This window comes from Globicephala melas, chromosome 8 (assembly GCF_963455315.2).
Source record: "Globicephala melas chromosome 8, mGloMel1.2, whole genome shotgun sequence".
Lineage (NCBI taxonomy): Eukaryota > Metazoa > Chordata > Mammalia > Artiodactyla > Delphinidae > Globicephala > Globicephala melas.
Genome location: NC_083321.1, coordinates 1,169,480 through 1,238,467, shown reverse-complemented (window position 1 = coordinate 1,238,467; position 68,988 = coordinate 1,169,480). Strand labels below are relative to the sequence as shown.

The window sequence follows — 68,988 nt, the reverse complement described above, 5'->3', positions numbered from 1 at the left end:
GTGGGGCAGAGCCCCCAGAGCCGGGACGGGGCACAGCGGCCGTCTCGCTGGAGCTCGAGGCCTGGGCTCTGCTCACCACCTGGCAGGTCTGTCCGGGGCTTGGGGTAACGCTTCCTCTCCTGGGGGGCGGCGGGAGGGTCAGTAGTGTGTAGCTGGGGGCTCCATGGTGTGCTCGGGTTTCTGCTGCCTCAGACCTGGAAGCCGAGGGAGGGGTCTTCGCCGGCCCAGATGTGAGCCATTGGCCGGTTGAGAGTGGGGGTGAAGGGGGTGGAGGGTGGGCTGGAAGAGTATCCTGCCATCGAGAAGCTCGGAGTGGGCACCCAAGCCCTCTGCCCGTCAGGGACCCTGTCCAGGCCACAGAGGAGGGGGCTCTTTCCCCGTGGACACGGGAAGGAGGGGCTACAGTTTCTGGGGGGCGACCCAGACTGTCACCCCGACGGGGTGAGGAAGGCCTTGTGGGTGAAGCCAGGTGCAGCGATGTGCGGGCTGCTGGTGCTGGACACCAGTCTGCAGGCAGATGCTTCTGGGACCCCCGCACCTCCCCCCCATGTGCTGGGACCCCATTCTCAGCTTGGTCTCCTGACGGCCCTCCCTCGTGCCCCCAGGCTTCCCGTGTTGTCAGCAGGAGTCCCACCCCCTGGAAACCACCGGCCTGCTGCCCCCCCGCCCCCAGGGTAATAACAGCTCCCGTGTCTGGGCGCCCACGTGTTGTCTGCACCCCAGGAGAGGGACGCCCCAGGCCGAGGTGCTGCCCCTGACGTGGTCTAAGCCGGGGGAGGAGGGGCACCACATGCAGGGCAGGGGTCCTGGCAGGAGCTGCAGGACCCGCGGGAAGTGGCCGCTTTGGAAGGGCCTCCGAGAGCCTCTGTCCACCCGAGAGACCGGGCCTGTGTGCTGGGTGGGCAGCTGCACTGAGAAGCGGGGCGGCCTCCCCTGGGGATGGAGTGGACGGAACCTGAGGCCAAGGCAGCTTCCCGCGGCTCCTGACACAGACCGCAAGAACCCCAGCCAGAAAGGGAAGGAAGCTGCCGGCGGGGCCGATCCTCGTGCAAAAAGCCTCCCGCCACTGTCATGTGCCCTGGGTTAGCAGGCCTGGGGCCCCGAGGGCACTCGGTGCAGGCTCTGGGGGGGAGTGGCCTCCAGCTGCCTGTGGCCAAGCCGGTAGAGAGGCCGTCGTCCCTGAAAGGCTCTCCCAGAGGACACTTCCTGGCCATTGCCCCCTCCCCTCCCTTGTAGCCACTCTCCCCGGGATGGACCACAACCTCAGCATCTCCTCTCCCCACCGGACCACTCAAGCAGCCCCCGGCAAGTCCCCAGGGCCACAAGGGCTGCCTCTGGTGGAGGGTCCCAGCCTCAACCCCTGGAGGCATCAGAGCATCGCTCAGGCCACCGGCCGGCTCCATGGTGGCCACCTCCTGCTCTCGGCTTCCAGACCCTGTACCTGCAGCCCTTCAGCCCCCGCTGGGGTCCCAGCAGCGTCTCAGCCTGCCCCTCGGACATGCTCCTCTTGTGGCCGCGTCTTCTTGGAGGTGTCCTTGGCCCCTTCTTTCTTCCCCTCGGCCAGCCCATCCACTGCCTCCCAGCCCCATGCCAGCCTCTGCCCTCCTCTCCCCCCTGACCCCACCGGGCTGCACCCAGTCCCCTCTGCTTCTCGGCCCTGCGGAGTCCCCACGACACTGGAGCCCTGCCTCGGAGGCCCTGAGCACTCCAGCCCAGGCCCCACGCCCCTCCCGCCTCTGCGGTCCTTCCTTCAGCCTGGGGGTCTGTGACCAGAGAAGGCAAAGCCCCTGGGGCTTCTGCAGCGGGGACAGAGAGGGGGCGGGCTGCACCTGAGCACTGGCTGCCCTGCCCCACACACCTGCCCCTGTGCTCTCTCCCTGCAGGAGAGATCCCACAGCACGACCCCATCTTACAGACAAGAGACTGAGGCATGGGGCAGCTGAAGAACCCACCCCAGAGGGCTGAGGGCTTGCCACTGGGGAGAAGTCTGCTCCAGGGCTATGCTCCCTGCTGGCAGGGAATGGGGGAAGTGCAGGGGACAGCCCTGGGTCACTCACAGAGTCGGGGGGGGAGGGGCGGGGGGTGTCTGAGTCCGTGGCTCCCGGTCCCTCCAGGATTGAAAGTCGAGGCCTCAGTATTTGCCTCCAGGTGGGCCGAGGCCCATCCCTCCCGCCCCTCAGCTCGTGCACTGGCTACGACAGAATCCAAGCTGGGTCTCAGAAGAATCAGGGCATTGTTCACGGGACACAGGCCTCCCCCCACCCCACCTCCCCTGCTCTGCTGAGTCACTGCTCCAAAGACAGTGGGTGTTGCAGCCCCAGACCAGTCTGTCAGGCTGCCTGGGAGGGGCTGGGTGCTGCAGAGAAGCTGGTGTCCCGAGAGCAGGCGGGCATTGACCGCCAGCCACCTGCCCACCCCTGGGAACCGGCCCTGCACTGCCGGCTGTGGGCGGAGGGTGGGTGGGAGCTGCGGGAAGAGCGATCAGGTCTGTTCCGGAAGAAGGACCGGCCCTGGGACTGGCCGGTGAGCCGATGCCTGGGCTCCACTGCAATGGGCTCCCACCCACCTGTGCACCCACACCTGGGAGGTCATGACGGGGTCACCGTGGCCCTGCCCTCAGGAGGACAGCCATGTGGGCACGCCCCTTGCTCTGCTCTAAGGACATCTTGGGGTGGATTGGGGCGCATCGAGGCAAGACAGCCTGGGCCCCCTTCTTGTCGGGAAGTGCGCCTTCCCTGGGAGCAGCTGGCCCAGCACGTGGCTGTAGATGGAGGTCAGCTGCCTGGCGCGGGTCCCTGGCCACATCTGGGGGTGGATGTGAACGCAGCTTTGGGTGGCGCGCCTCTGCTCCATCGGCCTCCAGCCGCCAAGGCACAAGTCACACCTTCGTTCTGCAGGCACGTGGAGGACCCGAGACTGCTCCGGGGAAGCCGCAGACAGTTCTTCCCGACACTCACAAAGCCGGCGCCGAAAAACAAGCAAGCCGGCCGGCCCAGCCCGGCCCAGCAGACCTGGGCAGAGCAGCGCGACCACCACCCCAGCTGCACCAACCCGCCCCACAGTCCTGCAAGCCTCCCAGGTCCAGCCACCCGCCCATCCCACTTAGCCTCTCCGGGGCATCCGTCCCGCACCCCCTCACCTGCCCGCTTACTCTCACTATCCTGCTCCACCAGCCCCCCCGCCGGCTGACCGCCGCAGCTCCACGCCTCTCCTGGCCTTGCTCTGAACTTGCCCCACATGTCCACGAGCCTTGGGGACGCCTGTCCTTGCAGGACCAGCCCACCGGCACCGCACACCCTCTGGGCCCCAAACTGAACTCGTCACCACTTTAACGTTCCCGTTTTCTTCTTTCTTTCTTCCTTCCTTCCTTCCTCTCTTCCTTTCTTTCTTTTTTTTTTTTTTTTCGGCCACCACGTGGCATGTGGAATCTTGGTTCACAGACCAGGGATCAAACCCTCACCCCCTGCATTGGGAGTGCAGAGTCTTAACCACTGGACCACCAGGGAAGCCCGATGTTCCTCTTTTCAACAAATGACAGTGTGGGGGGTAGAATAACGCCCCCTCCCAGTCCCCCAAACCCGTGAATGCGTGACCTTCCACGGCAAAGGGGACTCCGCAGGTTGTGAGCGAGCGGAAGATCTTGAGATGCGACATGGTCCTGGGGTCCCCAGGTGGGCCCAATGTCATCACGGGGGTCTTTATAAGAGAGAGAAGGGAGAGGCTGCACCAGTGGCTCTGAGGATGGAGGAAGGACCACGAGTCCAGGATGCGGCGTCTCCAGAAGCTGGAAGAGGCAGGAACAGATTCTCCCCTGGATTCTCCAGAAGGAACCAGCCCTGCAACACTCTGACTTTCGCCCATCGTGGCTGAGTTCAGACGTCAGGTCTTGCGAGCGGTGGGGAATGACTGTGCTGTCTGTGCGGCTGTCACGGCAGCCACCGGACACTGACAGGGAACACTTCCCCAGGGCCTCTCGCCAGAACCAGGGGTGCCCTTATTTTCAGGAGGAGCAGACAGGGCAACAGTCCGTGCAGCCTGCCCCCTCTTCCTCACCCTCCTGCGTCCACCACTCCCGGTATCTGTTGTCAGTCCCTTTGTCCCATTCCTAAGGCCACCATCCTAGTCAGGTCCATCCCCTCCGCCTGGAGAACCCCCAGGCCACTGTCACATGCAGGAGCTGGTGGTCAGGTCACTCCCGGGCCCTCTGCTCTTTGCACGTCCTCACTGCTCTCACGGCTTCAGGCCCGTCCCGGGAGCCGGCCTCATGGGGTCTGCACGGCAGATTCCCACTGTTCCATGGGTGCTCGTTGCCCCGTGAGTGAAGGCAAGGCTCTTGCTCCGGGGCCTCCCACAGTCTGGCCGAGCTCCCACTGGGAACACCGCCTGACCAGACAGCCCATCATCCCTCTGCCCACACCCCCACTCTCCCCGCCTCCCATCGGGGGCTTCTCTGCATCCCTGGAGCTCACTGCTGTCCATCCCACCCAGGCTTTCCCCCCCCCACCCCCGCTATGTTGGGTCTTTGCTGCTGCGTGCGGGCTTTTCTCTAGTTGTGGCGAGCGGGGGCTACTCTTAGTTGCGGTGCGTGGGCTTCTCACTGTGGAGGCTTCTCTTGTTGTGGAGCACGGGCTCTAGGCACGCGGGCTTCAGTAGTTGTGGCTCACGGGCTCAGTAGTTGTGGCTTGCAGGCTCAGTAGTTGTGGCTCGCAGGCTGTAGAGCGCAGGCTCAGTAGTTGTGGCTCACGGGCTCAGTAGCTGTGTCTCGCAGGCTGTAGAGCGCAGGCTCAGTAGTTGTGGCTCACGGGCTCAGTAGTTGTGGCTCATGGGCTCAGTAGTTGTGGCTCACGGGCTCAGTAGTTGTGGCTCATGGGCTCAGTAGTTGTGGCTCACAAGCTCTAGAGCGCAGGCTCAGTAGTTGTGGCTCACGGGCTCAGTAGTTGTGGCTCACGGGCTCAGTAGTTGTGGCTCGTGGGCTCAGTAGTTGTGGCTCACGGGCTCAGTAGTTGTGGCTCACGGGCTCAGTAGTTGTGGCTTGCAGGCTCAGTAGTTGTGGCTCGCAGGCTGTAGAGCGCAGGCTCAGTAGTTGTGGCTCACGGGCTCAGTAGTTGTGGCTCATGGGCTCAGTAGTTGTGGCTCGTGGGCTCAGTAGTTGTGGCTCGTGGGCTTAGTTGCTCCGCGGCATGTGGGATCCTCCTGGACCAGGGCTCGAGCCCGTGTCCCGTGCACTGGCAGGTGGATTCTTAACCACTGCGCCACCAGGGAAGCCCCCCACCCAGGCTCCTTGCACATGCTGCTCCCCAAGCTCCAAAGGCCCTCTTCCCCCCCAACCCGCGGCCCACATCGTCCCGGTCCAGCTCCCATTCACCGTTCAGGAGGGCATATGGTGGTCGCCACCTTACCGCAGCCATCCCCTCAGTATCAGCCATAGCCTGTGACCAGGCCATGCACTGCTTGAGGACTTGGTTTGGGTCTAGCTGCCCCAGGAAGGCAGGTCTGCTTCTGTCTTGTTTGTCCCCAGCGTGCAGCTCAGAGGCTGGCACCTGGGAGTGAGGTGGGTTCTGTTAGAGAACGAGGGGAGGGGTCCCTGACCAAACGGGGTCAGGGGGGGACACGGGAGAGGTGAGTCAGCATGCCGTCACTCCAGACGCCGGCCACAGCAGGCTCTGCACTCTGCCCAGGCAGGTCCCTAACATGTTGGCTCCTGGGGTCCCAAGGGCCCCATGTGGCTACCAGCCCCCGCCCCATCCCCCCTCCCCAGAGAAACCATGATGGAGGAAGGCCATGGCTCAGGGCTCAACCCTTGGGGCTGGGATGCCTGCTCCAGAGGGCTTGTGAGCCACTGGGACCCCGGTCTCCTTTTCACCAGTGCCTGGACTGAGGCCCTGAGAGACCACTGGGTACTGTCTCCATCTCAGAATCTGGGACTTCGCAAAGCTCAGCACAGTCAACCAGCTAGCGTTCATGCACACACGATCCTTGGTAGCACGGGCCCATCTGGACACCCCAAGACACCTGCCCATGCAGCCAGGCCTCACCCACAGCTCCTTGCTGGTCTAGAACCAGGCCCCGTGCTGGGCTCAGAACTGGGGGATGCTCATGGCTGGGGTGCGGGCCGTAGCAGGAGCCCACTGGGAGGGGACTCCCAGGGTAACGTTTAGCCACTGTGGGCCCTGGAAGCTGTTTCTCTCCATCGTGTGGAGAACTGGACTAAGGTGCAGGGGGCAGAGGCCAGGGAAGGAGGCACTGAATGACCCTGTCCGGGCATCAGGGTGGACGAGAGCACTTCAGCCATGCCAGGTCCCTGCCCTTCAGGGCACCCAGGGTTCCTAGGCCCTGGACCAGGGGTAAATGTGAGTACCTGTGCCCAAGCCTGTACCCCCCCATCCTCCACCTGTGCCTGGGCCCCCCCACATCCTCCACCTGTGCCCGGGCATGGACCCCCCCATCCTCCACCTGTGCCCAAGCATGTACCCACCCATCCTCCACCTGTGACCAAGCATGTACCCACCCATCCTCCACCTGTGCCCGGGCATGGACCCCCCCCATCCTCCACCTGTGCCTGGGCATGGACCCTCCCCATCCTCCACCTGTGCCTGGGCATGGACCCCCCCATCCTCCACCTGTTCCTGGGCATGGACCCCCCCATCCTCCACCTGTGCCTGGGCATGGACGCCCCCCATCCTCCACCTGTGCCTGGGCATGGACCCCCCCCATCCTCCACCTGTTCCTGGGCATGTACCCCCCCGTCCTCAACCTGTGCCTGGGCATGGACCCCCCCCCATCCTCCACCTGTTCCTGGGCATGGACCCCCCCCATCCTCCACCTGTGCCCAAGCATGTACCCACCCATCCTCCACCTGTGCCTGGGCATGGACCCCCCTTGATCCTCTACCTGGGCCCAAGCATGTACCCCCCCCATCCTCCACCTGTTCCCGGGTACCCCCTCCTCTGCCCTAACTTTGCCAACCACTCACACCTCCCACCCTTCCCCCACCAGTGGGTCCCTGGCCAAGATCAGCTGATCTGAAGCTAATTCCCTCCCTCCGGCAGCACTACTAGCCGGAGCCTATGGCTGGGGCCCCAGGGGCTGCACCCTCCCCTCCCTCCTGGGGTCAGGGTGGCCCAGCTCTGGGGGCCTGAGGGCAGGGTGACTCAGGCCCTAGAGGTGGGCGGGGCAGTGAGGACAGGGAGAGGCATGACCCAGCAGCCCAGCCGCACCTCCACCCACCTAAGGGAGGACCTGGTGACAAACCACTTCTGGCCACATCCGGGAGCACCTTGCCCACTCTGCCCTTCACCGTCCCTCTCAGCTGCTGGGCTCACAGGGGCCTCATCCCTCCTTCCCTCCAGGCGCCAGGGAGCAGCAGGCTCAGAGCTTCACACAGGGCTGGGGGCTCCAAGCCTCGGGCCAGACCCGAGCCTGGGGCAGGGAGACCAGGGCAGAGAGAGCCCACTGCCCATCTGCAGCCCCCACCCTTCACCTCGCAAACTGATGGGAGGGAGGTGAGGACAGCAGGACCAGGGGCCCTGCCGCAGCCCCACCCCGCATCTGCAGGGCCCACCGCGTGGCCTGTGGTTACCGCTCGCCCTGCAGGCTGTGTGGCCTCCGGGCCTGTAGCTGTGCCATGGAGTGCCTACCCCCTCCAGTCTCAGGGACGAAGCTTCCACGGGCCGTGGGGCTTTCCTCGTGGGGCTATGGTGTCACGTTCCCCACCTGCCTCGATAGCCAGGATGTGCACGGCTGAGCAGGACAGCTGGGGACCAGCTCCAGTGGACGGGACTACATGGCCCTCCAAGGGCCGGTCCCCGTTCCCTGGCACGTCCGTCTGCCCCACGTCTCAGCCACGCTTAGCTAATCCGGTGTTTCCACTGGAGCCACTCTGGGGGGTGTGTAAGGTCCCTACCTGGGATCTGACTGGCACCTTCCTGATGACAAAGGAAGATAAGCACTTTTCCCGTCTCTTGGGCACCTGGTTCCCTGTGCCTGTGTGCGAAGCGTCTAGCAAATCATTCTCCTGGTTTGCTTTGCTCTGTTAGGTTTTGCCTTTTTATGGGTTTGCTGCTCCTTTTATATTTCAGATGCTAGTTGCTCGTCAGATTTGTGTAATGAAAACGGTTTTTCTCTCTCTGTGGCTTTGCCTCTTCACTCTCTTAACACGGTGTTTTTTGAGAAACAGAAGTTATCAATCTTGATATAGACTAATTTATCACTTTTCCCCTGAGAGAGATTGATGCCCTTTTTTCTATTAATACTTTATTTTTTAGAACAGTTTTACATACACAGAAAAATTGCCAGAGAGTACAGAGTTCCCATGAACTCACCTCCCCCCCACACACGCACACGCACACACACACACGTGTCCACTATTATTAACATCTTGCATTAGTGATACATTTGCTAAAATCAATGAGCCAATATTGATACATTATTATTATACATTATTGATATTGATACATTGTTATTAACATTAATGTCACAAGGAGTCACAAGGAGTGACGTTAACATTAATGTCACAAGGAGTCACAAGGAGTGACGTTAACATTAATGTCACAAGGAGGGACATTAAGGTTCACTCCTTGTGTTGTACATTCTATGGGTTTTGAGAAACCCATAATGTCCTGTATCTACACTTGAAGCATCGTACGCAGAGTCTCTTAACTGCTGTAATAATGGCTCTACTGAGTCTGCCCGTTGACCCTCCTCCCCTCCTCCCCTCCTCCCCTCCTCCCCTCCTCCAACCCCCGGTTCTTTTACTACTGATTCTTTTACTGTCTCCATGATTTTGCCTTTTCCAGAATGTCATACAGTTGGAATCCCAGAGCGTGTGGCCTTTTCAGATTACCTCCTTTCACTTACAGATATGCCTCTATGTTTTCTCTGCGTCTTTTCATGGCTTGATAGCTCATTTCTCTTTAGCGCTGAACAATATTCCATTGTCTGGATGGACCGCAGCGTATCGATCCATCCACCTACTGAAGGGCATTTTGGTTGTTTCCAGATTTGGCAATTACGCAAAAAGCTGCTATAAACATCTGTGTGCGGGGTTTTGTGTGGACAGAAGTTTTTAGCTCCTCTGTGTAAATACCAAGGAGCGCAGCTGCTGGATCATATAGTAAGAGCAGGTTTAGTTTTTTAAGAAACCACCAAACCGTCTTCCTTTAAAATGACGGCACCATCTGCGTTCCCACCAGTGATGGGTGCGGGTTCCCGCTGTTTCACACCCTCACCGGTACCTGGTGTTGTCAGCGTCCAGGTTTTGGCCGCTCTGACGGTGTGTAGAGGTATCTGGTTGACGGCTTTCTGTTCGGTTTTTTTAAATTAATTAATTTATTTGGCTGCATCGGGTCTTAGCGGCAGCGCATGGGTTTCTCTCTAGTTGTGGCGCGTGGGCTCTAGCGCACATGGGCTTAGTCGCGGCGTGTGAGATCTTAGTTCCCGGACCAGAGATTGAACCTGACCCCTGCATCTGAAGGCGGATTCTTAACCACTGGACCACCAGGGAAGCCCCTCCGGTTGCCATTTTAACGTGCGTTTCCCTGCTGACGTGAATGTCTCTCCACGGGCTTCTCTGTCCTCTGGACGGACGCCTCCTTTGCTGGGGCGTCTGATCCTGCGCACTTGCCGACTGTTGGGTTTCAAGAGTTTCCACGTATTTTGGATGCCTTCTGTCCTCATTCTCCTTCTCTTCTCATTCGCCTAATCCTGTCTGTCTTTTTCACAGATTTGATGGGTTTTGTGCATTTCCTATTTAAAACACAAATCTTTGTTGGTTTCAAGATCATGAAGGCGGCCTCCTTTGTCGTTTTCCCCCTGATGCATTTACCGTGGATCTAACTGACCTAAGGAATTGACCATCTTCCTAACCCACCTGGGATTTTGACAGCTGTGTGTGGTGTGAGGGAGGGATCGAGGCCCTCCCATCCCGCTGCACGTCCATTGAGAAGAGAGCCTTCCCCGCTGCAGGAGTGCAGGGCTCTCCTTCGTTCAGCTCCCCCATCTATTTGCCTGTCTTTGCATCAACACCACACTGTCTCGATCACCGGGTCTACAAGAGCTGCTCTCTCTTAAACATCACTGCTGCCACTTCAGTGAAACTGCTCTCCTCCAGGCCAAGTCACTAAGTCCCGTGGTCGGTGCAGAGTCCCATCCTGCCCCCGGCCCATAGGCGGGCCACAACCCTCCTTGGGCACTCCTCCTGTCCCCAGCGGCTCCTGCTGTCTCCTTTGCTGGTTCCCCCTCAATTCTCTAACCACATAAAGCTGGGAGCCCTCAGGCATCTGATCTCACCCTTTAGAAAGTGCTGAGTACTGATGACGCTCAAGTTTCTGTCTCAGCTTGGATCTCTCGCCTCAACTCCCAAGCCCAGTAGCTGCAGCCACTCAGCAGTGCCACTGCATGTCCCCCGGGCATCTTGCCAATGTCACAAACATCTGAAACGGAGCTCCCCGTCTCCCTCCCCGTCCCTCCTCCCGCCTCCGTCCCCACCTTGGCCGCTAACATGCCATCCTTCTGGCCATTGTGCACACACCTGCGTCAGTGTTAATCCCTCCACTGCACACCATTTTCCCGATCCATCAGCATAGCCCACAGGCTCTGCCTCAAAAGTGCATCCCTGTGAGAATCTAGCTGCTTCTCACAGCCTCCTTGGCCACCGCCCCAGTACAGGCCACCTCAGCCCCCACGTGGATGGTGGCCCCAGCCTGCAAGCTCGTCTACGGTCGCCCTTCCTCCCTCGCCTTGCTCTGCAGGGCGGCCAGCGTGTGGTGCTCAGAACCCTCAGCTCATCCCACCCGGGGTCCTCTAGGTGACTGGACGTCCGAGTGACCTGGCAGGGAAGCTCCGCTCTGACCCCTGATCTCATCTCTTCCGCCCGCTCTGCCTGGGCTCAGCTGACTTAACGTGCTTGCACGAGGCTTCTCCCATTGCAACACCCGCTTCCTGTCACTTGCCGTCCCTCCCCTGCCCCGACTTTCCCTTCATCATCTCCTTACAGTGACCTGTGTAAGCAGCCTTTTTATCTTCTGTCTCCCCTGCCTGGAGTATAAACTCCACAAAGGCAGGGATCCTGTTTTGTTCCCATGATTTCCACGGCGCCCAGAGCTCGCCTGGCATGCGGCTGGTGCCCCACAGTCACATGTTGGGAGGGGAAAACGGATGCACAGGGTCCCAGAGGGCCTGACCCACGAGATGCCGAGCGGAGGTCAAAGGGAGGTGGAGGTCAAAGGGAGGAGCCCCCAGAAGGGGCTACTCTTCTCGACTCACCTGGGCAGGACACCCCCCCACACACACACACATCTGGGCCTGGGCTCTCCCTCCTGGAGCATCAAGGGTTGGGCTGGGGACCAGCACAGAGAGCATCTCTGCTCTGTAATAAATGGACAGACGGCCTCCGCAGTGGGTGAGGGCCTCTCCACCCTTTGGGCCAGCAGAGGGTCCCTTCTCGGCAGCCCCCTGCCGCCTTCAGGGAAAACCAAGGATGTCAGCTTGGCTCCCACCAGCTCGGGCCAGACACAACTGGCTGCCGTGTCAAGCTTCTGGCCCCTCCGATCACCCACGCTGCCTCCTGCCCAGACCCCCCAGGGGCCTCAGAAATGCCTCTGAAGAAGAAGCAGGTAGGACACTCTGAACGTGTGTTTTCTCAGACGTCTGTCTCTGAGCACCACAGGTACACGCTATCATGTCCCCACCAGACATCAGGACCAGCACGGTGACCCAGGAGACACCAGCTGGGACCCCTTCCACTGTATGGCAGACTCCAGCCCACCCAGGACTTCGCTGACCTCTCCAAGATACCGGCCTGCCGGGAGGGAGGGGATAACGCCTGGTGCAAGGGCCCCACTTCTGGGCCTGCACGGAGGACAGCCTTGGACCCGAGGGCGCGGGGCCAGATTCCGAGGGCAAGGATGTGTGCCTGCTTTGCTCCCGGCTTCAGTCCTCACATCTAGAACCACAGCAGGGAACCCAGTATTTATGTGATGGCTGGGTACGGAGGTAGGGCGAGGCGGGGGTCACTCACCTGTAGCCATCAGGCTGACCAGCGTGGAGGCGGTGATGGTGGCCGAGGTCAGGGTTCTGGTTTATTTAGTGGTTACAGAAAAGACGGGAATTCTAACCCTGCCTCTGTGAGCCACAGAACCTGTTTGCCCCCCTTTAAGTGGGGGAGCTGGGAGGACCACTCACGAAAAAGTGCCCTGGGCAAGTCCCCTTGTGAAGGTTCCTCACTGTTCACATCCTGCACAAATGTCACCTCCTCAGGGAGGCCCGCCCCCCACAGCGGTCACTTCCTAGCACATTCTCCTGCTTAATTTCCTTCTTGACATGACGTTCTCTGAAATGACCTGTCCAAATTCTTTCCTCCTCTGGCTGGGACTGAGGGTGGAGGGATGGAGCTGGCCCTCTCCTTGGGGAGCAGGCTGGGCAGGAAGGAATGGTTGCTGACCGGGTCACTGTGGCTTCAGTCAGGGCTGAGCACTGGCCAGAGCAAGGGGCTCTCCTACCCCTGAGGCCCGTAAAAACTGATCGGGAGTACCTGCGGCCGAGACCTCCCTCCCTTCCCGCCCCCTGCCCCCGCCACAGCATCCTTTGAGATTTGGGGCCTGGTGGGGACGGTGCGGTGCCGGGTTACACAGGAAGGAGGGCCCAGGGTGACCCGGGCAGGGCCAGGCCAGGTGCTGCTCTGGGGAGGGGTACTAGGGGGTGGGAGGGCTGTGGACACCTGGAGAGGGAGGATGAGGGTGGCTGGAGCTTCCAGAGGGGGTACCTGGGAGATTCCCAGGGTGAAGGAAGAGTGGGAGGGACAGGGGCGCCCCTGGAGGGAGCAGGGGGAGGCGGAGGATGGAGCAGGGCGCCCTGCACAACCGCGCGCCTGGGGCGGGGAAGGAGCCGCGGCTCCGGGGACGTCGCCCGGCTAAGGTGTCCAGGGGGTGGTCCCAGGCCCCGTCCCCTTCTGCCCCGGCCGGGTCTCGGTAATTCTCGGGGGGTCAGGGCAGGGCCCGACTGGGACGGGCGGCGAGCGCATCCCCGCCCGCCGTGCGCGGGCCCGAGCCGGAGAGTCTGTTCCGGGCCCGGGGTCGCCCCGCCCCGGCCCCGCCCCGGCCCCGCCCCCGCGCCGCCACAGGCGGCCCACGTGATCAGCCGGGGTGCAAACAAGCCGGTCAGCTGACCCGTCCCGACTTGCGCCGTCATCCTGGCTATAAGCGCGCGACCTCTCGGACTGTCCGCTCCGACCGGGTCGCCGCCGCCATGCAGACCCCCTGCCTGCTGCTGCTGCTCGCCCTCGGCCTGCTGGCCGCGCCCGCCGCCGCGCTCGTCAGGTGAGCCCCGCAGCTCGCGCGCCCCGGTGACTCCCGGGCACCGCCTGAGCGCCCCGCGCGGCATGCGGCTCTGCCGCCCCCGCGGACTACTGCAGGGTCCACCCTCGGGCGGGGCGGGGGGACCTCTGCAGGTGCGGGGCTCGCCCAGAGCCCCCGTCAGCCCCGCGACCCTTCCTCTCTACCACCATGGGGTCGGCCTTGGGGGGACCGGAGGAAGCAGGAGGGAGGGCGGCTGTGACTGGGCCGACCCAGCGTCCCCAGGACAGGCAGGGTGGGAGCCTGTACTCAGGGCCCGCTCTCGGGTGGAAGTCGGGAAACCGAGGGGTAGGCCCAGGAGCCCGCTGAGCCTGGGCAAGTCATTTTCCTGCCTGGGGTCGCCTTTACTAGATGTGAACTGGTTGTGGTCTCACCTGGTGTGTCCCATGAGATCTTACCATAGGTCCTGGGCCGGCTGGGAGACCCTCTGGACACCAGGAGACCCACACGTCCCGGAGTCAGAGGGAGTCGGCCTAAGGAGTGGGTCTGGGAGAACGGCCCAGCCGGCACCAGGCTGTGGGCGGCTCCCCCCACTCTGGGGCTGGGGCTTTGTCGCAGCAACACCAGCCGCCCCCAGTGAGGACCATGCCCTCCTCAGGCCTGGGGGGCTCCACTGGGCCCAGTGACTCCACGGACTATCGGGCCTGGTCCAGGGCTGTGCCGTGCTGTGTCAGCTAGGCGGAGGGTCCCCCACCCTCCCGGCCATGCAAGGCAGCCTGCTCGCCCAGCAGGGGAGGGGTGCGGTGCGCCCACCCCTTCCTGCCCCCACCCTTGCCCCCCCACCCCCCGCGGGGCCTTTGTGCTCGGCTGGGGCAGGCATGCTTCCACCTCTGTTGTGGGCCTTTGCCTGTGGGCAGGTGGGTGAGGTCTCAGGGCTGCAGGAGCTGGCTGGGGCCAGAGCGGACCGAGCCTTGCTGAAGGGCTGGCTTGTGTGGGCGCCTGTGTGCGCTGTGGCCTGGGGGCGAGTAGTCCCAGCTGGAGCAGTTGTGGCGGAGCTCCTGCAGGCCTGAGCCTGCTCTGGCCTCAGCCCCAGGCCCTCCCCCGGGGGTGGACGGCAGTGGGGAAGGAAGCCTGGGTGGGGCCTCTTGGGGCAGCTGAACCCCAGCCCTTCACATCTCGCAATCCTATGGGACCGCAGGCACCTGTTTCCTTAGTTGCTGGAGGGCGTGTCCCTCCCTCCCCCCAGGCAAGAGGTGAAAGGCCCATCTTCCTGGAGCACGCCCTTGGCCTGTGAGGAAGAGCCAGCTGTGACCTTGAACTCGAAGGTCCCCAGAGCTGGGAAGACATTTCATCCAGTAGCTCTGTTTGGTCTGGTGGCTCTCCTCTCCCACCTCCTGGGGTGGGTTCAGATCCCTGGGGAGCTGGGGATGGAGAAGGGCCCCTCACTCTGCTCCCTCCTGCTGGGTGGGCCACCCAGGCTGGCATGTGTGCTGGGAAGGGTGCTCCAGGCGGGGGCACTGGGGCTTGCGCGGAGGAAGGCAGGCCTGGAAGCCCCCGCCTCCAGGGTCCAGGCGCCAACCTTGCCCCCCTTTGGCCTGTGTGGGGAGAGAGCCGCTGGGCTCAGTGCGGCCTAGGGTGAGGACTGCAAGGAAACGGGGTCATGTGAGGGGGACTGGGGGGTGGGCAAGGAGGGCTTCTCGGAGCGGGTGGCCTGGAAGTCCCATCTGACAGGCAGGAGGTGGCCACCCCATAACTCAGACGGGTAAACTGGGACCATCTCAACGTGGGGTCTGCGTGGAGAGTGGCGGGTTTGGCCAGAGGGCCAGGCAAATGGGACTCCACGGAGGGCTTTGGGCAGACGTGACAGGTGACCACCGACACCCTCATAGCCCGCACTGGTCAGAAGAGACCAGAACGGGCCCAGAGCAGGGACAGTGGGGTGCAGGTGTCTGGGGGGGCGGTTGGGCCTCCAGCTTGGATGTGGGTGTGGGAGCCTCCAGGTGGGGTGGCAGCCAGCCAGCCCTGACGAGCCCGGACCCCTGTCTTGACAGGATTCCACTGCACAAGTTCACATCCATCCGCCGGACCATGTCGGAAATGGGGGGCCCCATGGAAGACCTGATCGCCAAGGGCCCCATTTCAAAATACTCCCAGGGGGTGCCCACTGTGACCCAGGGGCCCATTCCTGAGATTCTCAAGAACTACATGGATGTGAGTTTTGGTGGGGGCGGGGGGGGTGCGGCCAGGGGCTGGGGGAGCGGGTTGACTACGGACGCAGTTGTAGACAGGGGCTGGCTCTTAAGACAAGTTCTGTGAGCCAGCGTGGATTTGGGTGAAATACTCGTGTTCTCAGCCCCAGTGGTTTTGGGGGCTTCAGCTGCATGGTATGGGGGAGGGGCTTCTGAGCCATGCCCTTCGCCATGGCCGTTGCCCGCAACCCCCTCCAGACTGAGGGCTCTGACCTCCCCCATCCTCCCCAGCTCCCCTGCCCGCCCTGGTCCTCGTCCCGGGGGGCTGAGAGGGTTGACTTGCGCGGCCCTGGCACCTCCCTGGCATCTCCCCCACGTACCGCCCCCGTCAGCTCAGAGCTGGGCCGGCGTCTTCATCCTGGCGGTCAGCCTGGGGGGAGCTGTGTCAGCCCCTACGGATGAGGGCGCTGGGCACGGCACGGAGGAGCCCAGGATCGGGCCCAGGCCTGCCCGAGAGTCTGTGGGTGGGGGCCTGGGGGTCCCTGAGCTTGGATCGCCTGTGTGCCCAGGCGGCACTGACTGCCCTGGAGCTTCTGTGCTCTTGCCCATTCTGCTGGAAGGCCTGGGGCAACCTGTGGCCCAGTCCCTGGGCCCTACCTTCCTCTTCGGTCAGCGGCCAGCCCTTATGCCCACTGCCCGTTGAGGGGGAAACAGGCTCAGACGTGGAACATTCTGGAAGCCAAACAGCAAGCTGGGGCCAGGTCCTGGGCCCCAGCCTGGTACCTCTGGGGCTGCCCAGGTGACATCCTCTTTGCACCCCCCGCCCCCGGGGTCTTGGGGAGCCAGCTCCTTGCTGCCATCCATCTTCTGGTCCACTTAGGGTTGGGACGGGTGGCCTTGCCCTCTGTCCTGCCTGGTTGGAGCCCCAGCCGTGCCAGGAAGCTGTGGCCTCACAGGCATGTGATCAGGCTGGTCAGAGGGGCCGTCTGCCTGGGGCCTGACGGACCAGTTCCTGGTTCCTGTCCCCCCAGCGCGCATGCACGCGCATATGCACACGCACACGCACACACACACATACTCACATTCACACACATACATACACGCGTGCACACACATACACACGCACACACATACACATACATTCACACACACGTGCACATATATACACACGCATACACATACACACACATACACATACATTCACACACATACACACACACACACACACACACACACACGACGGAGATTTGCTGAGTCATTCTCTGACCCCCGTCCCCCCCCTCCCCCAAGTCTGGCCACTTCTGTCGGGTCATGAGTCAGCGGCTGCCGAAGTGGCCGGCAAGAGGTGACTGGAGGGGTTGGAGCCAGAATCCTGCAGCAACTGGTGGCCCAGCCTCCCTCCTCCCTGGGGAAGGGAGTGCTGGGGAGGCAAGGCCCAGATGACTCCAGACAAAAACGCCCACGTCCTCTGACCTGCGAGAGGGCCAAAGACGGGGTTTCCCTGGCAGGCTCCAAGGGCCACGTGCCCCCTTCATGCTCACCTGAGCCCTTGGTCAGCACCTGGGCCTCCCCCGGGGCAGCCTCTGCTGCCCTGTGTGCAGGTGGGGACGCTGAGGCCCAGAGCAGTGAAGGCAGCATGGCTGGCAGTGAGGGATTCAGCCTGCGCCCTCGGCCACCTAGATCCCTCTGCCTGGAGGCCCTCCAGGCTTGGCCCCGTGGAACCTGAGGCCCCAGAGTCAGGCCCTGACTTGACCCCCACGCTGGGAGGAGGTCTTCCCTCCTGGGGCCCTGGACCCGTGAATCACAGAGGGTCTTCAGGCAGGCGTTTCAACCCTCTCGCGACACTGACTCCACTGCTGGCTTTGGGGCTTTCACATGGGATGGTCGTCCCCCAGCTCACATGCAGGCAGGGGCGGGGTGGTCCCCAGGGGCCCTGGAACCCGAAGTGCCCATGGGTACCAGGACCGAGGGCTCGGGAGGGGCAGGTGGGGGTGGGCAGCCGAGGCAGCAGATCTGACCCTGGGGCCCTCCCCTGGCCCGGGCCTTCTCTGGGCCCCGTGGGGAGGTGAGGGTGCCCCTTGCCCTAGCCCTGACAGACCCTACCTCCCACCCAGGCCCAGTACTATGGGGAGATCGGCATCGGGACGCCCCCGCAGTGCTTCACGGTGGTCTTCGACACCGGCTCTTCCAATCTGTGGGTCCCGTCTATCCACTGCAAACTGCTGGACATCGCCTGCTGTAAGTCAGCCTGTCCCACGCCTCTCCCTGGTGGCCAGAGGGAGACCGAGGGCCGGGCCCAGCCCCTGCCTGCCATGGACGCAGGAGGGTAGCGGCCCTGGGGAGGGGCATGCAGCCCTCCATCCCTCTCCCGCATGCGCTGTCCCCGCGGGCGCTAGGGCTCAGCTGTCCAGCCTCAGCCCACCTTTTCCAGTCCTGGGGCGTAATGGTGGGCAGGCACAGACCTCTGGTGGCCCTGTCCTGGCACCTTGTGGGCAGCTCGCAGCTCCCACCTCTCGGCCACACCAGACAGGCTTCCCTCCCTGGGGTCTCCACCCTTGCTCGCATCTGGGCTGGGACCGTGGGAGCCAAGGATGGAGCGAGTTGGGGGGGTGGTTGGTGGACGGGCTGCAGCAGGCGGCGGGGGTGCCCAGCGGGTCTGGTCGTGGCCCGGCGGGCAGCCTGACGGGCTCCCGGCCGGTGCAGGGACCCACCACAAGTACAACAGTGGCAAGTCCAGCACGTACGTGAAGAACGGCACATCCTTCGACATCCACTACGGCTCAGGCAGCCTGTCCGGGTACCTGAGCCAGGACACCGTGTCGGTGAGTCCGTCTCTGGGCCACTCCCCATGGAGGGGGTTTGCCCTCTGAACCCCAGGGCAGGGGTCTGTGCCAGCTCCCCAGAGGGGCTCTTTAGTTCGGGAGGCGAGCAGTGGTCAGCTGAGCGAGGGGCCTGGGGGTTCAGCTTGAGCAAAGGCCCAGAGGTGGGGAGCTCAGTGTGCTTGGTGGCGAGGAAGTGGTAGTAGGACGGGGACGGGGACGGGGTGGACGACAGCTGGGAGATCGGAAGGGGAAGTGGGCAGAGAGCCATTGAGGCACAGGTGTAAGAGTGCCGGGCAGGGCTCTGGGACCAGGACCCCCGTGGGTGGTCAGTGGTGAGGCCCCTGGCCACAGAGCCGGGTGGAAGAGCCAGTGGGAAGATGGGGTCCCGTGCTGACGTGTTGGCTTTGAGATGCCGTTGGGTGATGGGGTCAGGCATGGCCGGGGTTCCTGCAGCTGGAGCTGCTGGCAGAGGGGCACCTGCAGAGGATGCTGGGCGGGAGTGGGCAGCAGCCGGGGTGGCTGGGGGGCAGGGGGCGCCTGCAGGATGTGCCCACCTGCCCCGGGGAGGGCTGAGGGGCCCTTGTGGGCTCTGCCCGTGCCCCTGCGCCTCTCACGAGCTCTGGGGTGGAGCTGCTGGGGCGAGGCCGCAGGAGGGGCCCGGGTTGGGAGCAAAGCAGAAGATGGTCCCCTCGCAGCCCCCAGCCCCGGGAAGGCCGCGTACTGCAGTGCTTGGATGGGGGAAGGGCAGAGGCGTGGGGGGAGGGGCAGGGGCACTGTGGTTCCCTGTGGGCCACCCCTCCCCCTCCTCATCTGCCTGCCCAGGTTTATCTGCAGGGGCCCCTCCGCCACGTTCTCTCTGGGCCTGAGATGGGATGTCACCCAGCACGTTCCCCTCCTAGGTTCAGCCCCAAACAGCCATTTCTTCCCACATCCTGTGCTGTCTTTATCTGCAGCTCCTGGTGGCGGGGGGCAGGGGTGGGGCGGGGGGGCTGTGTGGCCTTGAGTCCTGGGTCGGGTCACGGGTTCCCCAAGGGCAGGAACAGGCCAGAAGGGAGAGCTGTGGGTGGGAAAGCCTGAGCTCACAACCCCACCCTCCCTCCTCCCTCCGTTTGCATCTATCCTTGAAATATTCCTGGCAGGGTGTGGGCCCCGCACCCCTGTTGTCCCCACCTGTGTCCGGCCGGGGTTGCCAGCCCTTTTTTCTGGGTCCTCTGCCCTTCTTGAGTCTCCTGTGGGCTACGTGACAGGCACCGACTGAGCTGGGCTTTGTAGCCGTGGCTGCCCTCGCAGGGACGGGAGGTGATGGGCTGCCCAGGGTCCAGCGTTGGGCTTGGCGGGCCACGTGGCCCACTGACTCCTCCCCGCCGCCGTGGCCCTCAGGTGCCCTGCAAATCAGGGCTGTCGAGCCTGGGCAGCATCAAGGTGGAGAGGCAGACCTTCGGGGAGGCCACCAAGCAGCCGGGCATCACCTTCATCGCAGCCAAGTTTGACGGCATCCTGGGCATGGCCTACCCCCGCATCTCCGTGAACAGCGTGGTCCCTGTCTTTGACAACCTGATGCAGCAGAAGCTGGTGGACAAGAACATCTTCTCCTTCTACCTGAACAGGTGGGTTAGGGCGAGTCTCTGTCATGCTGGCCCTTCCCGTGGCCCCCGGCCAGGCGCTGGGTCACAGCTCCTGACCTCCGACTGCAGGATGGGTTGGCGCCCTCTCACGGACGGACAGGCAGCCCCTCCAGAAGGCTGTGTCTCACCGGGGTCTGGGATCTTGGAGAGCCAGAGCTGGGCCGGGGTCTTGGCAGGGTTCCCCCCCACGTCAGTCTGCCCACCATTCCCGGGCCTGGTGATGGGCAGATGTGGTCTTAGCCCCCGGGTCATTTTCGGCCCACAGGGGACCAGGCCACGAGCCTCAGTCTGTGACAGGAGTTCTGGAGGCAAGAGGGCCAGGGTTTTCCTGCGGGGGTGGCCTCGGGGAGGGCTTGGGGCGATGTCATGTGGGAGGCCTCCCCGGGGGTGCTGCTGGGGTGGGGGTCCTTGGGGAGGGGTCTCACTCTTCCAGTTCCCGGCCTCTTCCCAGGACGACAGTGCTGTGGGCCTCGAGAGGGAGCCCAGACGGGAGGGGGATGCAGCTGTGCTGAGGGTGAGGCTGCGGCAGGGCGTGGGCCGGGTGGCCGCTGCCCTGAGCTCTGCTCATGGTCACCGAGCCCTACGTGCCCCCCCCGGGGTCTGACCCCGGGCATTACTGGCGGAATTCCAGCCCAGAGCCCTCGGCCTGGCCTCTGTGGGAACTGCCTTCTGTCCTTTGCTAGGTCAGTGGCAAATACTCAGCAGCTACTTGGGGCCAGGCCACCTGCTAGATGCTGGGGTGCAGGTGAACAGTAGGGCCGTTCCCCCTGAGTTCTTGGGTCCAGGGGAGGCAGACGAGGTGCAGTGGACCCGGGAGATTGGCCAGGCCTGGGACTGGGGACGGGTGGCCCAGCGCTATGACTCCCCGGGTGATGGGCTGAGGCAGGAAGTGGGCTTGCAAGGGCAGGGCTGAGGGTGCGGAGGGGCACTGGAGGTGAGATCTGCTTTCCACACAATGGGTTTTGGAGGTGACGGAGGTGGAGGCCACAGTGGTGGCGGAAGGACAAGCTCAGCAAGGCGTTTCTGAGTGCTGGGGACAGCCGGGCAGACGTGCTGAGCTCAGAGTATTAATATAAGCGTAAATGAGAGATGGGGAGAGTCAAAAGCTGAGATCCGAAGGGGGAGCGAGTCATGGAAGGATCTGGATGGAGGTCATCCTCGGGAGCAGCAGGTGCAAAGGGCCTGGGGCAGGAACAGCTGGCTCAGCTTCTCTCAGGGTTGCCGGCACCTACTGGAAGCCCTTGGTTTTTCTTCCAGGCAGGTAAGGTCCCTGCTCCTGGAGCTGTTAGCATTCATGTTCTCGTCTGCCTGCTGGCCTGACCCTGGCCGTCCTCAGCTGGCAGACCAGGAGCCCAGAGGCCCAAGCAGGATCTCTTCTGCTCAGGATGGGGCTTGGCCTGCGGTCCACACTGGTTGTAGGATCAGAGCCCCTCCCCCCTTCTGGATACTTCCACCCCTGCCCGCCCAGGAAGAGTCCTGCTCTGGGGCACCTGCTGAGATCGCTCCTCCCATTCCTGATTTCTGACCTGGTCCCAGCCTGTGCCTGTCCACCCAGTCCTCGGGCTGGACGCCTGGTGCAGGGGTGGGCAGGGCAGCAGACTCCCTCCCTCCTTCCCCACCAGGGACCCAAATGCACAGCCCGGGGGTGAGCTGATGCTGGGCGGCACCGACCCCAAGTACTACAAGGGCTCGCTGATCTACCACAACGTCACACGCATGGCCTACTGGCAGGTCCACATGGACCAGTGAGTACTAGGTCGGGCCCCTCCCTTGGCTCCCCAGGGGGCGTGGCTTGTGGGGACCCCGCCCCCGGCCTGGCACTCAGCAGGGCCTTGTTGCGGTGGAGGGGGGCCGGGCAGGGTGGGCCTGGACCCTGTGTCCCGCCAGCCCTAGGTGCTCTGGCCACCTTCTGGTGCCCAGCCGAGCTCTCGTACCCGGGCTCCAGCCAGTGTCCCCTCGTCCACAGGCTGCCTAGGGGACTGTTAACCCTGCTCTTGGCTTCTCCAGCCGCCTCCCCTCCCCTCCCCTCCCCTCCCACCCAACTCTGCTTGGGCTGAGTCCTGCAGTGGGGGCGGGGTCTCCAGGTGGCCCTGGGAGGGGACTCACACCACCTCGCTGCAGGGTAGACGTGGGCAGCAGCCTGACCTTGTGTAAGGGGGGCTGTGAGGCCATCGTGGACACGGGCACCTCCCTCATCGTGGGCCCCGTGGAGGAGGTGCGGGAGCTGCAGAAAGCCATCGGGGCCGTGCCGCTGATCCAGGGCGAGGTGAGCAGGCGGCGGGGCCGGGTGGGGAGGACGGGCACCCCGGGCCGCCGTGCCCCTCCCCCTGCACATGCAGCGTCTCCTCGTCCCCCCTTAGTACATGATCCCCTGCGAGAAGGTGTCCAGCCTGCCCAAGGTCACCGTGAAGCTGGGGGCTAAAGGCTACACGCTGTCCCCAGAGGACTACACGCTCAAGGTGAGCTGGGGGCTGGGGGCGTGGGGCGGAACACACCCAAGGGCGCGGCCTGGGTGCTGACCTCCGTTGGCCGTCACAGGTGTCGCAGGCTGGGAGGACCATGTGCCTAAGCGGCTTCATGGGCATGGACATCCCCCCGCCCGGCGGGCCGCTCTGGATCCTGGGCGACGTGTTCATCGGCCGCTACTATGCCGTGTTCGACCGCGACCAGAACCGGGTGGGCCTGGCCGAGGCTGCCAGGCCATAGCTGGCTCCCCGCCCGCTGGCAGAGTCCAGAGGAGGGTCGAGGAGGAGAAGGCCTCACCCCTGCCCTCCCGGCCACCCCACCCCGCCACACACTCACACTCACACTCGCACTCACAGCACAGCTCTCTGGAGGCTGCCCGGGTTCCCTTCTGTGGTTTCCCCCTCCCTGGTTTCGGAAAAGCTGCCTGCTTGTCTGTCTGTCTGCTGGAGGGGCGGGTGGGGGGGCGGAGCCAGTGGGTGGCTGTGGTGCACAGGCTCCGTTCTCTAACCTTGGAAGACCCAGCTCACTGGGCGCTGTGCATCCTAGGACCCCTAGCCCCGGGGTAGTTCCCTCCCCAGCCTGCACCTCGGGGGCCTGGCCACCCGGTACCGCCCAGCGCCAGGCTGCACTCTCAGTCGCCCCTCCGTGCAGCTGGGGCCCGGCGCCCTGCACTGCGGCCCCCACCCGTCTGCCCTAGACCCGGCAAGGAAGGGGCCAGCTGAGGCCTGAGGATGAGCTGGAAGGAGCTGGCAGGGGTGGCAGGGGACAAAAGCTAGTCCTGTGAGGCCTCGGTGGGGTCATCCTGGGGCTTGACTCCGTTGTGGAGGACATTGAGGGTGTTCTCTGGCCTGGGGATGGGGTAGGAGGGGAGGGGGCTGGTGCCGGCCTTCCCTGCGGCTGCCCCCTTCTTGAGTTGCCGGGAGCAAAGTTGGCATGAAAATAAAATCCGTCTAGGCCTCTTACTGTGTGTCGGCGTGTTTTGTGCTTGGTGGGGAGGGTGGTGGGGAAGGAGCTGGTGTGGCAGATGCCCTGCTGTCACTTCAGAGGGAGGGCTGACCCAGCTACCCTGGGGTGCACCTCTGGGGTTGCCCCGGGCCTGGCTCACAGACCCAGACCCCAAGACTTTCGCCTCCTGCCCAGCCTCGTGGCCAAGACGCCACTGGTGGGGGACTGGCTTGTATGGGGGCCTGGAGCAGTGATCAGCAGGGTAGGGCACAGCACAGGGCTTCTTATGTGAGTACCTTCATGGAGGCATGGTTTTCAGGTCCAGGTGAGTGTCCTCCATGTTTCCTTGGAAAATGTTCCACCAGCAGTGGGGCCCGGCAGTGTTCCCTGATCCCCCTGCACACATGATTCCGGCCTAGGAAAGAGGCCTGATGGGGCTGGTGCCACCTGGGCAGCCCACCTCTCATCTGGGCCTCTTCAACAGCCCCTGGAAGCCGTATCTGTGTGTGAGCCATGCCGATGCTGGAGCAGGCCAGCCTGGAGTCCTGGGGTTGCAGGGATTGAAGTTAGGAATCCCCTGAGGCCACAGTGACTTCCTGGCTGGTCTGGCCTGTTTGGTGGGGGTAGGCGGGAGTGGTCAGAAGCAGCTGCACAGCCAGGGGGGTTTGAGGGATGAATAGGAGTTTGTGAACACTTGGTGGTGGGCAGATTCTTCAGGAATGGGTAACTCTGGACGACTCCTTGGAACCCACCCCCTGCAGGTGTAGGGATCTGGCTGATGTGACATTTGTCGCTATCCTGGTGCCTTCTCAGCCAGCAGGGCTGTGGCTGTCACTGACCTGGCCCCAGGGGGCCCGGGGGCCGCACCCCAGAGCTGAGCCCTTAGCAAGCGCCTTCCAGAATTACGAGAGTCGTGAACACGTGCCCGGTGTCGTGAACACGTGCCCGGTGTTCTCTGCACCTGAAACTCGAGCTGGGAGCTGGCAGAGCTCTGCAGGGCTGTAGGACAGGGCTGCCAGGGAGGACGCACCCCTCCCCTCACCCCCTGCCCGTTGACCGTCCCGGGCCTGCTCTCCACTCTGTCCCCCTCAGCCTCCCACCACCCGAGGCCAGCAGGGGCTCACCGACTCACGGGCCCCTGCTCCACCCGCCCTGCTCACCGCGACCCTCGGCTGGAGGGTCCTCCCTTCTGGAACACGGGGACGAGCGTGGCGGGACGCCCCAGACCCCTGGACACTGTGTGGGTTAGTGCAGGCCGAGCCCCCAGCCCCTAGCCCAGACCATCAGGGCGTTGATGTCCTGCCCAGAGCCGGGCCAGTGCAGCCGCCCTGCGCTGCCCCCCGGAGGACCCATTCAGCCGGCCGGGATTCTCCGGACCCTGCAGTTTGACTCTGGGCTCAGACCCACCTTCTGTGACCCGATCCTGAGCCTGGAGTCTCTGTCTAGGGAAGGAGAGTGACAACAGGGACCTCTTCGCGCTGGGCCTGATGGACACGATGAGGACCCCAGCACAGGGCCTGGCGTTCGGACGCTCCAAACACTGGCTCTCGTCCGGTGGGCGCTTCCCGCCTGGAGGACACCCAGCCTCGGGCTGAGCTCTCCGGAGCCCACCTGAGTCCGGCCCCTTCCCAGCGGCCTGCAGCAGGCTCCTGTGGGCCAGGCGCCCTCTCCTGCTGCCTGAGGGCCAGCTGGACGCGGGGGCAGACCAGCCCGTGGGCCGCTTACAGCAGCCTGTACAGCCCTGGGCAGCGCCTGGCCCAGGGGACACCAGGTGGCCTAGTTCACAGGCCACTCACAAGCCTGGGAGGGCCCCTTAGGTCAGACTCAGCCCGACCGAGGTCTGGTGCCCGCAGGCCAGGCCCTTGGGAAAGGGGCAGTGGGGTTTGGATGAGGGAGACTGAGCCCCGGTTCCCCGCAGTCCCCATCTGCCCTGAGAGACCTGTGGGCCCTGGGCCTGGGCCCCGCTGCGGGCGTGGTCAGGGCGGGCCGGCTTTGCTTGGGAACACCGCCTGCTTGATGACGGTTTTATCCACATCCTTAAAGCCAGCTCTTGTGCTGCGGGGTTCCTGACCAGCCCCGAAAGAGGCTGTACCGGGGTCAGCCAGGGGGTGGGGGCGGGCAGGGGAGGGGCCTGGACTCCAAGGAGACCGGTGTCACAGGGGCTTGGAGAGGGACACCTGGTCCCAGGGGCAAAGGGTTCCAACAGGTGACGGGTCACAGTCTTCAAGACTGGCCTTTGGCGGGCAGTCACGTTATCGAGCGTGGAGCTCAGGGGCTCTGAGCTGGGCGCCCGTGAGTCCGATTTGGGGAAAATATGGGGGCAGGAACTCCAACGGGGGTGGGCTCAGGAAGGACAGGGCTGTGAGGGCGGCCTGGGGGCGGGGCCTCAGCCAGGGATGGGATTGCGCAGAGCTGGGCACTCCGGTGGGGGCCTGGGGAGGTGCACCCTGCTCAGGGAGAGACTGCAGCTGTGGTCTGGGGGCTGGGAGGGGCCAGAGACTCAAGGAGGACAGAGGCCCTGGAGGGGGCTTGGATAGGGTCTAGGGTCGTGCGGGGACAGGAGAGCAGACAGGGACCGGGCTAGGCATGAGGACCCGCTTGGTGAGGACAGGCTGGAGGCACCTGGGCTCTGTGGGTGGAGGGGCTTGGGGAGGCCCAGACACCCACCGGGCCTGGCACTGCGGGGTGGGTGGAGGGCCAGGACTGAGGTGCGGACAGAGCCGGGGGGAGCAGGAAACTCAACAGGCGGAGAAGGGGAAGCACCCAAGGGGGAAGGGGCTCTGACACGGTCCTGGGAGCTGCGGGGGGAGCGGAGGGGGAGCACAGAAGGAGGAAGGGGCTCTCCCCTGGGGAGACAGATGCGAAGACTCAGCGAGGGGCTGGGGGCTCAGCAAGAGGGAGGGCGCAGGGGGCGGTGTCCAGGAGACGCGGGTGGCGCGGGCACCGGGGTCTGGCGCTGCAGCGGAACCCGTGCCTGGTCTGGCTCTGCCACCCCGAGGGTCGCCGCTTCCGGCCGGCGCCCGCTGCCCCCACCCAGCCGGCGGGAGGGGGCGGGGAGGTGGCTGCGCCTGCCGCCGCCGCCGCCAACGTGAGTCAGGCTTGGGCTGCAGCCGGCGGCCGGCCTGGCGCTGCGGAGGCAGCGCCGCCACCCCGCGCCCCTCCCCACCGCCACCCCGCGCGCTTCCCGCGCCGAGGTCGGGCCGCTGGGACGCGGAGCGGCGGGACAGCCAGACACCCGCGGGACGGCGGAAGGACGCGCGGAGCGCGGCGCTGGGTCGGGCCAGGCCGCCGAGGATTCGCCAGTAGGTGAGGGCGCGCCGTCCGGGCGGCTGCGGCAGACCCGGGTCAGGCTGGGGGCCTGCGGGGCCGCGGGGCCTCGGCTGCGGACCCTCGGGGCGGCGCGGGGCGCGGGTGCCTCGTCGGAGAGTGTTCGTTTCGCAGAGTGTCATTGTGCGTCCGTTCCCGGCACGGGGCGAGTGGCCCGCGGCGAGTGCGCGCTCTTGGGGTCCGGGCGCCGCTCGGGGCCGGGGTGTGAGGGGGCGATGCGCGCGGGTTCGGAGACCCAGCGGCCGCCGTGTTCATCCTCGGGGGATCGTGTCGGGGCCTGTGTCGCGGTGTGTGTGAGTGTCACAGTGCGGGGTTGTTTACCTGGCGGCGTCTCTGAGCGCTCGGCGTGTGCCGGGGTCTGGGGAGCCGGGTGGTGGTGTTGGCGTTTGTGTCCGGTGTGACAGCGGGAGCCAGCGCGCAGGTGCTCCGGGGAGCTCTCCTCCTTCCGCCAAAGAGTGACTGAGGCTGTGTCATTGTGGGTCTGCGTGCCCTGTGTGTGCCGGGCTGTCTGGGGGTGCTGGTTGCTCTGTTTACCGCAAGAGTGTGCCAGTCGGGATGCTGGGGGGAGCGCTGCTGTTGTGTGTCAGTGGGTGACTGTTTGTGCGCAGATGGCGAAGTGACGAAAAGCCCCCGACGTCCCTGCCAAGGCTGCTGTGAGGGCTTCGGCATCTGCGGCGGGTGGGGATTGTCCTGGGGGGCTGTTTATGGGGCCAAAGGGGAGACACCGCAGGGTGCCAGGGTGAGCCCAATAGGGTGGTCCGGACCCGGCTCATCCTTCCTCTCCCCCTCCCTGCAGGCCCAGGGCTCCAGCCAGTGCCCAGCCCCGCTGGGAGCCCCGGCCAGCACCACGGACGGCACCCAGGAAGCCCGAGTTCCCCTGGACGGGGCCTTCTGGATCCCGAGGCCCCCGGCGGGTTCGCCCAAGGGCTGCTTCGCCTGCGTGTCCAAGCCCCCCGCCCTGCAGGCTCCAGTGGCCCCCGGGCCTGAGCCCTCAGCCTCACCCCCCATGGCACCCACCCTGTTCCCCATGGAGTCTAAGAGCAGCAGGACAGACAGTGTGCGGGCCACCAGCGCCCCCCAGGCCTGCAAGCACCTCGCAGAGAAGAAGACCATGACGAACCCCACGGCGGTCATCGAGGTCTATCCCGACACCGCGGAGGTGAACGACTACTACCTGTGGTCCATCTTCAACTTCGTCTACCTCAACTTCTGCTGCCTGGGTTTCATCGCCCTGGCCTACTCCCTCAAAGTGAGCGGGGGGCGGGGATGGAGGAGGGGGGCAGGGGGAGCAGGAGACGTGGGTGCCGGCTGCATCGCTCTGCCCCCTCCCTCGCAGAGAAGCCCATGGGTGCAGCGGAGCGGCTGAGGGATAGAAGGATGGTGGGGGACCCAGCGAGACACGGATGGCAGCCAGCTCGGGGCTGGCAGGGAGAGCCAGCCCATCCTGACCTGAGCTGGGGAACCTTCCAGGGTGTCTTGTCGGGGCTCGGGGTCCTCAGGGCCAGGGTCTGTGCACAGCGAGTTTGGTCTGTGGGGTGGGGACCTGGGACTCGGTGTCCTGTCCCCTGGGCGGGGGACGTGGGAATTAGGCCTGGGTGAAGCTGTCCCTAGGCATAGGGATGGAGCCAGCAGGGAGATGAAGAGGCCTTGGAATCCTTCCCCTGTTGACAGGAGGAGGGGTGACGTCACTGCTGGAGACCTTCTTGTCCAAGCCCCTTGCAGGGAACCTGATGCCAGGCAGGCGCTCCGAGGGAGGCCGTGACAGACAGACGGGGGTGCTGACCCCCAGCCACTGCTCTGTCTCCCCTCACACACGGTTTCTAGACGGTCCGTCCCGGGGGAGGCTCTGTGGGAGCCAGGAGCCCGGGGGAGGGAGGTGTGAGGGTGTCCCATACACCCTGACTCCACGCCCTGAGTGTATACAGCTTCCAGAAGCCCCTTGCTGCTGTGAGAGGAGCTGGCTGGGCGCACAGCAGTGTCCCAGGCAGACAGGACCCCATCCCCCCCGGGGTGGGGGCAAAGTGGAGAGAAGTGGACTGAGATGACAGGAGGGGAGCTGTGATTGACTCGCACTTGGGGTCTTGGGGTCGGGAGATCCACGCGGATGTGTAAGGACCCAAGAGCCTGGGGCTGCTGGAGCCCAACCAGGAGGAAGGGAGGGGTAGACTCAGGGCCTCGCTCCCTTCCCGCCACCCCGGAAGGGCCTGGCTCACGTCTCGCCAGATCATCACTTTTCCCCAGCCCTGATCTGAGTGTCCAAGGCCAGGCGCATTTCACTGATTGCAGCTGCCCGGCGGGGCGGGGGCAGAACACGGGGCGGGGTGGGGGGGTTGCTGGAGGCCGAGGAGGGGCTGGGCCCGAGAGGCTAGCCTGGGGGAAGGTGCTGGGACTGCTCTGCCTCTGTGCGTCTCTGAGCACGGAGCCCCCTGCCCTGGCCTCACAAGCTCTGGCCACCTGGTCGTCTTGTCCTCCTGACTCATCATTGGCATCACGGTCACCCACCGCCTTCAAATCCAGGTCTGTGTACCCAGCCCTGGGCTCCACCACATGGACACCGTGTCCGTTGAGTGTGCGTGAGTGTGGGCACATGTGTGAGTGTGCACGAGTGTGTGCCTGCATATAGGTGTGAGCGTGTGTGCGTGTGTGCCTGCATATAGGTGTGAGCGTGTGTGTGTGTGTGTGTGCATGAGTTGTGTAGGCATGAGAGTGCATTTGTAAGTGTATGAGTGTGTCGGTGTGAGTGTGCACATGTGTGTAATTATGTGTGTGAGCATGCATGTAGGGGTGTGGGTGTGCCTGTGTATAATTGTGCATATTGTGTGCGCCGCATATAGGTGTCAGCATGCACGTGTGTAATTGTGTGGGAGTGTGAATGCATGGGTGTGCATATGAGTGTGTGGCACGTGTGTGCACGAGTGTGTGCCTGCATATAGGTGTGAGCATTTGTGTGTGTGTGCATGAACTGTGTAGGCATAAGAGTGCACTTGTAACTGTGTGAGTGTGTGTGGGTGAGTGTGCATGTGTGTATAATTGTGTGTGTGGGAGTAGGAAGGCATGAGTGTGCATATGTGTGTTGCATGTGTGTGCACGAGCATATGCCTGCATATGGGTGTGAGAATGCATTGTGGATGTGTGTGCATGTGTGTAATTGTGTGTATTGTGTGTGCGTGCAGGGGTCCCTGGGAATTGGGGGTGAAGCCCCCGGGCCAGCCTCAGCTCTGCCTCCCTGGGCCCTCTTGCCTGGCCCCACGAGTAGCCTGTGGACCTGGGGCCGGCTGCGTGTGCTCCTGTGGGCAGCTGGCTGGCACAGGGCAGGCCCATCTGCTGCGGGTTGTAGGTAGGTCACAGATTTCTGAATGGTTCAGGATCCGCTCTGCAGTGCGGGGTGGGAGTTGCTGCTTCTAGAGGCAGAAGGGGATTCACTGCGCCTGCACCCGGCTGCTCCCTCACATCCTTCCTGGGCGTTAGCGAGGGCAGAAAGGCTTGGGGCTTCCCTGGGAGGGGTGAGCAAGGCGAGCTGCCTCTGTCCCGGGCAGAGGGGAGGACAGACCTGGCTGGCACAGGCTCCCACGCCTGGGAATTCGTCCATCTGTCCGTCCAGCTGTCCGTCTCCTGGGCTGCTGCATCCTACATCGTTTGCAGCCGTCCCAGGCACTTCCAAGGGCACCTGATGGCCTTGGGGTCAGGAGGCCTCGGCTAACTCCCCGCGTGGCCTCTTAAAAGCAGTGATCTCGCTTCACTGAGCCTATTTCCTCATAGGTTCACAAAACACAGCAAAACAAAACAACATTCAAATAAGCTCAGAAGCAGGGCGGAGGCTGGCCTTCGGTGGGTGAGAAAGAAACGCTGTGTCCCTAGCTGTCCCCGTCTGTCCCCGCACGCCCCGCCCCCAGGGGCACCCTCGTGGGCTCGGCCTGGTGTCTGGGGATGGCTCAGACGCAGAAGGCCAGGTCTCCGTCCGTGCAGTCTGTACGAGGTGCTCACCATGGCCCCCGGCTCCCCTTTCTCGGCCTGGAGAAGTCCAGCCTCCTCATCTTGGCATTCAAGGCCCGGCATGACCCACTTTTAACCGCTTCCCTAAGCGAGCTCCCCGGGTGCGCCTGGCTGCCCCCAGCCTGGGGCCTTTGTGAGGCCCGGGTTGCCCCCACCCCCAAAGGCTCTGCTGCCTCCCTCTGGCCGAACCTTCCTCCCTATCAGAGAGCCCCACACTGACCACAGCTGCCCACCCCTGACCCAAGGCAGGGCTGACCAAGTTGGGGGGCAAAGGATGCTGGAGGGATGGGTGGATGGACAGAGGGTGTGTGGGAAGATGCATACGCACCAAACGGTTCAGGAGAAGAACACTTCACTCCCAGCTTGGGCGTGAGGTTGGGGTCAGCCCCGGACACTTCTGGGGGAGGCAGCATTTACCCGGGCCTTGAAGCGTGGGTGAGGGGACAGGAGTTCATAAACTAAGACACGAGGGTTGGGCAGTCGGGAGCAGCAGGGCCCCATCCTCTGTGGGGAGCAGAAGGTGATCCAGGAAAGGCAGACTGAGGCTGTGCAGTGAAAGACTTGGAGTTCCATGGGAAGGGTATGGGGGACACGGAAGGGAAAGGTGATCAGAGCTGTGAACTCTGCAGCCAGGGTGGAGGGAGGGGATGAGACAAGCCCAGAGGCAGGGAGGAGTGAGGGTCCGGTGTGGTGGTCCAGGCGAGAGGGCACATGGCTTGAACCAGGGCGGGGATGGTGGCGGAGAGGAGCAGCAGATTGCAATGAGGACACAGGCTGTGAGACTTCTCGGTGACAGGGCAGTCAGAAAGAATAGATTAGGGGGAAGGATACTGTGTTTCTGTTTATACATACTTGCCCACTCCCTCCTTTCTGACTATCACCCATCCATCCATCCATACATATGTACCTACGTCCATCCATCCATCCATCCATCCATCCATCATCCATCCATCCACCCACCCACCCACCCATCCACTCATCCTCACATCCATCCATCCACCCACCCACCCATCCACTCATCCTCACATCCATCCATCCACCCATCCTTTCATCTATCTGTGCTCACTAAATCCGTTGATTTCATTCGTCCATCCACCTACGTGCTAACACACCCATTTCCTCACCATGAATCTATTCATACTTTCGCCTATCTTTCCATTCATTTATTCACTTAACTTTTCTCCCACCCTCACTCCTGATCCCCTTTACTTTCTCAGTTCATCCCAGAATACTGTCCAACACACCAAGTCATTCATCCGTACCCAACACGTCCACCTACTCATTCGTCTTTCCACCCTCCCATGGGTCTTTTTATATATATCTTCTTCCTCCCTTCTTCCCTTCTCCCCTCTTCTTCCAATTATTTCCTCTCCAATGGTTCATCCATCTAACTGCCCACCTGCTCTGTTTATCCATTCTTCTATCTTCTCTCCCTCCTACCCACCTCTTCCACCTTCTGTGTGTACCGCATAGCCATACGCCCAGCGTTCATGGTGGCTCTGGTGTACAGCATAGGTTTGAGTCCTGGGACCTTAAGTTGGTATTACATCTATCCGCGCCTTATTTTCCTCCTCGTAAAAATGGGGTTGTACCTACCTCAGAGTGTTGTTGAGAGGATTAACTGAGTTAATGCCGTGTAACGCTGTTAGCATAGCGCCGTACCCATAGTCGTTTCTTTTATTATTTTTATTGTTCTTTCCTACATCCATCCTCCATGTCCATCCTTACCTCCCATTACTTCTACGCATCCACCTGCCCTGTGTATGACTTTACGCAGTCATCTGTCCATCAACACACATATCCGCCAACTTTATTTACACATCCCTCCTTTTCCCGTTGTACATCTGTCTAACCATCTTCCCACCTTCCATTTCCTGTTCCCTCCTTTCTTCCCTTACTCACTTTAATTACCCATCCATCAATTAATCTAGTGATTCAGGAAGATAATTCATCTCCTCTCTCTTCTTCTCAACTTTCTCATTCTTTTTCTCATTTACCCAACTGTCTATCTCCTACTCCATGTACCCCATATACCGTTTCCTCCTTGTATCCACTCATTCCTTCTTCCATCACTTTTACCCGTCAATGTACATTACTAATTAGTTCATCCAAGCTTCCATCCATTCATCCATACAGACACATCCTCACCTTTCCTTTTCCCTTTTTTCTTTTCTTCTACCTATTTGCTCACCCCACACATACTTCTAGCCTCCTATCAATTCCTCTATCCACACTGTAACCCAATTCCTTCAGCTATCCCCTCCCACACACCTATTCACTGAATCCATCTATCCATCTCTTTCTATCTAGTTTACCCACACACCTTTGTGGATTTGTTTAATCTCCTCTTTTCTTCCCTCCTGTCTTTCCTCCCCTACATCCATCCATCAGTTTCCCCTCCATCTGTATATTCATTGTCTTCCCTCACTTTGATTATCATGCCTGTCGCCTCTTCCTCTCCTTCCCTCCCTTCCTTGTATGTAACCATCATATCTATTCATTAAACTCTCTAGTCAATGACCTAGTCTTCAGTTCATTCAAACTTCCCAACATCCTTCCACTCTTCACGCATTTGTCTCACACGCAATTCTAATGCCTAGTCAGTGACAAGGAACACACGGCCCCTGCCCATGAGGTGCTTACATTCTGGTGGGGTGTCAGACAATAATAAAAGTAACACTTATGCATGTCAGATGGTGACGTCAGCTCTGAAGAGCACATGAAGCATGGTGAGGGAGATGTGCGCTGCTCTTTTATGTAGAGGCAAGGAAGGCCTCTTTGTTGAGATGCTATTTGAGTGTAAACCTGGATTAATTCACGCAGTAGCCATAAGTGCATCTTTTTGAGAAAGCATATTCCAGGAAAAGATCAGATATTGCAAAAGCCCTGCGGCAAAGTCAGGTTCAGGGACCAATGGGGCTAGAATGGGGGTGAGCATAGGAGATGGGTCCAGAGAGGTGGGGGAGGGGCCAGACCACGTACATCTTGTCTGCCACAGTTAGGATTTTGTTCTGCTTTAAGTGAAAACTTTGAGGAATGTTAAACGAAGAGTCAATATTATGTGACTTACTTTTTTTCTTCTTTTTTTTTGGCCATGCCATGTGGCACGCGGGATCTTAGTCCCCCGACCAGGGGTTGAACCCACGCCCGCTGCAGTGGAAGCATGGAGTCCTAACCATTGGACCTCCAGGGAAGTTCCCATGTGACTTAACGTTTTAAAAGATTGCTGTTGCTACTAGTGAAGAATCGGCTATAAAGATGCAAGGGGTTGGGGAGTTGGGAGCCAAACCGAAAGCGGTTCACTGAGTCGAGTCTTGGGTCAGAGGGTGGGAGTGGAGAGCTAAAACTGGTCCTAGATTTTGAAAGAAAAGTCAACAGAGTATCCTGATGGATTGGACATAAGGTGAGGGAAAATAGAGAAGATCCAAAGATTACTCCAGGGATACTCATCTGCGCAGTTGAAAGAAGGGAGGTGGCATTTATAGGTGAGGAAGGAGGCTGCAGGAGGGGCGGGTTTGTGAGGAAAAGACCCTCACTCGCCTTGTCCACCCACCAGTGCATGCACTCATGGTTCCACCCTTTCAGCTACCCGCCCATCCACTTTGTCTCCAAAACTTCATCTGTTCATCTTCTTTCTTCCGGAATTTCACTTCCTTACTGTCAGCCGTCCCTTTATTCACTCTTTCACTTATTTACTAAATTCATGTTTCTACTCGTTTCATCATCTGTCTTTTTTTTTTCTTTCTTTCTTTTGCGTTACGCGGGCCTCTCACTGATGTGGCCTCTCCCATTGCGGCGCAGGCTCAGCGACCATGGCTCACGGGCCCAGCCGCTCCGAGGCACGTGGGATCTTCCCAGACCGGGACACGAACCCGTGTCCCCTGCATCGGCAGGTGGACTCTCAACCACTGCGCCACCAGGGAAACCCCTATCTGTCTTTTTTTTTTCTTCCTCTCCTTCCACGGTTTATCCACCAACCTCATCCATTACTCTGTTCATCTATCCATCCACCCAGCTCTCCATCTAGTCTTTTTTTCTCCCTGGATTCATCTGTTTCCCCCCTTTTACTCATTCATAGTAATAGCAATAGTAACAACAAGCCAGCAAATAACAATAAAACAACAATTAATTATTGAGCTCTTAATTAATTAATTATTGAGTATATTCTAGGCACCTTTCTAAGAACTTCTAATTATTTAATTAGATGTAGCATTTTATTTAATGATAACAAAACCCTATGAATAGGTGCAATTAATATCCTGGTTTTACAGATGAGGAAACGGAGGCACAGTGACACAAAGTAACTGCCTTGAGGTCAGCATCAGGTTCCTTTCTCGGACCCTTTTTGAATCACTGCACTCTTCTTCCTGTGGTCATCACCCTCTGTCCATTCATCCTCTCACCTCTTCCTCTCTCTGTCCATTTTCCTGCACTTTCTGTCCATCTCGGTTTATTCATTCATCCACCCAACCATACAGGCTTCCTTTGCACTATTCTCCATTCTTCTGCCAACTCCTATCTATATAGCTAATCAATCATTCATTAAAACTTCTATTCATCAGCCCTTCTCTCTTTCCTTTCTCCTTCTCACAACCATGTATCCACCCACCCACCATCCAGCCAGCCATCCGTCAACCATCATTTCCGTCTCTCCATCTTTTCCTTTCATTTATTCCTGCTTCCCCTTCATTCACCTCTAAATTAAGTTGCCCATTCATCCATGTATATATTATCCCTCCCTTTCTTCCCTCTACCCATTCTTCCAATTATTTATTATATCCATTCGTGTAATCAGGTGTTGAGCTGGTATCCATTCATCTATACACCCATCGACCCATCCTCCCTCCCTTTCCTTCACACACTATCAATCTATCATCCCATGAAGATACACCTTCATAAAAGAATTGTCCATCCATTGATCCGTCTGCACATCCTCCCATTTTTCTTCCTTTCCTTTCTTTGACTGACTCACCCAACTATCCAACCATCAGTCTGTTCACTCACCTGTCTTCCTCCTTTTCCTTTCTTTCCACCCAACATCACCCATCCACCTCTTCACCCACCTGCCCTGCATCCATTTATCCATTCCATTCCTCCATGTTTACTCCTCCTCCTTTCACGTCATTTCACCCCCACCTACCATCCTTTCCTTCCCTTTGCCTTCCTTCTGCTTTTTAGACTGCCCTTCTCAGCCTCCTTTCCTGGATATCTCTTGCTTCCCAGATCTTTCAACGTTGGGATGCTCTGGGGCTCAGTCCCTGGTCCTCTTCATCTCTTGCCTACACTCTCTCCCTTGGTGCTCTCACCCAGCCTCATGGCTCCAAGTAGCGTCTTTATGCTCATATGCTCATCCAATTTGTATCTCTGCCCTAGACCTCATCCCTGAACTCTAGACTCGCAGAAAACCTACCTGCTCAAAATGTCCAGCTCTACGTCTAGAAGACATTTCTAGCTAAACATGTCAGAAACCCAACTACTGAACCATGCACAAACTTACTCCCCCTGGAGTCTCCTACAGCTCCCTGATTTCAGTAGATCAAATGAAAAAGCCTTGAAGTCATCTCAAATTCCTTTCTTTTTTTCTCACACTCCACATCTGATCCCAGTAAATACTGTCAGCTCTATCTTCAAAATAGATCCAGAAAAAGGTCAGTTCCTACCACCTTCACGCCCACTGCCCTGATGCAACCCACCCTGACCACTCACCTGGACTGTCAGCCTCTTCTTTACTTTGTCCAGCCTCTGCCCCTTCCACCTATTCTCTACACAGCATCCAGAATTACCAGGTTAAAACACGCCGGAGCCTCTGCTCTTGTATTTTCTGCTAAAAAGCGCCTACAAAGTCCCACGCAACCTGCTTCTTGCCTATTTCCTCTCTGACCGTAAGTCGCACTCCCCTTCCCCTCTGGGTTCTGCTCTCCCCACACTGGCCTCTGGTTATTCCTCAGAACACAGGTTCATCCCCACCTCAGAGCTGCGTGCTCTGAGACGTGCTCTCCCTGCAGATAAACACATGACCGAGTCTGTCACACTCTTCCGGGCTTTACGCAAATGTCCGTGTGCTCCATGTGTTCCCTCCTGAGCACCCAGCTAGAGCCATACCTCCCACCATGCTCCCCGCTCTGCGTCCTCCTCAGCTTTCTTTTTAGCCATTTAACACCCTATACATTTTACTTACGTATTGCGTTTACTTTCCATGTCCTCTCCCTTAAACGTGTCCTTAAATGTAAGCTCCATGAGGACAGGGGACTTTGTTTTTTTCCCTGCTGTATACTTGGGACCTAGAAGAGCAACTACTCAGAGCAGGCACTGAATATTGCTTGACTGGGTTAATGAACCTATTCACCTGCCCTGCCTTGGTCTATACTATAATCTACCCAACGACCCTCCCTCCTCCCCAGCTATCTACCCATCCCATTCACCCAGCACACATTCGTATATCCATCTATCCTCCATTCCATCCATTTGACACACTTTTATGCGTCCCTACACGCACCTTTCCCACCGCCTCGGTGCACATGCACGCGTCCATCTTACCCGCCTATCCCAACGATTCAGCATTTATCTCTAAACCCATCGAGCCACCTGTCCTACCCATCCAACACATACTCATGTATCCATCTAGCCACCTGTCCAGGTTATCCAGCGTATATTCATAAATTCAGCTACCAGCCTGTCCCGCCCATCCAGTATACCTTCCTGTGACCACCTAGGTACCTGTTCCCATCATGCAATGTAATTTCGTATATCCATCTGTCTACCTGTCCTGCCCACCTGGCATACCTTCATGTGTCCATCTAGCCTGCTCCATCCACCCATTCTCAGATATTGATCTACTTGCCTGGCCTGCCTGTGGAGCACGTTTCACGTATCCATCTGTGTACCAGTCCTTCGCTTCTGGCAAACACCCGTGTATCCATCCAACCATCCCTTCCATCCAGCATCCACTCCTATGTCCGTATCTCTGTGTGTCCCATGCATCCAGCACGGGACGTTCATATCTCCCTCCTTCTCATCACCCACCTGCCTTCCCATCATCAAATCACCTGTCCAGTTCTCCTCTTCCCTGATCTCCTTTACAACTGAATGGATGGGTTACTCAGCCATCCACTTCCAACATCCATCTCTATCCTTCCTTTCCTCATTCCAATATCCAACAAGGGAGTCATGACCAATTGTTTATTTTTAAATAAATCAGCCTTGTTTCAACATGAGGAAAAAAAATCAATGAATATAATTTACTAGTTAATGAATTAGAGAAAAAATATGTTTATCTCATGGGGATTTTTAAAAATACAGCAACCTACCTCTAATAATACAATGAACATCATTCTCAGTTGTGAGCTTTACAATTAAGACTGAGAGTAGGATGCCTGTTACATCATCGCTAGTCAGCATCGTTCCGAAGCCTTCGCTTCCATTATATAAGAGCTTGCTTTGGACCAGACACTATGCTAATGCTTTGTGTCCACCAACTCGTTAATTCCTTTCAACAACCCTATGCCGTAGGTGCTATTGTTATCTCCCTGTTACAGATGAGAATACCTGCTAAGGTTATGCAGTGATGGGCAAAACTGGGATTCAAATCCAGGCATCTGTACTCTTAACCACTGTGCTACAGAGGCTAAGAATAAAGACCTGAAGGAAGAACTAGAACTGTTATTTACAGGAGATGTGATTCATTACATAGAAAACTTGGTCTGTTATCATAATTAATACGATAGTTTAGCTGGGTACAAAATCAATCTATAGAAGTTGAACTTTTATACACCAGCAAAAATCAGTTAGCAATGCAATCTGAGACGTCAGTTACAATATGACAACCAAAATAAACAGACTAAGTCTAATAAAAGATGCAATAGCTCTTTCTTCTGGAGAGAATTATGAAATTTTATTTTAATGACGACGTCCAATAAGACCTAAATAAGTGGGTGATACATCATGTTCTCACAACGGAAGATAAAACTCAGTGAAGATGTGGGCTCTCTCCAAAATCACTAGAATAAAAGTTCCACAAGGGCATAGACTTTTCTTCTTTTCTCCTTCCCTTCCCTAGTTCCTCAAGGCCAGCTTCTTTTCCTCCCTCTACCTCTCCATTCTGTACAATCTGCCTTAAGTCACCCAATCTTCCACCCCTTCCCCAGTCCCTCCAACTTGTCCCCCAGCTCCACTCCACTCCATCTCCTCCTTCCCTTCCTCAGCCCCTCCATCCACTGCCAGACAGTCACTTCTGTCTTCTTTCTTCTCTCCTCTCCCTCTGTTCCTTCCACCATTCGCCTCATCCATCCATCCACCCAGCCACACTCCCACACCATCTGTGTCCCCACCACGTTAACTACCCATCTATTCTCCCGTCCATCTGCGTAACCCACCCTCCGGGCAGCCAGACATCAGTGTCCTCTATCTGCCCAACCCAGCCCCCTGCCTTTTGTCCACACATCCATCCGTACATCCATTTACCCACCAATCTGCTGATGCAGAGACTTTCTCTCCCCGCCTCTTTCATCTCTCGGCTTCCTCTTTCTCCTCCTCCTCCCAGGCTTTGCTCTCTGCTTGCAGCATGCTCAGACCTGCTCTTCTCTGGACTCTGTGGAGGGAGAGGGGACTCCTCAGACCTAGCCTGGGTCAGGGGACATGCTCCCCAGGGACACCTCTTCACAGCCAGAGGATCTTGGAAATGGGTCCACCGCTGTCCACCATCTCCCCAGGACTTACTGGGCTCCAACCGCTCCCTTCACTTTAATATCCCGTTGCAGGGACCCCAGGGCTGCCTCCCGTCCAAGCACAGTGTGTATTCTCAGGGAATCCCAGGCAATTTTACATGAGGTGGGACCAATCAGATTAGGACACACGTGTATTGCCCCATCGTCCAATCACGTAACTCTCTGAGACCGGCTTCCTCTTTTATTTTATTTATTTATTTTCCCAGCGTTATTGAGATATAATCAACCTACAACATTGTATATGCTTAAGGTGTACCAGAAATGATTTCCACAGTGGGGTTAGTTAATACTCATCATCTTATATAGTTATCTTTTTTTTTTTTTTTTTGGTGGTAAGAACACCGAAGATGCACTATCTTAGCAACTTTCAAGTACATAATACAGTATTAACGATCCATTTTACTTTATATAGTTTTAGATTTATAGAAAGTTTGCAAAAAAAAAAAAAAGATACAAAGAATTCCTATATACCCTTCACCCAGACATCCCCATGTTAACAGTGTGCCATATTCACTCTTCTTCTCTCTCTCTCTAAATACATATTATTTATTTTGTAAACTGTTTGAAAGTACGTTTCCGACCCGATGCCCCATAATCCGGGGCACGTTTCCACCCAGCAGGACATCGTTGTGCAGCAGCCCCGCACGGTTGTCAGGACTCAGGAATCGGCCACTGACGCTGGCTTGGGGCTACAGTCTCAGGGGCCCTCTGCCCTTATGCCCTCGCGCTTGGCCCCTGCCTGTGTCCACCCCTCGGCGCCGGCTGCCGGTCTCACCTCCTCCTTCTGGCTTCAGGTTCGGGACAAGAAACTTCTCAACGACCTGAATGGGGCAGTGGAGGACGCCAAGACCGCTCGGCTGTTCAACATCACCAGCTCTGCCCTGGCTGCCTCCTGCATCATCCTCGTCTTCATCTTCCTGCGGTACCCGCTCACCGACTACTGAGGCCCCGACAGGCACCGCCAGCCTGGAGATGAAGCTCTGAGATGGGTTCATTTCGTGGCTGAGGAAAGCCGGATGCCCTGCGGTGGGGGCGGAGCCGGAGCCCCCCTGCAGCTGGGAACCCGGCAGCGAGGCAGGGGGACAGTGAGTTACGTGCCAACCCACGCTCTCTGCCTCCCGGCCCTCCTCCTGTTTCAGGGGGGCCCATGGGTTTCTTCCTGTGCTGCTGCACCTTGGCTTCCAGTGGCTGCCCTCCCTGCCTGCCTGTGCCCCCGCCCAGGCTCCTGGGGCCCCTCAGACCTGACACCCAGCAAGAAGGGCTTTTGTGGGAGCTTCCCAGGATCCGGTGGCCGCCAGCATCTGGGGACTGACTCTCTCCTCCCTGATGCCACCTCCTCCAAGCCGTGACCCTGCTCAGAGCTCTTGTATCTGTGAACTTCCAATAAAATACCTGCCCAGCTCTGGCCCAGCCTCCTGTCCCCCACTTGGGCAGGGCTCGGGGTGGAGGGCGTACGGGGGGCGGGACTTGGAGGCTTTGGGAAGCCCACTCAATCCCTGCCTGGGGATCCTGGGCCCCGAGTGCTGCATCCAGCTGGCTTTTCCAGGGGAAGTTCGCACCATAATCCAGGTGGTCTCTTCTGTTCACTGTGCATTACGGGACCGAGGGGGCTTTTGGTGAAGAGTGCCCCTAACACGAGTCCCCACGAGGATCAGGCAGCCTCCTTGGAGAGGAGGGAAGGGGGGCGGGCACCAGGAGGGCGCCCCAGGCGGCTGTGGCAGTGCCCTGGCCAATCCCAGTCTACCTTGGGGACCTGGGACCTGGGCAGCTTCCTCCGTTTCCTCATCCGCGAAGTAGGGGATGTGGCTTTCCCATGTCTCAGAGGCGCCATGAGGTTCACCAGAGGGGAAAACGAGGCATCCGCTGGAGGTTGCTGTTTCAGTATCAAGATGGGTGCAGGCGGCACGTGCGGGGAGCCAGGGCAGCGATGCTCCCACAGAGATGGGCTCTGCTCACAGCCCGGTAGGGTGCGTCAGCCTCTGAGAGCAAGTCTGAAGAGTCCTAGGACAGGAGAAGTGCAGGCCCCGTGGGACCTGACGGAGGAGGCCCGATTCAGCCCAGGAGCTGCAGAGAGGGCAGCAGGTGGAGGAACCCCAGAGCCAGCCGAGGCCTCACCATGAGGGATGCAGCCGGTCTAGGAAGCAGAGGAGGTTGTGTGCAGGCAGACCTCTTCCATCGCTGGGGCGATGGTTGTGGTCGTGTGGATGTGGGGGCAGGAGTTGGGGGCTCCCCTCGGACCTCCTGGGAGAGAGGGGCCCTCCCCTGGAGTCCTCTGGGAAGGCAAATCTTCGGGATGGGCCGTGGGTCTCTGGAGAGCTGTGGGCCAGCTGGGTTGGGTGGCTGCCCATCTAATGGCACAAGTGGTGGGCTCAGTGGCCTTCTCATGTGGCGCCCAGCTGCACAGACGAGAGAGAGGGAGCCCCGTGCAGGGGGCTGGGAGAGGTGTCCAGGAGGGGGGTGTTGGAACAGGACACAGGCTGCTGTTTGGTTGGGGAGGACGGGAGCAGGCTGAGGGGCTCAGGGACTAGAATCCTGGGGGGGGTCCACTGCCGGGAGGGATGGGGACTCAAGGCGGGGGGCGGGTCACAGGAGCAGCGGTTCTGGGTGTTATGACCACTGGGCCTGGAGAAGTGTTTCCCAGGTGAGAATATCAAGAGCCTGGGTGTTGGCTGCACGCCCGTGGATATGGCCCAGGGCTCGGAGTGGAGACTCGAGCTGGGTCAGGAAGCTTCAAGCAAAGCGGGGCAGCCTGGGTGGATGGGGGCAGAGATGGGGTGAGTGAGTGGGACTCACGAACTCCCCCCAGGACGGGGGAGAAAGCAGGGACCCGGTGCTGCTGACCCCTGACCCCGGGCAACGGTGGATTGGGGTAGAAGGGGCAGTCAGGGGCCCTGCAAGGTCGTAGGGAGTTGAATCGCGGCCACCCCGTGGAAGGGAGCAGCCAGCCTTCCAGGTGGCCTCCATGGAGGGCTGGAGCCGGGAGGGCAGTTGGCGGTGGGACTGAGCAACCGGACGCCGTGACAGACCACTGCATCTCAGTCATGGGCGCTCTCAACACTCCCGCAGTCAGGCCCAGGTAGGCGCCCACCACAGCCCGTGGGTCCCTGGAGGAGCCGGGAATGGAGCGAGGAGTGATGGGAGGGGCTGCGGCCGGTCGCGGGAGAGAGTCCCCGCCCCGCACCCCGACGGGCTCCCCAGGCACCTGGGGTTCAGCCTGGGCCACCCTGGCGTCCTAGCGCTTTATGGTGCCTGGCGGGGGTGCTGAAAGTGGAGGGGAAATGTTTCCTTTGCTCATCCTCCCTCCACCTTCGATGCCCGCGGCTGGCTGGCTGCGGGGGACGGCTCCCAGGAGGAAGGGCATCCACACTGTCTGCCTCCGCCAGCTTCTCCCTGGCGGTGCCCGTGCAGCGGAGGCGTCGGGCTCCTGTTGGGGAAACGGCACAGTCGCCCTGCAGCCAGCAAAGGCGCCCTCGGCTCACGGATGCTCGTATCCGGTCCTGGGCAGCGTGGGGCACGCGGCCCCCAGCGGTGCCGGCCTCGCACCGTCAGGCTCCGGAGAGGGGCGGGCATCCCCGGCACCACGACCGTGGTGGGTCAGCTGGACCCCTCGCCCTCACAGGCAACAGGCCGCACGGGCTGTGCCTTGGTCTCTGGCTTCCAGGCCCTTGTCTTTGCCTCTCTGGTCTCTTCCCTGACCTTCCTTCCGGCCCCGTGCCCCCTGCGCTCTCCCCTCCCCATTTTTATTTGATTTTCAGTTTGCAGTAAATAATAAGTACGTATGAATGAATCGTCCTTGCTCACTCTCTTCCCGTCCCTCCTGGACGTGCCCCCTAGTTTTCTGCATCTTTGGGGGCATCAGGTGACATTCCCTGCCCTCCCCTCTCCCTCGTGCTGCCCTGGCTGGTCTGGCCACTGTCCTTGTGACCCCCCCCCCAGCCCAGAGTCCAATCTAAAAGGATCGGGACCAAGTAGCTGGATGGGGAGCGGGTCTAAAGGGCGAGACTGGCCGTGTGTGCGTGCATCTGAGTGTGTGCATGTGGGCACGTTTGCATGTGTGCGTGTGTGTGTGTGCCTCTGCCTGCAGGCATGTGTGTGCTGGGGTGGGGGGTGTCGCTGTGCAGCCAGCACAGCCCCTTGCCTTGACCACAGCCCCCTCAGAATTCCCCAGGGCCCATCCACTTGCAAAGCCACTGCCCACTCCAGCCTGACTCTGCAGACTTTGGAAACCCACAGAATATTCTTTCTCAGTCGTGCGCTCTCATCTCCCCCGCAGGGGTGGAGAGCTCAGGGTGTCACCCTACTGCTCCCCCTCCCACAGAATAGTGACCACCGGCCCAGATGGGGGCACGAGGGGAGGAGCAGGTCCCTGACTGCCACCAACCCCAAGCCCACGAGACCTGGTCCTCTGCACGTGACCTGTGGGTGGGAGGACAGCGGGGACAGGTATGGGGGGCTTTTCTGAGTCAGAAGAGGCACAGCATCCCCTCCCCCACGCCCTGCCACCTAATGCCACCTGATGAGGCTGGGACCCCTAAAGGGAGTCTCAAGGCTGATTTCCAGGACAGAAAGACGTGCTCCTGAGAGGGCTGCCAGAGGGGCGTGGAGAAAAGAAGATGGAATCAATTAGGCCACAGATTCAAGACCATTGAAGCCCAAATACTGACAAATCCCCACACATCACAGTAGGGGTAGCAAATCAATAAAATAAGAAATGAAAAAGGAAAAGTTATAACCGACACCACAGAAATACAAAAATCATAAGAGACAGCTAAGAGGAAGTATATGCCAGTCAAATGGACAACCTGGAAGAAATGGACAAATTCTTAGGTACAATCTCCCAAGACTGAACCAGGAAGAAACAGAAAATATGAACAGACCAATCACAAGTACTGAATGGAATCTGTGATTTCAAAATTCCCAACAAACAAAAGTCCAGGACCTGATAGCTTCACAGGCAAATTCTATCAAACATTTAGAGAAGAGTTAACACCTCTCCTTCTGAAACTACTCCAAAAAATCGCAAAGGAAGTAACATTCCCAAACTCATTATAGAGTGCTGTATGCAATTATGTGTCAATAAAACTTGAAAGAAAACCACTGTGATACATTTGACAAGTCAAGGCACACATGGGTGACATCTGCATGCTGAGAAGGTTCTATTGCTTTTTTTTTTTTTTTGCGGTACGCGGGCCTCTCACTGCTGTGGCCTCTCCCGTTGCGGAGCACAGGCTCTGGACGCGCAGGCTCAGCGGCCACGGCTCACGGGCCCAGCCGCTCCGCGGCATGTGGGATCTTCCCGGACCGGGGCACGAACCCGCGTCCCCTGCATCGGCAGGCGGACTCTCAACCACTGCGCCACCAGGGAAGCCCCCAAGTGTTTGTCAATTCTGTTCCTCTTCTCAAAGAACCATCTTTTGTTCTCACTGATTTTCCCTATTGCTTTTCTATTTTCTCTTTCATTGATTTCCACTATGACCTTTTACATTTTTCTTCTGTTTTTAACTCCTTCTTTCTCTAATTACTTAAGGTGGACCCTGAGGTCCTTCACTGAGAACTTCTTTTCTAATATGGACATTACCGTTCTAAATTGTGAAAACACAAATTCAAAAAGTGACATGCTTCACTTTCTTTCTTTGGAAATAGTTTCTAATTTACCTTCCAACTTCCCTTTTGATCTGTGGATTGTTCAGCAGTTTGGTATTTTGTTTCCAAATACACGGGTATTGTAAAGATTTCTTTCTAGTAGTAATATCTAATTTAATTCCATCTGGTCAGATAACATACTCTGTATGACTTGAAACGTTAAAAAGTGGTTGACACTTGCGTTCTGGCCCAGAAAGTGGTCTTGGTTAGTCAACGGTCCATGTGTACCTGAAACGAATGTGTATCTGTCACGGGTGCCCTTGGACTCTAAGTCTTCTACATCCTCGCTTAGCTTCTGTCCATGTCCTCTGAGTCACCAAGGGAAGATGCTGAGTGCAGGACTGATTATTCTCCGCTGCTGGGACAGGTGTCTGAGATTTGTTCTGACCCCAGGAAGGTTCCTAACAGCTGCCTCTCTTTCTGGATCTCTTACCCTAGGTCTCTAAAGAATGCATCAGTCTCCTCCCAGTCTCCTCCCACGGGTCCTGAGAGCACCCTTGGGCTTGACTACACTCTGCTGCAAAAGAAGTCAGTTCCTTTGCAGAAGGATTGGGAGCCCTGGGGTCTACAGCCGGCTTCTCCCCCAGGAAAGCTCTCGGAGCCACAGTTCTGATGCTGGGGGCGGGAACCAGGGCTCGCAGCGCCTCACCCCCACTTTAGAAGATGAGTGATTGGTGGGTTGGGGGACAGCAGCTCCGGGTCTCTGCATGGACCACCCCACCTGCCACAAGCCAGAGCAAGGGTAACAGGGAACCAGCATCCTCAGTGTTCCAAGCCCAACGTGCAGCCCGCTCCCACGAGGGGGTCTGAGCCAGAGCAGGGAGCCCCCACCTCTCAGCCACACTCACTCAGGATTTAGCCCCAAACACAGATCTCTGGGCAGTAGGATGAGCGACACTGACACGCTGCCCTCCCGGGAAGATAGCCCGGCAGCCGGATGCCGGGAGCGGGGGTCCCTGTGTGCGTGGCTCCCCAGCCTGGGGTGGGCTTCTGCCCTACTGAGCCAGAGCGGGGAGGGAGGACACACACCTTTGTTCAAAGGCCACAGACGCTCATAGCTCTTACCTAGTTCTGGTAGATTCTACAGAATAAATGTTTCTTCAGTGAAACGGCTCAGGGTCATTTCCAGAGAAGGGCTATTTGCAGTTTTTAAACACCCATTTTCTCCAGCCTCACATTTGAGTGGGTCTGCAGAGCTCCCTTGGCTGTCATGCTGAGAGCAGCATGTCCCTGTGGCTTTATAATGCAGCGAAATTTGAATTAAGATTATCACGAGTCCCCCAAAGGCTAAACACTTGATGAAAAATGGCGCAAGAAAAAAAACGTGCCTTCCAAAGGGATCCTCCACTTGCTCCTCCTCCACCGACCGCCACCCACTGTCAAGCTTTCCCTTCTCCCTGGGCAAGTGTAACAGGATTTTATGACCTCACCCTGCACCGCCAAACTGTAATAAATACATTATTATCTGCCTCTAATGTATACTTGTTTGTATCACTCAAGGTCACAGAGACTTTCTCCTACGCTTTACTCTAAATGTTTTGATTTGTGATTGATCCAGAGTTCATTTTGCCCAAAGTATGAGGATTAGGTGAAGGTTCTTTTTTTTTTTTAACTATGGCCATTCAATTGTTCCAACACCATTTGTTGAAAAAGAAATAAAATATTTTATTTGTGGATGTTTAAATAGTGTCTTTGAATTTTGGTGAGTTTTGAATTTTTGGTGATTTTCAAAGACTGTCCCTTGTCTAGTTACCTTTGCGCCTTCGCGGAAATCAGTTGGTCTTGTTTGCATTCACCTCTGTCCAGAGGCGCTGCTTTTCCACAGAGCTACATGTCTGCCCTCTGCTGACAACACACTGTCCAGATTTATATTGGAGACTTCCAATAAGTCTTTTTTTTTAAATTTTTTTTTATTGTGGTAAAAGTCACATAATATGCCAATAGGTCTTCAAGTCAGGGAATACCATGCCTCCAACTTTATTTCTCTTTTTCAAATTTGTTTCAGCAATTTTAATGTTTTTACCTTTCTAATTTCACAAACAGACAAAATTTCATTTTGTCTCTGTCTATCAAAAAATCCTGCTAAGATTTTTAATGGAATCCCATTAAATTTGCAACTGAGTTTGGGGAGAGTTGATGTCTTTGCTGTTTTACTCTTCAATCCATGAGCGCCGTCTCTGTGTTTACTGAGTCTTCCTTGGTTTTCTTCATCAACGTTTTGGCACACAAGTTCCGTATGCGTTTTATTCAACTTATTCCTAAACATTTCATTTTCTGAGGCTATTTTTTTTTAAATAGCCTTGATTTATTTATTTGTTTTAAAATAGACTTTATTTTTTTAAAATTTATTTATTTATTATTTTTGGCTGTGTTGGGTCTTCGTTTCTGTGCGAGGGCTTTCTTTAGTTGTGGCAAGCGGGGGCCACTCTTCATCGCGGTGCGCGGGCCTCTCACTATCGCGGCCTCTCTTGTTGTGGAGCACAGGCTCCAGACGCGCAGGCTCAGTAGTTGTGGCTCACGGGCCTAGTTGCTCTGTGGCATGTGGGATCTTCTTAGACCAGGGTTCGAACCTGTGCCCCCTGCATTGGCAGGCAGATTCTCAACCACTGCGTCACCAGGGAAGCCCTAAAACAGATTTTATTTTTTAGAGCAGTTTTAGGTTCACAGCAAAACTGGGTGGAAAGTGCAGAGATTCCCCATAGACCCTCTGCCCCCATGTGTACAGGCTCCCACTACTGACACCCTCACCGAACGGTGTGTTTGTTACAGCTGATGGACCTTCATGCACGTGGCATCGTGACCTGAGGTCCGCAGTGTACATTAGGGTTCACTCTTGGTGGTGTATGCTTTGTTTTTGTTTTCTGAAAAAAAAAAAAAAAAAAAAAGTAGCTTTTAATCGTAACTGACAAAACCACATCCAAGAATGTCTCCAAACAACCGACCAAAAGAAACAGGATAAAATTCTCCTGTTGAAGGAACTAGGTTTTCACCAGCCCCGGCACTTCTGAGGGTCGAGCCAGGAGCAGCTCATTCCCAAGGATGGTTCTGTCCCCCATGCCAGCTTCTCATCCCAGGAGGAAGATTGAGGGTGTGCGGGGGCCTGTCCCCTCCTTCCAGCATGCAGGGAGCTCTTAGGAAGTCACTGGTGGGGTGCGCCCCCCCGCACTCCTGTCCTGAGGGACGTGAGTACCCTCGGGGCACCATCCCCAAAGCCAGGGAACAGAGCGAGGCAGCCCCGGTGCCTCTTGGATTTTCCCCCAAAGCTTCACTCCAGTCTGATTGCTGGTGTTCCCAGTGCCCGGCGTGGGCATGAAACAAAATGTGCATTAGAGAAAAACCTCAAATGCCCCACAATCTCCACAAGGTGAGTCGCATAGCAGAAGGAAAAGTGGAACAGTGGCCCTAAGGAAGAGGGACGGTGGCCGGCCCTCAGTCGCCACCTGGTGGCAGTGGTGGGACTGCGGCTCTGGTTGGTGGGCTGTGGGGTGGACGGGCTGCCCTGGTGCGGGGGCACCGGGAGGCGGATGCGGGTGGCCGGCGGGAGGTAGATGACTGACAGGTAGATAGACAGATGTAGCTGGAGGACGGACCGACAGATAGATACGCAGGTACACAGATATAGATGGATGAGAGATATGAAGTGTATGCTTTACACATCAATATATTTATATGTTAGATTTTAAATATTATACATAACATATATTTTATATATATATTTGAAGGGGATTCCCTGTATTTAATCTTAAAGTATATGTTTTATACATAAATATATTTATATATTTAAAATATTATACATAATATGTATTTTTATATATATGTATGTGTGTGTATATATATATGAAGGGGATTCCCTGTATTTAATCTTTAACTCAGTTTCTCTGAAAATCTCTACTTCCCTCTCTCTGTTCTACCACAAAACACACACACCAACTTACATATATTTATATTTACAATATATATCATTATATATAGTGTCTAAAATTATATAAAGCATATGCTTACATATATATTTATATATATAAAACAGCTGGATTTGATGCACTAATGCTTGGTTGAGTTTGAGGTGACGAACACAGGTCTGTGGTTTTCTTCTTGAGATGTGTTTTGGTATCAGTAGAATGCCGGTCCCTCAACAGAGTTGGGAAGTGCCCTGTCCTCTTATATTTTTGGAAGCTAGTGTATGAAATTTGCACGATTTCTCCCTTAAAGCTTTCGTCTCATTCACCAGTGATGCCATCTGGAGTGGAGCATTTTCGCGTGGGAGGGCAGGTTTTCTTTCACTACGATTTCAATTTCTTTGATAAATGTAAGACTCTTCAGATGATCTATTTCTTCCCCAGAGAGCTTGGTGGGTCACCCATCCAGAAACTGGTCCACTTCATCTTAGCTGTTGAAGGTACGTGTGGGCAGAGAGGCAGCTGTGTTGCCAGGTCTACCTGAAACCCTCAGGGAAGGAAGCGCGCCCCCGGCAGGAAGACCTGTGGGTAAAGCCCCCGTGCGTGAGCTGTTCCAGTGGTGTTTTCTCTTGAGACCTCCCGGGAGCCTCCGTCCGGTGCGTCTGCTGCTTCTCACTTGTGGTGCCTCTTCCTCGCGCGTGTTGTGGGTTTGTGCCGTGGACTGGGGTCACCCGGACTCCGGCAGGAGCCCTGAAGGCCCGGAAGGGGCAGTGTCCTCTCTGAAGTCTCTCTTTGCCTCGCCTGTCTGTTCCCCATCCAAGGCCGCTCCCCATGACTTTCTCAGCCTGTGGTTTTCTGGACCATAAAATTAATGTCAATTTGAGCTTCCGACTCTGTAAGTGGCGGGGGCTGGATTGTCACTTGTCAGGGGAGACATTCTCTTCTTTTTTCTGGCCTCACCTTGTGGCATGTGGAACTTCCCTGACCAGGGATCGAACCGGCACCCTCTGCAGTGGAAGCGCAGAGTCCTAACCACTGGACCGCCAGGGAATTCCAGGGGAGACATTCTAATCACCCACTGCTCGGACTCAGGAAGAATGTTTCCTTGCTCCCTCCTTCAGACGATGGGGGGCTTCCCTGGACCCCCCTCGCTGAGGGGATGCAGCCTTTAGGAGTCTCAGCTCTAACCACCCACCATGCGGCCCCACCTCCCACTTAGCTCGTAGAACCAAAGTCCCAGAATGCACGAGGACACGGTGGTCCATCCACCCAATGGGATGCGGTGTGGCAGAGCCGTGAGTGGACCCCAGTCACCTGCACAGTGTGGGTGGAACCCACCAACACACTTGGATGGAAAGGACCCTGGAGCAAAAGGACACAAGAGATACATAGTGTGTGAGGGCATTTGTGTGACCCTTGGTAACAGGACTCATTCGGTTGGAGAAGTGAGGAGAGCGAGGCCTCAGGGGCGGCGAGGGACAGCAGCTAGAAGCAGGCGTTCCTCAGGTGCCGAACGATCTACGTCTCGATCTGAGGGCTGGTGGTAGCAGGGTGGTCAGCTTGTGCCGTTACTGAGGTCTACGTGCACGTGTGTCCCCTTTCCTGTGGTTTTCTTTCAGTGCGACGTGTCCTGGGAAGGAGAAACAGCTGCTGGGAGTCTGGGGTCAAGAGTGGAGCAGTCCTGACCACTGCCCTTCACAGCCGTCACCTGGGCCCCTCACTAGTCCTGTGACAGCCGGCCTGGTGTTTATGAGTCAGCTGCAGATTGAAAAGGACTTTCTTCTTTACCCACTAACTCCGTTCCTTTTCAGCCAGAGGAATTTTCCGGGTCATGCACCTTCTCGCGTGTCTGGAGCTGGAAGCCCTCCAAGGATGAATTCAAGGTCAGAAACCACACGTCTCATCAGGTGAGAGCCGGCAGGGGCCGCCCCCTCGGACTCCACGGGACTGGCTCCCGGCCAGGTGAGCGCGCGCAGGAGCCAGGATGCTGAAGGCGGGGGGCCCTCTCCCTCTCCCCGCCACCCCGCCCCATCCTGCCCTTCCGTGGCGGGTGGCGGGCAGCGGCTCACGTGGGTTTTCTACTGTTTTATGGCATCCATTACTCCCCCCCCCAGGGTGGGCGGCCGGGTCCTCACAGAAGGAAACCAACACACGCGCAGCAACGCCCAGACCCCGGCATGGGGCCAGGACGTGTGTGGACTCGCTTGGGTGCAATACTGGAGCCTTTCTGACGGCGAGGCATCTTCCCAGGATGGGGTAACTGAGGTCTTCCCTGAACTGTGGGCTCTGTTGTCCTAAATGGCATCGTGCGGAGGAGGCTGGGCAGGGCCTGGAAGTACCAGGTGTGGACGAGCACCTGTGGGCAGCGTCCCCGCAGCCGGCGGTCAACGTGCCGGTCAGCTTCTGCAGAGCGACAGAGCCGACAGGATACGCATCTGCAGAAAGACACTTACTTTAAGGCATTGACTCGGGCCATCATGGAGGCTTGGCAGGTCCAGAACCGAAAGGGGGCAGCGGGCGCAGAGACTCAGGACAGGGCTGCAATTTTAGTTTGAGGTCAGTCTTCTGGCAAAGCAGCAGAAGCCAGTGCTGCAGACGGGCTCCAGAGACCATCACACGCTGGCAGAACCTCCTCCTGCTCACGGGGAGGTTGGCCTGCCTTCAACTGATTGGATGCGGCCCACATCATGGGCCGCCGTCTGCTTCATTCAAAATCTACCAAGGTCAATGCAAATCTCATCATAAACACCCTCACAGAAACATCCAGAATAGCGTCTGCCCAAATACCCGGGCGCCGTGGCCCAGCCGCGCTGGCAGGGATGTGATGAGCCCTCCTCCCTTGCTTCACACAGGGCCGGCCCCGCTCTCCCTGAACATGAACTTCAGACTTGCCGCCCGTGTGTGAATTACTTGAGCTTTTAGACTCGGTGGGCACAACCTCCCAGTCAGGGCTGAGAACCGGTCCCTTGAGTCTCACTGAGGCAGCCGCGGGGACCCTCTGCCCCGGAGGGCAGCTCCTATTCTGGGGCCCATCACCCCACATAAGTCTTCCCTCTGCAGAGGACAGGGGTGCTTCTGCAAACGGCTCTGCTCCCTCCCCCAGGCGACAAGGCCCGTGAGGCCCCTCTTTCCCTTTCGGAAAGGAGCCGGGAGCTCAGAGCAAAAGCTGGGCTCTCAGGCTCTCGTTTCCCTGGACCTGGACGCCATGATGTCACTGTACTTCTACTCTCTCCTTCCTTTGGGAGGTCGTATTCTTGCCGCGCTTTTGCTGTGGAATAATCTGTGCCCTCTGGGTAAGTCAGCGTCCAAGGGAGCGGGGCAGCGTGGGGCCTTGGGAACGAAGGGGCACTGGTTAGACCCTGGTTCTGCATTTACTGGCTCTGTGGCCTGGGGCACATTCCTTTACCTCCTGGTCCCCTGCTTTTCAATTATACATTTAGGATAGAGTATAGAAAACGTTTAACTCGGTTAATGTTTAAGGTGGCACATGAGGGTATATAAAATGTTTAACTCAGTTAACATTTAACGTAGCACATGACACTCAGTAAAAGTTAGCTATTATTATTATTTTTCAATCATGTTTTCATGTTAAGGGAAGCACTAAATTAGATTTATTGCCCTGAATGGGGTGGGCACCTCCAGCCGACGGGGAGCGTTCCTGGCCGAGGACAGCAGGCCAAAAGATGCCAGGCCCTCCTGGTGACCAAGGCTGGTCCCCGGGGACGTGAAGCCACTGAGCCCTGGGGGTCGGGGGCGGCCTGGGGCCCGTGCGGGCCCGTCCCAGCCTCGCCTGCCCTTTGCTGGGCCTGGGGTCAGAGAGAAGAAGCCGTGACGAGGAGGGGTCTGGGATGACACAGGTCTTTATCCCGGTGATCCCAGGACTGAACGGGGACCCGAGAGCAGAGGGGGGCCCTGGGTAAACACGGGGCGGGCAGTGTGGGCGGATGGGTGGGGATGCGGGGAGACACCCTCACGGTCCCCTGCGCCCTCTGGTACCACCTCCTCGTTGGGTGGCTGAGATTCACAGTGGCTTTGGTAGGCCTGAAGTCCAGCCCGGGGCTCCCCGCAAGCCGCTGGCATCTGGCCTGGTGGGTGGCCAAGGAGCGCAACAGCCCCGGGGATGCCGGCCTTTCCTGTGGCGTGGCCTCCAAGGCCTCAGAAACCTCACTGAGCGGGAAGGGCTGCAAGGGGAGCCTGCCGCCAGCCCGGGAGAGGCGCGGGGGCTCCAGGCCCAAGTCTGATGGTCACCAGGGACCTGACCTTTCCCACACCTGGAGGCCACGGGGGCCCAGGAAGGAAGCCTCCCGGCCGAGCCCAGCCTGTATGCCCTGTGGGCCCAGGAGGGACACGAGCCCCAGGTAGGTGCCCCGTGCCGCCACCTCCCCGCCATCTAGGTCCCCAGATGGAGAGACGTCCAGGGTATGTGTGAGCTGTCACCTCCCCCCACCCCCCAGAGCAGAGGGCATGCATGTCCGCCAGGCCCCTGCCCCTCTTCTGCCCTCCCGGCGCCTTTTATAAACCGAGGCCCTCGGCGCTGGCCGGGTGTCCTATCGTGGTCACAGGCAGGACAGACAGGCAGACAGAGGGGTCACAATCCCACCTGCTCCGCCTGTGCCTGGGGCCTCGCCCAGGTGTGCCCGCTCGGTGCCGCGGGCTCAGACGCCACGGGGCCAAGCTCAAGGGCGGCTGCCGGACTGGAGGAGCCCGCCCCCCAGATGCTGACCCCCAGGCAGGGGTCTTTATCCTCCTTACTGGTGTCCCCGGGGAGAAGCAGGGAGCCCGAGACGCCGTGGGTGCTCAGTGAACGTGGAGACAAAATGGTGCGTGAGCCGCACCTAATGACAAAAACCTCAGCCCAGGAACCAGCGAGGACAAGGCTGGGGCTGGAGAACACATTTATTCAAGGGTCGAAGGTCCCTCTGGACACACAGTCTCAGCTGTTGCTCTTTCCTGGAGGTTGTGACCTCAGCTGCAAGGCTGGCTCAGGGGGCGCGGAGGGAAAGGGGCAAGAGGGAGGGTCCCATGAGGGCTGGACCGGGCAGCGGGCTCGTTGGAGATTTCAGGGCTCTGGGAGCTTCGAAGCTGTCGGGTACCCAGGTCAGGGGAGAAGGAGACTCCTCGTGGTGGCGGCAGAGGGCTCACAGGACAGGCCAAGGACGTGACAGGGTCATTCCATTCCTCGGGGCTCGGGAAACACTAACTCCTGGGTCTGGGAGACAGCCCGGAGCTGAGGTGGGGCTCTCGCCGCGTCCCGGGGAGAGCAGACTCTCCTGGGGTCTGAGACTCAGCTCTTGCACTGGCCGCAGCAGACGGGCACACAGCAGCTAGAGCCGCAGCAGCCCACGTTCTGGTGGGTGGAGAGAGAGGGCAGGTGCTCAGGTGTGGCGCCTCCTGGGCCAGGAGCCTTCATATACCTGCCAGGGCCAGGTGAGATCCGGGCACATGGTCACCTCCTGGTTCCTGTTTGTGCCTTTTCTCTGGGGTAATTGTATTTGTTTGTTCGTTTGTTTAATCTCAAAATAACCTCAATGGTGTCGTGGTTTTGCACTTACGATCTTCTATCACACGCTCCCTGAGAAACAGCAGAGCCCCCGTTTCTGTGTCAGCTGGACATGATGGGCAGGGTCCTTGGCCTGACGCGCTGTCCGTCTTGCTGCCTCTATTAGCTTTCTGGGGCCACTGGAGCAAATGACTGTAACTGGGATGCTTACTCTCTGCCGGCTCTGGAGGCCAGAGTCCACACCAAGGTGTCGCAGGGCTGTGCCCCGCTGAGGGCTCAGTGGGGGGGTCCCCATTGCCTCCTCCAGCTTCCGGGGATCTCTGTCTTCACACAGCTTTTCTCCCCTGTGCTGTGTGTCTGCACAGCAAGTCTTCACTTCTCTTCTGAGAACACCAGCCATCTGATCAGGGACCAGCCTAATCCAGTGCAACCGCATCTTAAGTAGATTACATCCACCTCCTACCACCCACCCCCCACCCCCAGTGAAGGCGGCCTGAAAGCTCTGCCCCCACAGGCAACGCTGAGCCCCGCGTGCAGAGCCTCTCAGCATGGGCGGGGCTGCAGGAAAAGGCTGGGGGGTGGCAGGCACTTGGCTGCCAAGTCCAGTCCCCAGGAACCATTGCCTGGGTGCAAGTCCCACCCCTCCTCCCTGCCAGTCCTGTGACCTCAGGCAGTCAGGCAGCCTCCCTGGCCCTCAGTTTACCCATCTGTAAAGTGGGGTCAGCAGTGACTGCTTTAAGGCTGCTCAGTGAGAGTGGATGAAAAGCCACCGGCCCTTCGCAGGTCCCCCAAGGGCACAGAAACCATGTCATTCTTGCTCCCTGTCATCTCCTGGGCCCCAAGCTCTCAGCGCGGCCCCCCTCCCCATGCCCATCTGCAGTCCCCCCCGCCCCCCCCACCCTACCCCCTCCCGGTCGGTCGTGGCCCTGGGCCTCGGGGTTGAGGGGAGCTGCTGTCTTTGAGGAGCAGAAAGGAGGTGGGCGAGCAGAGGCTGATGCAAAGTCCGTGGGCGCCCCCTGGTGCCGCGAGCTCCACATCTGCGGGCAGTCAGGGGGGGACCCAGGGCTCTGAGCAGGGACAGTCTGGAACTGGCCATCCGGCCAGGCTGGTCCCCTGGGCTGCGAGCTCAGAGCAGCCGGTACCACGGCCCCTTCCTCCCGGGAGCAGACCGCTGGCACTGAGGCGACCCACGTTCTCCTCTGGCCCCTTCCCTCCTGTGTACCTCACTGACCTGTCCCAGAGCTGGGAGAGACTGGGCATGGGAGTGTGACCAGAGCAAGCCCCTCGCCTCGGTCAGGAGGCCTACAGGTTGTTCGCCCTGTGCCCGGCGGTTGGGCGGGTCTGCTCTCCAGACCCCTGCACCTGCCTGTTCCTCCACGGCTCGGGCCGGCCCCCTGGGCACTGGGTCCACCTGGTGCAGGCCCACGAGGACATGGCTCTGCCTTTGCTGGCCTCTGGGTACCCCTGACCCTGTCCCCTCATCCAAGCCCCATCCCCGTCACACAGGGGTTGTCTGTGTCCTGGGTAGAGACTCTGGTCCTCGCTGCCAACTTGCTTCTGCTTCCTGAACCTCCTTCTCTCAGCTCTGAAATTGCACTGGTAGCAGTAGGGACCATCCCCACTAATAAGAAAATCAGGTGGGAAGATGCTCCACGGGGCCTCCTCAGGTGTGGACGGAAGTGAGAGGACGCCACCTGGTGGCAGAAGATGCACATGGCGGGGGACCGGCCAGTGGAAGCAAGGCTGCTGGCCTGGACACCTTCTGTGCAGGGGGAGTGACCAGCTGGCCTCCAGGGTCTGGGGTCTGCAGGATTCTGCTGAGGTCTCAAGGGGCTGTGTCCCCAGCTGGTCAGGAACCCGCATGTCCACGGAAACACCTGGAGGTTCTGATGAGATTACAGCCTGGGCCACCCAGATACAAAAGTGTGGAACCAAACCAAGTCCACGGGACCAGGCCAACAGGTGGCCGTTGTCTGGAGTCAGGAAGGCAGTTATGTTGCTTGTATCATTTATCTAATTTTCATCATAAAGTAACCCTTACATTCAGTCTCTGTCTAATCAACGGAAGAGTTACAGGTACAACCTAAGAGCCCTTGACCTGCCCCCAAATACCAGCACACCATAACGTAATGGGGGAGTGTCCCAGACAGGATTTTGAAAAAGGGCTGTGATCCGAGGTGGACTTGGACGGAGGTGCGCAGAGAGAAGACTGGCCCCCGGGGGGACGCAGAGGTGTGGGAGGAAAGGCCTTCAGAGACAGGCCGGTGCTGGCCCCTGTGAAGCCAGGGACAGGGTTCCTGCAGACGATGGAGGAGGGACAGTCAGGATGAGCAGCCGGGGGCCGAAGGCCTGTGACATCTGAACAGCTGCCGGGTGCTGAGAGCAGAGGCAAGACTCACCCAGGACACACTCAGAGCCGCTGCAGAGGGAGGTGGGGGCCCTGCCTTCCTTGAGCCCCGCGGGGTGCGCTGAAAGAGCCCAGATCCCTCACCTGTATCCCCCAAGGGGGCCGTAGTCTCCCCAGAGACAGAGCAGCTGCACCCACCCCTCACCATGGGCACCCACTGGCTGCAGGCATCACCCGGGCAGCTGCCGCCTCCCACGGAGAGGAACTGCCCCAAGCCAGGCTCCATCCACCCTGGGTCACAGACAGAGGCCACATGACTCCTGGCATGGCAGGCAGTGTGGACATCAGCACGCTTGCATTGGTTCCCTGCCAGCCTGCGTGCCCAGCAGGGATGGAGGGGCATAATGACCACGGGCCCCGATGACACTTGCACGGCCAGCAATGTCGTAGCCAGTAGCAAACATGGTAGCAAGCGGCAAACCGTGCAGGGAGCCCCCGCCACACACACACACACACACACACACACACACACACACACACACCCGTGCACGCTCGGCCCCCTCCCCTGGGAGCAGCTGCAGGTGGTCACGCTGCGGGCGCCTTCACCCCGCTTCGCTGCCTGAGCGGCCGGCTATGGGGGGGCCTCAGCGTGGGGTGAGGGTGCGGCTCCGGAGCGCACAGCGGGCCGGGCCGTGGCTGCTCGGGGCCTGGCTCACGTCTCTCCCGCACCAACCAAGGCTGCGGGACCGGAACAGAGACAAGATGAGCAAGAGGCCCCACGCTGGCCTTCGCTGAGCCGCGGGTCGCTGCGCCCCGTTGCCCTGCAGGTGGCAGGCGCGGGCGCTGGGCTGCGGCCTGGCGGCTCCTCCCTGCTCCGGGGCAGGGCTGGGCGGGGCTGCAGGGCAAGGGGGAGGAGCCGGGCCCCGGCAGGGTGGCTGCTTCTCCTATACAATCCAGGGCCACGCGGCCTCCATCCTGCACGTTAGTTTCCTGCCTAAAACCTTCCTCTGGGATAAAGCCCTCTGCCTTGGCACCAAAAGCCGTGATCTGACCAGGAGCCACTGGTAACAGCCCTTCATTCCCTGCCGTCGGAGTTCTATGACCAGCCCTTCTGTGTGAGCCCAAAGGAAGGGCTCCGTGAACAGATTCCTCTTGTGTAAAGATGGAGAGGTTTCTGTGTCAGCCAGGAAGGGGCGGGGTGGCGGGATGGTAATTACATAATTAAGTCACTACATGGATATGCAGAACCTTAGCTTTGCATCGCACCAGCGACTAGTAAGTGTTTGTCATCCCCCAATCCACACTTCAAGTGAGAAAAGTCACAGAATTTGCCCATCTTATTCTATCCACTGAAGCACTGCTGGTCCTGGTTATTCAGGTCACGTCCCTTTGTCATTAAAAAGCCCACAAACACAGGTATCTTCAGATAACCAAATTAAACTGATAGCCAAACAAATTCAGGGTGCGGTCAAACACTCGCTCAATATAATGACAAAGGTTGTTACCATTAATATCTAGAGGATCTAAAAATTGAAGAATACACAAAACCCACATAAAATGGGCAAGCTAAGATGTTAGCCACATGTATGAAAAATGTTCACCATTTTGTTAAGAAAAAAAACAAAAGGAAAGTAACAAAAGAAAAGAAAAAACTGGGAAAGGAAAGAGAGGCGCCCTTTCTCTCTCCGAGGGCAGCCTGGGAAGATGTTATCAGCCTCAGCTTTTGCTCTGAGGCCAGCTGACTGCTGAGCCCCATGCCTGCGGAGGGAGGGACGAAAGCATTTGTGCAAGCAGCCTGGCAGAATGGACCACCACCTCAAACCCTCCCTGTGCTTGGAAACAGCAATTTCCCTGCTGCAATTTCATCTACGGGAGCGCTAACAGGCTGACGCATGAAAGTGGCGCTGCTTAAAGATTTCTAACATAATAACGGAAGAGGGACAGCCCCACTTCAAATAATATTAGCCATTAAAGTCCTGGACGGAAAAAAGATGAATGTCCGGGGAAGTACACAGGTAGACAGCTCTATTCGCATAATCACACACATTTGCAAGGAAAAAGTCCGGGCAGATGTAGCAAAAACTGGAGCAGTAACCAGAGTGCTAAGTCTGCACGCGTCTGGGTGGTGGGATTTGGTCAACTTCGATTTATGTTTCATTCTTTTCTATAATGAAAAAATTATTGCAATTTGTCTGAAATCTACTGTTATTTTTAAAGACCCAGTGCATTACAGGGAACTCACAGTAACAATGGCCTAAGCAAGATAGGATTCTAAGCCTCAATCACAGTTTTTTGTTTTTTGTTTCTTTGCTGTACGTGGGCCTCTCCCTGTCGTGGCCTCTCCCGTTGCGGAGCACAGGCTCCGGACGCGCCGGCTCAGCGGCCATGGCTCACGGGCCCAGCCGCTCCGCAGCACGTGGGATCATCCCGGACTGGGGCACGAACCCCTGCCCCCTGCATCGGCAGGTGGACTCTCAACCACTGCGCCACCAGGGAAGCCCTCAACCACAGTTTTAAAATCTAGATTCCAATGAGGTTCTTTACGAAGAGGCACCAACAGATGCTCAGGTGTTCAAGCGCCTTCCGTCTTTCTGCTCCACACTCCTAGCTGGAGGAATCCATCCTTCGGGTTTTAAGATGGCTGCTGGAGCACCCGCCATTGCATCAGCATTCTAAAAAGCGGAAGGGAGCACAGAGGGAAAGACCAAAGAGTGCACTAGCCAGCAGAGTGTGCTCCTTTGGAGAAAGAGGGTTGAACATAGAATTACCATATGACCCGGCCACCCGCCACCCCCACCGCCTAGGTGTCGACCCAAAGAATTGAAAGCAGAGATTCAAGTAGATATTTGCACAGCCATGTCCACAGCAGCGTTATTCACAATAGCCTAAATGTGGAAACAACCCAATCTCCATCAACAGGTGAGTAGATACACAAAATGTGGTCCATCCACACAGTGGAATACTACTCAGCCTTAATTTAAGAAGGAAGGACATTCTGACACAGCCTACAAACATGGATGAACCTTGGGGACATTATGCTCAGTGAAATAAGCCAGACACAAAGGGTAAATCCTGTGTGACTCCACTCCCATGGGGTCTCCAGGGTCAACACATCCATAGAGACAGAAAGCAGGACGGTGGGGCCGGGGCTGGGGGAGGGGAGGGGAAGGAGTGTTATGGGGGCAGCGTGTCGGGGGGAAGACGGGAGGTTCTGGAGATGATGGTGTGATGGTAACACAACCATGTGAGTGTGCACTTAAAAATGGTTAAGATGCCAAAGTTTACGTTGTATACATTTTACCGCAACTGGAGAAAACAGAGGGAACAAAGGAAAACCAGAAGGATAAAGAAGGCTCCTGCCGGCCAGGATGTGTGACCACAGGTTAGCATCCTTTCTGGGCGCCCGGGATGCGGGCGTGTGGCCGCAGCTGGTGTGAGCGAGGCCCTGACACACGCGGCGACACCTCAGGGCTCCATCCTGGGCGGAGGGGGTGGGGGCCGGGCAGCCTCGCGTGTCCAGAGTGGGGAGCCGGCGGGAAGGCCTCGGGGTGAGCAGGTGGGCGAGGAGGTGCCAGGGCTCTGTCTCTGGAGGAAAAGGGGTCCAGAGCCACGTGCTGTCTGCTGTCCCCGCCGGCTGCTGGAGTTTCCCGAAAGCAGTGGGAAGCTGCTGAGGGTATTCAAGCAGGGGTGGGGGGGCCGCACCTCTGGATGCTCAGGGGGGCTGCAGGCCCGGGGGATGCGGGGTGGCCCTGCAAGAGGGGTGGGCAGTGGGATTGAGGTGGGGGCCTTGGGGCCAAAACCCAGAGACGGGCCGGTCCGGGCTGCCTGACAGCTGCTCTGAGGAGGGGTCTGGGGCCTGAGCGAGGACGAGGCCCAGCGACCGCGGGGTCTCTGACCTGGACGCATGGGTTGGCGATGCCCTTCACCTGAGCGGTCACCCGGGGGATGGGGTGTGTGGAGAGGGCGGGGACTGCGGTCCTGCAACCCGGGGACCGAGGCTGGTGCCCGGAGGAGCCGGAGTCTGCAGAGGAGCTGGCAGCGTCCCGGGCACGTGGGCCACTTGGGTGGGGCCGGCACAGCCAGAAGACAGACACCAGGGCGTGGCTGCAGGTGAGAGCAGGGCTGCAGCCCCTAGAGCGGCTGCAGCCCGTGTTCTGGTGGGTGGAGGGGGGAGCAGGTCTGGGGACAGGTGGAGGGGAAGGGGTCGGGGCCAGAACCCTGTGCCAGGCCCCCTCTGACCCCGCTGTGGCTCTGCCCCTCCAGGAGCCCTGTCTGTGACCCCCACCTCCTCCTGTGCTGGTACTGACCCCCCACCGGGGCCCTGGGCTCTGGGTTCTGGACACTGGGTTCCTGTGAAGTGGGGCTCCTCAGAGTCCGGGGACATCGACAGAGCCCGGTGCCCACCCGCAGCCTCAGCTCCCAGACCACCCCAAGGGGTCCGGCATCCTGCCCCCTGGGCCTGTGAGGATGGGGGCATGGAGAAGCCCCCTGCCCTCCCCCTAAGGCCGTTGCCCAGGCTGAACACCCGTCCGTCTCCCACCCAGGGGTCCCCGGACCCACCCCATCGGCACTGCCGGCCCAGAGCCCGGCTGACCGCCCGGGTGGCCAGGCCGGGAGCCGACGCGTCCCCCCCGTGGGGCCGTCCGGAGATGGCGTGACTCGCGTGGTGTCACAGATACTCCCACAGGGACGCCGCAGAGACCTGCAGAACGTTACAGCCAAATGAAAGCGAAGCCGAGGGGAGGCAGATGTGGCCACTGTAAACAGTCTGGTTTCTGAATGTGAACCAGGCTCTGGCCCAGGACTTCAGGTAAACATCTGTGTCAGCGCGCAGCCCCACCTCCGGGGAGGCCGGGGGTCTGCAGCGCCTGCTCTGGGACATGCCAGAGTGACCGCCGAGACGCTTCGTAATTAGGCGAAATTGGCCTTGCATTCCTTCACTAAATCCCCGAGATCGCTGCAATTTTAGGTCTTCTCAAAAATGAAAACATTTGGTAATTAAATGATACAAGTGAAAAAAAGCATAGAATGTTCTGTCAACTGGAAAATACCAATTAGGGAAGCAGTTCTGCCTTTCCGCCCACCTTGGGCTGAGCTGGGCGCTTATCTGGCTGTGAGGACTCTGCTGGGAGAAGGGTCTGGGGCAGGGCCCCTCCCTGGAGACGCCCCCCGCACCCCGGGGGAGGACGGTTGGGCCGGGGCCTGGCCGGGAAGGGCCGGCTGCTGGGAGGGGCTGGGGAGGGGGCCGGCTGCCCGTGGCTCTGGGACGCGGGGATTTGGGGCTGGGAGGCCCCAATACTGCATCCGGCTGCGTGGCAGCACCAAGGACAGTGGCCGCGCTGGCAAATGCCAGTGATGAGTTTGCTTCCCTGCTGGCTGGCTGGGCCCCGGCCCTGTCCTTCCCTCGGGGAGCAGGACGTCGCCCGGTTGTGGTGGGCAGGGGATCCGTGTACGTTCGGCCCGGCTCGCCCCGCTTCCTGGCCTGGGAGCTTCCTTCCCATCTGCCCTGCTCAGCATCTCCTCCATCGGGGCTGGTCTGGGTCAGTTCTCTAAGGGTGGAGCTCCGTTTGTGTTTGGGGACCTCAGGTTCTCCCCTCATTTCTCGACTGAGATTCCCCTCCCACCTGCAGGCTCAGGAGCCCTCAAAGGTCGGTAGAGAAAAGGGTCACCCCTGCCAGGCCCAACCCGAGGGGGCTTTGAGACCACGTCCCTCTGCAGCCCACACGCTAAGAATGGGATTTACATTTTCGAATAGTTGGGTAAAAATTGAAAGAGTAATACTTTGTGACACATGGAAATTGCATGAGGTTCACGTTTCAGCGCCCGCAGCTCCCGTGCGTTCTGTCCCGGAGCACAGCTGCCCCGTCCATTTGCAGACTTTCTGTGGCCACTTTCTCGCTCAGATGGCAGAGCTGAGCTGCTGCTACAGAGCCCACATGCCTGCAAAACCTTCGCTATTTATTGTCTGGCCCCTGTGTAAACCGTCTGCAGACTCTGCCCTACGTCCCCACGCAGACGTCATCTCAGCTCAGGAGAGAATTGGCCCCGGGCTCAGGTCTCCATCCGTCGGCCTTTTGCATGGAGCGGGTAGGCCCTTAGAAAGAGCTTCAGCTGAGTGTTTGAATGCTGTCTCAAGATCCCTGGGCTTCCAGAAATGCTAGTCAATACGTGTACATATTTCTAGGACACTAACTTGCAATGGGCGAGGAGGGTGGAAACCAGGGGACTGAGAAGAGGTCCTCGTTCTCACAGGTCTCTGATCAACCCATAAGGACACAAAAGTAACGTCATGTGGTACCTCGGGCCGAGCGTGGGCCCGGCTGGGTCCGCCTGGGGGACCAGAGCTCCAGCCTGCATGAGGGATGAGGCTGAACTCGATTCTCAGCCTCTCTGAGTTGGGTCCCATCTTTCCAATGGTGTGATGATAAACCAGTGGGCGTGTGTCACGTGTCTGCTTTTTTGGGAGAACGTAATTGCTGGGTCCAAAGCAGTGATGATTGCAGTGCGTATAATTACACACACCCAGGTCTGTACGTACACCCGCAGCTGCAGGGTGACCAATGGCGTGGTTCTGGACGGAAGCGCTGCTGAATCAGAAACACCGTGAAGCGGGTCACCCCGTGAAGGGCACAGCGAGTTCTCAGTGCTTTGCGTGGGAGAAGCATTTCCTGAGATGCTAAAATAGCAATTTTTATAGCTTGGTGGTAGAACAGTAATTTTTAAGAAGACAGATGGCCTGCCTGCATCTCCTGATAAGACAGCACCCCATCGCTCAGGTGAAGCGTGGATTGTAAGCTCACAGGGGATTTGGGGCACCAGGGGCCACCGACACGGAGCAGCTGCGTCCCCTCCCTCAGGGCTTTGTGCCTTTGTGACCAGACGCTGCAGCACCGCCAGGGGTGTGTGCTGTTCCTATCAAACCCCTGCTTGCCCTGGGCAGGACCCTTGACACATCCAGCTTGCGGGGGGGGGGGGGGGGCGGCATCCTCAGTTGGCCTTTGTGCTATAGTTTGTGGCAGAAGGGAGGGAAGAGGAAAGTGACGGTTCACCTGTGAGCCGTAAGGACCAGGATGCCTCACGCCCGCATTGCCACTCCCGCCCCCGTTCACATTGAGGAGCTAAGGCTGGAGAAATGAAGTAGCTCACTCAAGGTCACGCACACTGAGGACCCAGCACCCCGAAAAGCTTCGGTTGCATCAGATGTCGTGCATGAACGTCCGTAAAGAGTCTGAATGATGTAACCTCCCTCAGAGCCAAAAACGTTTTCTTCCGGCAGCAGGAAAAGTACCGCGCATCGCGGTGATGCAGGCACGGCCAGTCTCTCGTTTGCCCTCGTCCTGGGTCTCAGCTCACAGCCCGGGGCCCCTCACCTGGGCAGGGCTCGCACTGCTGCCACCACCCCCTCCCGAGGCCACAAGGTCGCTGGAGTCCCTACCTGAATTCTGGCTTGGCGCCGCTGTTTCCTGCCTGGTTTCTCACTCCACGTGGGCACAGTTGAGGTGTCAGAAATCCCGGGAGGGAAAGCCCCGGGCTGAATGCCATGACCCTGTGGTTCCCTTTGCCCTGGTATCGTGGACCCTCAAGTCCTGCCTTCCTTGGGGGTCATAGCAGGGTGCTCAGAGACAGAAAAACAAATGTACGTACATGCATGTGTGTGTAGACGGAGAGATTCTTTACCAAGAACTGGCTTGTGCGGGCTTCCCTGGTGGCGCAGTGCTTGCGAGTCCGCCTGCCGATGCAGGGGACGCGGGTTCGTGCCCCGGTCCGGGAAGATCCCACATGCCGCGGAGCGGCTGGGCCCGTGAGCCATGGCCGCTGGGCCTGCACGTCCGGAGCCTGTGCTCCGCAGCGGGAGAGGCCACAACAGTGAGAGGCCCGCGTACTGCAAAAAACAAAAAAAAAGAATCGGCTCAGGTGATTACAGAGGCTGGTAAGTCCAAAATCTGCAGTGTGGGCTGGAGACCAGGAGAGCCCAGGGCGCAGGTGAAGTCGCAGGCCGCCGGCTAGAGAACGCCCTCCTGCTTGGGGAGATGGTCTTTTGTTCTAGCCAGGCCTTCAACTGATTAGATGAGGCCCTCCACACGACGGAGGACAGGCTGCTTCCTGAAATTCTAAAGGCTGTTTAAATGCTAACTTCGTCACCAAACTCCCTCAGAGCTCCTCACGCCCTTGTAACCCCTCCCTCCAATGACTGCCTAACCCGCCTCATCCCCACGTGACCCCTGATCTTTCTGTCACTACGTATTAATGTGAATTTTTTATAGAAGTGGAAGGATAACGTGTGTGCTCTTTGGGGCTGGCTTTACCACTCAGCATGGTAATTCTGAGGCTCACCCGTGTTCCTGCTGAATAGGGTCCGGTTTTCCCATGTGCACCCTTGTTAAGGATGGCGTCCAACGTGTGACAACATCACACTGTGTTTCTACTTTCTTTTCTCCAGTTACTGAGAACGGTGAGCACTTTTCCACGTGCTTATTTTCCATTTGTATGTTTCAGTGAAATGACCCTTGCATTTCTGCCCACGTTTGAATTGGGTTGTTTGTTTTCTGATGGTTGAGATTTGAGGGTTATTTCTACATTCTTGGCCTTTATCAGATATGTGGTTTGCAAATATTTTATTCCAGTCTGTGCATGTCTTTCGCTTCCTTTCTCTGTGTCTTTTGAAAAGCTGAAGCTGCAGCTTTTTTTTTTTTCAGTACACGGGCCTCTCATTGCCGTGGTCTCTCCCGCTGCGGAGCACAGGCTCCAGACGCGCAGGCTCAGCGGCCATGGCTCACGGGCCCAGCCGCTCCGCGGCATGTGGGATCCTCCCGGACCGGGGCACGAACCCGTGTCCCCTGCATCGGCAGGCGGACTCTCAACCACTGCGCCACCAGGGAAGCCCTTTCTAGGTCCTTTGCATTGCTCTATGAGTTTCGTAATCACCATGGCAGGGCTCAGCCCTCCCCAAATCCTGGAGGAGAGGGTGTAATGGGCTGACTGGGCTGCAGCTGTCCCATAAGTGATGCCCCGTGACTCTGCAGGCCTGGAGCCCTGGAAATCTGCTCCTTCTTCTGGTGCCATTGTCCCGAGGAGGCCCTTTGCTAGCAAGAGGCTGATCCAGGGGCAGGAAGTGAGGAGAAGATTCTCAGTCCGGAGGACGAGAGGCGTCCTTCCCAGCTCTCCACCCCAAAGTTGTTGCGTGTGGACTCCCAGGCGTCCTGATTCGGGACCAAGGCGAGGGCAGGTGGCAGCAGGAGGTCCCTGCCCTCCTTGTCCTCCTTTCGGGCTCAGGACCTGCACGGACACAGCCCTGCTGCTGATGCGCTGACTCTCCCAGAGTGGATTCACTCCACGCCTCTCAGGAGACAGGACACGGCTTGCAGCATTGAGCTGACAGCTTTCCCAGGTTTTTCCAAACCAGTCTCAACAGCACATAGGCATCAACCATCGCCACTGACCTGGCATCAGTCAGGACCATCTTCCCTGCCGGGTCCCTGATGAGCGGCCAGCGCTCCCTGGAGCGTGTGTTTCCCTGCTGCCAGAGGATGGGGGCTCCGGGCACCTCTGCTGGTGATGCTGTCCTGGGACCAGGAAGGTCTTCGCTTGGTGACCCTCAGACATCCAGCCCTGAGGCTCGAAGTCGCTCTCTGTGGATGTCGCCACAGTAACTCCCATGAGCAGACGCTGGGCTGGGTGCTGGGGCGGGGAGTGGGGTCTGCTGGGCAGTTACAGATGCTATTGGGCGCTTTGGGGCAAGTTAATTAGATGCACCTCCAGGCTTAGAGGCCGGGGAGATGGAGCGGGTGTGCTGACCCCTGACCTGCCGGACAGAGCCCCGCCTGGACTTGGGCACGATGCCCTTTGCTCTGAAGTCTCAGCCTCCTCGGAGAATCGCTCTGATCTCACGATCTCACAAAGAGCCGCTTCCTTAGTTTACGTCCCAGGTAAGAGCTTCAGGAGACGGTCGTGGGTACCATCCTAAAATGACGGCCAGGATGCCAGGTCCCAAGTTATCACATGATAGACTTACACATTTATTCACTGGCTGTGCGCTGAGGCCTCCTCTAGTTCTGGGGATGGAATAGAGAGGCACTTGGTACTTGACCCCATGCAGGGCCGGGCGCTGCGTCCTTCCCCTCCCAGCCCTCGTGTGACCGCCCGCCTCCGCCCCCAGGTGGTCGGTACCTGGTCCCACCTGTGCTGCAGCCTCTCCCTTGTGCCAAGCCCGGGATGGCCCTGCGTCTGAGGCCAGCATCACCCGACACTCATTCAGCTTCTCGGGTGCTGCCGACTCCAGGGAGGCTCAGCAAGCAGGACCAGGGCCCCCCAGCCCAGGGCTGGGGTCACCCGCTGAGCTCCAGCCCCAGGCTCGCGGCTCTGAGCTGCTGGGTCTTCTGCCCCAGAAGCCGTTCAGTTCACCCCACGTGGGCGTTTCTGGCTTCAGGGTCAAAGTTGGCCTTTCCCTGAACAAGGTCCACCTCTTCCACAGACCCTCCCACTGACAATTGGGGGCCTGGAGGGACAGAGGCTGTGGAAAGAGAGCAATGAGGAGGCTGGGCTGAGCCCCTCCAGCCAGAGGGTCCCCAGACCTGCGTCCTCTGCCGTGAAATGGAGGTGACAGGAACCCCACAGCCTCCCAGGTTGACTTTCACAAAAACGCAAAAAGTAAGCATGCAAAGTGTGAACTAATTAGAGTGAACGACAGGGTTATTTTTAAATTGAAATAAATGTCTCTGGATGATAGCACAAATAGACACAAGGAGGTGACCATGTGCCCAGATCTCACCTGCCCCTGGCAGGTATATAGAGGCTCCCGGTCCTGGAGGCCCCACACCTGAGCACCTGCCCTCTCTCCCCACCTGCTCCTCTGACCTACTCCACCCTCCACCCACCAGAACATGGGCTGCTGTGGCTCTGGCTGCTGGTGCCCGTGTGCTGCCAGCATGAGAGCTGAGCTGCTGCCCACAGGCCCCAGGGCTGAAGCCGTGCGGTGACTGCTGTATCCAAGCTCCCCGCCTTCTATCAACTTCCGTCACTCCTGTGTTTAAAACCAAGCGCCAAGGCGTCTCCAAAGCCTCTCCCTGACCCCAGAGACCTGTCTCCTCACTGCTGTTCTCTCCCACCCTCTTCTAGTGGTTGTGTGCTCCCGTGTTTCCGGGGGGGGGGTGTCCCTTGGGTGCCTCTGGAGGAATACAGGGTGCTGAGCTGCCATGTAACAAGCAAGGCAGACGCCACATGGGGAGAGTTTGCCCAAAAGAAGCAGGAAAAGTTAATGGATATATAAAAGGGGAACTAAAAGATACGGACAATAAAAGCAGAAGGTCCTACACGTAAATGATAGGAATTTGGGGCTGAGAGGAGGAACTCTGGAGGGAAAGAAAAAATTGAGAGAGTTTTCCCCGGAATTAAAGAAACACTTTTTTAAAAACTCTCATATTAAGAGGGTTTGAGAAGAAACGCACTCCTTCCCATAAGTACATTGTAGTACGAATGATAAAGAGGCAAATCCTAAAATTTCCCAGGTTGAAGGAACGTGAGCGTCAGAGGGCACCACGGGCCCCGGCCTCCCTAACCCTCCCCCCACTGCCCACCCAGCCACACTGGGCCCAGAGGACAACGGGGGTGGTTTACATGAAGGAAAGAACAGTCAACAGGAAAATTCACCTCCAGCCCCAAACATTTTCTTTTTTAAATTTTTGGCTGTGTTGGGTCTTCGTTGCTGCGCGCGGGCTTTCTCTAGTTGTGGTGAGCAAGGGCTACTCTTTGCTGCCCTGCACGGGCTTCTCATTGCGGTGGCTTCTCTTGTTGTGGAGCACGGGTTCTAGGCGCACAGGCTTCAGTAGTTGTGGCACATGGGCGCAGTAGTTGTGGCTCGCGGGCTCTAGAGCACAAGCTCAGTAGTTGTGGCATGTGGGCTCAGTAGTTGTGGCACATGGGCTTAGTTGCTCTGTGGCATGTGGGATCTTCCCAGACCAGAGCTCAAACCCACGTCCCCCGCATTGGCAGGCGGATTCTTAACCACTGAGCCACCAGGGAAGCCCCCCAGACACTTTTAAATATGAGGGGATAGTACGAGGGGTTAATGTTATTTTTTTCATGGTGTCTTTTGAAGCATAACAAAATTTTAATTTTGATAAAGTCCAATTTATCCGTGTTTTCTTATACGGATCCTGCTTTTGGTGTCATATGTGAGGAGTCATGCCTGGACCAAGGCTACAGATATTTTCTCCTGTGTTTTCTT

At 58.7% G+C, this 68,988-nt stretch overlaps 2 protein-coding genes across 4 annotated transcripts; both read left to right on the top strand.

Moving 5' to 3' along the window:
• Positions 1–13,133: 13,133 nt before the first annotated feature.
• CTSD (cathepsin D) lies at positions 13,134–23,350 on the top strand. Its single transcript, XM_030833125.3, has 9 exons — positions 13,134–13,313; positions 15,341–15,500; positions 17,593–17,716; positions 18,182–18,300; positions 19,681–19,907; positions 21,548–21,670; positions 22,047–22,191; positions 22,286–22,384; positions 22,464–23,350. Exons 1-9 carry the CDS (start codon positions 13,243–13,245, stop codon positions 22,629–22,631), a joined length of 1,236 nt encoding a protein of 411 aa, XP_030688985.1. The 5' UTR covers positions 13,134–13,242; the 3' UTR covers positions 22,632–23,350.
• A 2,396-nt stretch (positions 23,351–25,746) lies between these two features.
• On the top strand, positions 25,747–40,784 carry IFITM10 (interferon induced transmembrane protein 10). 3 transcript variants are annotated; one of them, XM_060302761.1, is made up of 3 exons: positions 25,747–25,937; positions 27,460–27,912; positions 40,174–40,784. In XM_060302761.1, exons 1-3 carry the CDS (start codon positions 25,923–25,925, stop codon positions 40,321–40,323), a joined length of 618 nt encoding a protein of 205 aa, XP_060158744.1. In that variant the 5' UTR covers positions 25,747–25,922; the 3' UTR covers positions 40,324–40,784. The 3 variants fall into 3 exon arrangements, with proteins under 3 accessions (XP_060158744.1, XP_060158743.1, XP_060158742.1); XM_060302760.1 differs by lacking the exon at positions 25,747–25,937 and adding an exon at positions 26,657–26,950; XM_060302759.1 differs by lacking the exon at positions 25,747–25,937 and adding an exon at positions 26,690–26,956.
• The last annotated feature ends 28,204 nt before the right edge of the window (positions 40,785–68,988 follow it).

Excerpts from the sequence above, each read along its gene's own strand:
- IFITM10 (XM_060302759.1), top strand. The coding sequence starts at position 26,879 with ATGCGCGCGGGTTCGGAGACCCAGCGGCCGCCGTGTTCATCCTCGGGG. Across the intron at positions 26,957-27,459 it reads GGGCCTGTGTCGCGGTGTGT|GCCCAGGGCTCCAGCCAGTG; the intron begins GTGAGTGTCACA and ends CCCTCCCTGCAG. Across the intron at positions 27,913-40,173 it reads CCCTGGCCTACTCCCTCAAA|GTTCGGGACAAGAAACTTCT; the intron begins GTGAGCGGGGGG and ends TTCTGGCTTCAG.
- CTSD (XM_030833125.3), top strand. The coding sequence starts at position 13,243 with ATGCAGACCCCCTGCCTGCTGCTGCTGCTCGCCCTCGGCCTGCTGGCC. Across the intron at positions 15,501-17,592 it reads TTCTCAAGAACTACATGGAT|GCCCAGTACTATGGGGAGAT; the intron begins GTGAGTTTTGGT and ends CCTCCCACCCAG. Across the intron at positions 19,908-21,547 it reads TTCTCCTTCTACCTGAACAG|GGACCCAAATGCACAGCCCG; the intron begins GTGGGTTAGGGC and ends CTTCCCCACCAG.